General features: G+C 36.4%; 13 protein-coding genes and 1 long non-coding RNA gene across 23 annotated transcripts; 7 read left to right on the plus strand and 7 right to left on the minus strand.

Moving 5' to 3' along the window:
• Positions 1-3,073: 3,073 nt before the first annotated feature.
• LOC109132211 (1-acylglycerol-3-phosphate O-acyltransferase-like) lies at positions 3,074-4,067 on the minus strand. 3 transcript variants are annotated; one of them, XR_015595151.1, is made up of 5 exons: positions 3,986-4,067; positions 3,783-3,889; positions 3,629-3,696; positions 3,413-3,536; positions 3,074-3,309 (listed from the first exon to the last, which is right to left on the minus strand). XR_015595151.1 is itself a non-coding variant. In XM_087508348.1 (4 exons), exons 2-4 carry the CDS (start codon positions 3,691-3,693, stop codon positions 3,182-3,184), a joined length of 258 nt encoding a protein of 85 aa, XP_087364474.1. In that variant the 5' UTR covers positions 3,694-3,696; positions 3,783-3,921; the 3' UTR covers positions 3,074-3,181. The 3 variants fall into 3 exon arrangements, 1 of the variants encoding a protein (XP_087364474.1); XR_015595153.1 differs by having other exon boundaries at positions 3,422-3,536; positions 3,986-4,029; XM_087508348.1 differs by lacking the exon at positions 3,986-4,067 and having other exon boundaries at positions 3,472-3,536; positions 3,783-3,921.
• A 3,962-nt stretch (positions 4,068-8,029) lies between these two features.
• Positions 8,030-9,907, plus strand: LOC104727359 (protein DEHYDRATION-INDUCED 19 homolog 4). Its single transcript, XM_010446479.3, has 5 exons — positions 8,030-8,395; positions 8,484-8,647; positions 9,035-9,112; positions 9,242-9,507; positions 9,599-9,907. Exons 1-5 carry the CDS (start codon positions 8,317-8,319, stop codon positions 9,702-9,704), a joined length of 693 nt encoding a protein of 230 aa, XP_010444781.1. The 5' UTR covers positions 8,030-8,316; the 3' UTR covers positions 9,705-9,907.
• Positions 9,872-10,939, minus strand: LOC104727212 (uncharacterized). The gene is made up of 2 exons (XR_015557396.1): positions 10,837-10,939; positions 9,872-10,566 (listed from the first exon to the last, which is right to left on the minus strand). It is a non-coding gene; the product is annotated as an uncharacterized LOC104727212 (long non-coding RNA).
• Positions 10,940-11,190: 251 nt separating this feature from the next.
• Positions 11,191-13,786, minus strand: LOC104727444 (putative polygalacturonase). Of its 2 annotated transcripts, none has more exons than XM_010446580.2 (6): positions 13,406-13,786; positions 12,827-13,156; positions 12,601-12,721; positions 12,315-12,489; positions 12,164-12,234; positions 11,191-12,069 (listed from the first exon to the last, which is right to left on the minus strand). In XM_010446580.2, exons 1-6 carry the CDS (start codon positions 13,409-13,411, stop codon positions 11,426-11,428), a joined length of 1,347 nt encoding a protein of 448 aa, XP_010444882.2. In that variant the 5' UTR covers positions 13,412-13,786; the 3' UTR covers positions 11,191-11,425. The 2 variants fall into 2 exon arrangements, with proteins under 2 accessions (XP_010444882.2, XP_087306713.1); XM_087450587.1 differs by having other exon boundaries at positions 12,311-12,489; positions 13,406-13,641.
• Positions 13,787-17,050: 3,264 nt separating this feature from the next.
• LOC104703710 (uncharacterized) lies at positions 17,051-18,734 on the minus strand. The gene is made up of 4 exons (XM_010419779.3): positions 18,219-18,734; positions 18,033-18,084; positions 17,878-17,945; positions 17,051-17,632 (listed from the first exon to the last, which is right to left on the minus strand). Exons 1-4 carry the CDS (start codon positions 18,357-18,359, stop codon positions 17,204-17,206), a joined length of 690 nt encoding a protein of 229 aa, XP_010418081.2. The 5' UTR covers positions 18,360-18,734; the 3' UTR covers positions 17,051-17,203.
• A 2,287-nt stretch (positions 18,735-21,021) lies between these two features.
• Positions 21,022-22,253, plus strand: LOC104727688 (uncharacterized). Its single transcript, XM_010446796.3, has one exon. It carries the CDS (start codon positions 21,424-21,426, stop codon positions 22,036-22,038), a length of 615 nt encoding a protein of 204 aa, XP_010445098.1. The 5' UTR covers positions 21,022-21,423; the 3' UTR covers positions 22,039-22,253.
• On the minus strand, positions 22,190-23,696 carry LOC104727597 (multiple organellar RNA editing factor 3, mitochondrial). Its single transcript, XM_010446718.3, has 4 exons — positions 23,109-23,696; positions 22,909-23,006; positions 22,621-22,686; positions 22,190-22,528 (listed from the first exon to the last, which is right to left on the minus strand). The coding sequence occupies exons 1-4, from the start codon at positions 23,474-23,476 to the stop codon at positions 22,335-22,337; spliced, it is 726 nt and encodes a 241-aa protein (XP_010445020.1). The 5' UTR covers positions 23,477-23,696; the 3' UTR covers positions 22,190-22,334.
• Positions 23,669-28,668, plus strand: LOC104727777 (putative acyl-CoA dehydrogenase IBR3). Its single transcript, XM_010446877.3, has 17 exons — positions 23,669-24,349; positions 24,453-24,587; positions 24,846-24,986; positions 25,095-25,226; positions 25,339-25,524; positions 25,627-25,704; positions 25,785-25,904; positions 26,009-26,107; positions 26,189-26,306; positions 26,421-26,662; positions 26,742-26,939; positions 27,025-27,167; positions 27,340-27,424; positions 27,562-27,771; positions 27,867-28,019; positions 28,097-28,201; positions 28,293-28,668. The coding sequence occupies exons 1-17, from the start codon at positions 24,215-24,217 to the stop codon at positions 28,485-28,487; spliced, it is 2,475 nt and encodes an 824-aa protein (XP_010445179.2). The 5' UTR covers positions 23,669-24,214; the 3' UTR covers positions 28,488-28,668.
• Positions 28,669-28,972: 304 nt separating this feature from the next.
• LOC104727861 (putative pectinesterase/pectinesterase inhibitor 23) lies at positions 28,973-31,382 on the plus strand. The gene is made up of 3 exons (XM_010446946.3): positions 28,973-29,905; positions 29,983-30,363; positions 30,459-31,382. Exons 1-3 carry the CDS (start codon positions 29,269-29,271, stop codon positions 31,145-31,147), a joined length of 1,707 nt encoding a protein of 568 aa, XP_010445248.1. The 5' UTR covers positions 28,973-29,268; the 3' UTR covers positions 31,148-31,382.
• A 492-nt stretch (positions 31,383-31,874) lies between these two features.
• On the plus strand, positions 31,875-33,045 carry LOC104727935 (uncharacterized). Its single transcript, XM_010447009.3, has 2 exons — positions 31,875-32,225; positions 32,412-33,045. The coding sequence occupies exons 1-2, from the start codon at positions 32,139-32,141 to the stop codon at positions 32,874-32,876; spliced, it is 552 nt and encodes a 183-aa protein (XP_010445311.1). The 5' UTR covers positions 31,875-32,138; the 3' UTR covers positions 32,877-33,045.
• A 243-nt stretch (positions 33,046-33,288) lies between these two features.
• Positions 33,289-36,040, minus strand: LOC104728014 (lipoamide acyltransferase component of branched-chain alpha-keto acid dehydrogenase complex, mitochondrial). The gene is made up of 7 exons (XM_010447082.3): positions 35,582-36,040; positions 35,220-35,366; positions 34,972-35,097; positions 34,371-34,720; positions 34,043-34,290; positions 33,637-33,953; positions 33,289-33,539 (listed from the first exon to the last, which is right to left on the minus strand). The coding sequence occupies exons 1-7, from the start codon at positions 35,729-35,731 to the stop codon at positions 33,426-33,428; spliced, it is 1,452 nt and encodes a 483-aa protein (XP_010445384.1). The 5' UTR covers positions 35,732-36,040; the 3' UTR covers positions 33,289-33,425.
• A 3,671-nt stretch (positions 36,041-39,711) lies between these two features.
• Positions 39,712-44,591, plus strand: LOC104728084 (peroxisomal fatty acid beta-oxidation multifunctional protein MFP2). Its single transcript, XM_087470994.1, has 18 exons — positions 39,712-40,176; positions 40,363-40,434; positions 40,527-40,592; positions 40,701-40,757; positions 40,856-40,923; positions 41,044-41,125; positions 41,385-41,440; positions 41,524-41,826; positions 41,929-42,015; positions 42,149-42,323; positions 42,398-42,519; positions 42,618-42,781; positions 42,886-43,140; positions 43,221-43,342; positions 43,424-43,545; positions 43,646-43,794; positions 43,892-44,030; positions 44,282-44,591. The coding sequence occupies exons 1-18, from the start codon at positions 40,074-40,076 to the stop codon at positions 44,315-44,317; spliced, it is 2,178 nt and encodes a 725-aa protein (XP_087327120.1). The 5' UTR covers positions 39,712-40,073; the 3' UTR covers positions 44,318-44,591.
• Positions 44,592-45,622: 1,031 nt separating this feature from the next.
• Positions 45,623-47,444, plus strand: LOC109132696 (uncharacterized). Its single transcript, XM_019244820.2, has one exon. The coding sequence runs from the start codon at positions 46,135-46,137 to the stop codon at positions 47,239-47,241; it is 1,107 nt and encodes a 368-aa protein (XP_019100365.1). The 5' UTR covers positions 45,623-46,134; the 3' UTR covers positions 47,242-47,444.
• A 660-nt stretch (positions 47,445-48,104) lies between these two features.
• Positions 48,105-54,254, minus strand: LOC104728420 (putative E3 ubiquitin-protein ligase LIN-1). 7 transcript variants are annotated; one of them, XM_087471071.1, is made up of 17 exons: positions 53,384-54,254; positions 53,226-53,292; positions 52,837-53,109; positions 51,654-52,747; positions 51,432-51,573; positions 51,116-51,361; positions 50,739-51,033; positions 50,528-50,646; positions 50,248-50,373; positions 50,033-50,164; positions 49,818-49,940; positions 49,617-49,727; positions 49,399-49,545; positions 49,191-49,316; positions 48,907-49,023; positions 48,775-48,817; positions 48,105-48,354 (listed from the first exon to the last, which is right to left on the minus strand). In XM_087471071.1, the coding sequence occupies exons 1-16, from the start codon at positions 54,061-54,063 to the stop codon at positions 48,800-48,802; spliced, it is 3,816 nt and encodes a 1,271-aa protein (XP_087327197.1). In that variant the 5' UTR covers positions 54,064-54,254; the 3' UTR covers positions 48,105-48,354; positions 48,775-48,799. The 7 variants fall into 7 exon arrangements, 5 of the variants coding, with proteins under 5 accessions (XP_087327197.1, XP_087327169.1, XP_010445722.1 ...); XR_015570596.1 differs by lacking the exon at positions 48,105-48,354 and adding an exon at positions 48,391-48,597 and having other exon boundaries at positions 49,399-49,514; positions 53,384-54,237; XM_087471043.1 differs by lacking the exon at positions 48,105-48,354 and adding an exon at positions 48,391-48,597.
• Positions 54,255-55,557: the final 1,303 nt, after the last annotated feature.

Genomic DNA, 55,557 nt, shown 5'->3' on the forward strand with positions numbered 1-55,557 from the left:
TATAATATTTACATATAGTATATAATACATAATTCTCTCCTTCTGAAAATTTGATTACATGAAATAATTAATTATCTAGGAAATAAATTAATTTTAAAGAGACTAGATATATGTATTTATATATATAACACGGAAGAAAAAAAAACAGCGTAATTTTGGAGAATGTAACGCGGAGCGGATACGTTTGACAATCTATAACCAAATATTTGTGTAATAAAAGCACTGAAATACTCGGTAAATGCCAAATGGTAACATGTATTGTAAGTACATATCAATTCTAATTTCTCAACCGAAAGTTTTGAGACCATCCTTCTTTTTCGAACATATAAATAAAGTAATAAATTAGTAATTTTGAGTCTTTTACTTTTACTACAAGAGCAAGATTATTGGAGGTTCATATAAGAGGCTTTTAAACATTATTTGATTTTTTTATGAATTAATTGTGTATTGATTTGAGTATAAGAACTTATGATCTCTTAGTTAAAATTTTCTCCTCCAATAATAGGTTCTAATTTTTGGTTTCTTATTTTTGAAAATATTATTTTTTGAAATTTAAAATTTGTAAATAGAATAGAAATAGTATAAATGTATAAACATTTAAGATTTTATAAAAATAAGAAAATATTGCATTTAATTTATTTGTAAACATACAAAACATAATAAAAAAATTAATACATATTACAATAGAAGTACAATTCATAAATGGAAAAAATGATTAATTTTAATATTGATTTACTCTAAATTTAGCCCAAATATTTTCAACCAAATTTTAAACACAGAGATTGATTGTTTTGATTCATAAGTAAATGTAGGAAAGTAGATGAAACACAGAAATCTGAATTATGGAACGTTACAATTAGGATATCTCAATAATGAGATCGCATTTGGAACATTCGTGAGGTTTTTAATATAGAAATCAAAAACACTACAAATATAACTTTTAGAACTATAAAGATTTAGATGAATATAGTCTTCCATTAGAGCAAAGGATAAATTATCAGAAGTCAAATCTTTATTTTGGGAAACAGATTCCTATGGACAGAAGAGAAACCATCAAAAGCTTGACTGGGATAATGGAGGAGGGAGGAGACGGATTTTATTTGGGATTACCTGAAGCTTTTGGAGGTTCAAAGATTGCTAGCTTGAATTACTTAAAGGAGCGTTTTCAGAAGATTTCAGGATGGCAGCATCATTTTCTATCTCCTGGTGGGAAAGAGGTTCTCCTCAAGGCGGTAGCGATGGCTCTACCAACTCATGCAATGACCTGTTTCAAGGTACCAAAAGCGATATGCCAACAAATGATTTCGATCATGGCTGATTTCTGGTGGGCTAATAAGAAAGACTCAAGAGGAATGCACTGGAAATCATGGGAACATCTTAGTAAACCGAAACAGGAGGGCGGACTTGGCTTCAAGGATATCGAGGCTTTCAACATTGCTTTGTTGGGGAAGCAACTCTGGAGAATGTTGACAAAGCCAAATACCTGAATGGCAAGAGTCCTCAAAAGCCGATATTTCAGTAAGTCCAATCCTCTTCAAGCGAAACTAGGATCACGCCCATCTTTTGCTTGGCGAAGTATACATGAAGCTCAAGAGCTTATTAAACAGGGAGCAAGAATGATAATCAGGGATGGTGAGACAACTGACATTTTGCAAGACCAGTGGTTCCATTGTAAACCTGCCAGAGGTATACACAGTGTCAAACAAGTCCCCTATCCATTGCATGACTCGGTATCTTCACTATCAAAGGTTCGAGATCTAATGGTAGAGTCTAGAAAGGGGTGGAAAAGAGACATTCTGGATCTGCTTTTCTCGGAGGAGGACAGGAGTTTGATAGAAGACCTTAGACCTAGTGGTAAGAACAGATCTGATGGATACGCATGGGATTATGCCCGGACCGGAAACTATTTGGTGAAGTCGGGGTATTGGGTTCTTACTCAGGTGACTCAAGCAAGGAAAGGTCTCCAGGAAGTCAACCAACCTAGTCTCAATCCACTGATACATCAGGTGTGGAAAACGGACACAAGCCTAAAGGTTCAACATTTTCTGTGGAAATGCCTGACTAACTGTCTCTCGGTAGCTAAGAATCTATCTGTTAGGCACTTGTCAAGGGACTCTGATTGCTTAAGATGTCCAAGCAAGGAGGAATCTATCAATCATCTCCTTTTTCAATGCTCTTATGCCCGACAAGTGTGGGCGATATCTCCTATTCCGACCCCGCAAGGTGGAGAATGGGTCGATTCCCTCTACACAAACATGTACTATGTTTTGAATATCAAGTCTCAACATCCTCAGCTTGAAGGTTTGGATATCATTGTTCCTTGGTTACTATGGAGGATTTGGAAAGCAAGAAATGATTATATCTACGGTGGCAAGGATTTTGATACTAGTGAAACTCTGATGAAAGCCTTGGAGGATGTTGAGGAATGGAGAACAAGGAAAGAGCATGAGGAGCATAAAGAACAAGCCAGAAGTTCATCTACCGTAGCTACGACAATACCAAAGAAATTGAAGCCACCTCTGAGTGGTTGGGTCAAATGTAATACTGATGGTGCTTGGCATAATGATGGTACTCGGAGTGGTATTGGGTGGGTTCTTCGGGATCATCGTGGAGAAGTAATATGGTTGGGAGCACAAGCAGTTAGACGAGCAAGATCAGTCTTGGAAGTAGAGTTGGAAGCGATGAGAATGGCCGTAAGCATGATGTCTCGGTTGAACTACAAACAAGTTATCTTTGAATCTGATTCATTGGCGGTTGTCAACATGTTGAATAATGATGAAAGCTGGCCAGTTTTTGCTCCAATGCATCAAGAAATTAAAGAACTGCTTCCAGCATTTAAAGAGGTGAAATTTGTGTTTTCTTCAAGAGTTTGTAATGGTGTGGCTGATAGAGTAGCAAAGGAGTCTCTTTCTTTTGAGAATTATGACCCTAAGTTATACTCTTTAGAGCCAAGTTGGGTCAGACCTTTTGTAATGGTGGATAAACCTAGTGTAACATGAATTGGTGAATGAAAAGTTGTTGTTAAGCCAAAAAAAAAAAGAAAAGAAAACTATAAAGATCTTGGAACTCCAAATACAACCATTAAGGGAAATATAAAGAATATTTCTTTTTGATTTTCTTTTTATATATACGTGTATACATATGTAACAAATTTGAAAGGTAACGGAACATCATACTACAACTAAACCAATCGTAAACCATCTGGGAGTTGTTGATCATGAGAGGAGTCTTGAGATATAAACTTACAGCAAGCATAAAGCACTGCAGAATGAAAACCACTGGATTGTCTATGAACACGAAATGACCACCCTGCAACATTTCAAATAAACAAAAATCTCACATAAGCATCATTGTCTTCTCTATTGTTTTCCTCTCAGATTTGAAAACAAATGCATGTGTTTAGAGATTTGACATGTGGAACCCGAATGATTTTGCAAGGGAATTTCATGTATTTCCGCGCTTCCACTGCACCTTGATAGTTCATCCAATCATTCATTCCGTAGATAAAAGTTGTTGGCACTTTCCACTCTGATACACTGCACAAAAAAACAGTCATCGAATTTGAGTTGTGTAAAACCTCCAATGTAGTCACAAACTTGGTTTAATTCATCAGATTTGGTGGACAAACCTTTGTAGGAGGGGCTTCCGAGCACAACTTTCCACTAGCCTTTGCAGCCAAAGTATGGTACACATAATCTACAATGCAAAACGAACCATCACTATCAGCTATTGCATCATCAATCTCCATAACTTCTAGGGAACTTAAAGAAAGAATTACTCACCAGTTAAAAATTTGGCTTCTTCCTCTGTTACCACAGTTCCCTCTGAATGTGCACCAAATCTTGCAGTTGTACTCATCAATCCATCAATTCATTTTTGTCCATTTAACCTCAAAACAAAAGAGAGACACAGATCATAATCAAGCCCAATTTCGAAGTACAATTTATCATTCATGGCCAAATAAATTCGAATTTGTCAAGCATACCAAAGGATATTACTACAAGCTAAATCGAACAAGAACAATGTACAGTAAAACCTCTATAAATTAATAATGTTGGGACTAAGACATTTTATTAATTTATAGTGATATTAATTTATCTATAAATTGATAATTATTATTTTATAGTGTAAATTAATAATTATTAATTTATAGATATATTTTTAATTGTTTATTTTTTAAAAAATTATGAATTGGAACAACTATAGCAAAATAAGATTAAACTTTAGGATGTTATAAATTTTATGGTTTAGGAATTGAACTTGTAATATTTAGAAAGCACTATTTACAATAAATTACAAATATTATAGACAAATTGACTTATACACATGAGACACATAAATTCAAATCTATGAATAATAATATCAATTCTCCTATTTTAATAATCTGTCAAATTATCAAATTGTAAATGATGCATATCTAAAAATTAAAACTTTAAATTTTAATTATTTGTATGACATGTTATAAAATATTTTAGAGATATTATTATAGGTTGAAAATACAATATTACAATTGTTCTATAGAATTGAGCTTTAGGAGAAACATACACTATTATATCAGTATATATATATATATATATATATATATATATATATATTTATATATATAAATTTACATAATTATTAATTTATGATATTATTGGGACCATATTTTATAAGGAGATTTCGAAAAAATTATTATCTTCTTATCTTATCGAATATTGTTAATTTTTACACTGGCCCGACTTGGGACCAGCAAAATTTATTAATTTATAGTGTTTATTAATTTATAGAGTATTAATTTATAAATGTTTTACTGTACTCTTAAATTATACAATCATGTGTCAAGAACACAAACAGATCCACATCCGTTTAAAGCATCACTTATCAATCAAAGGCATCGCTTTAAATTTTAAAGAACAAACACAGACCCAAATATTTTCTGCTTCATCATAATCCACGAATTAAGAAGACAACTTCTACTAAAAGTATGGATCATATCGGAACACCAAGAACCCTAATTTTCTAACAAACATCAAATAACCCTAAATTGCGATCCAAAATCAAAGAACCCTAATCATAAAACATTAATCGGGATTACAGTCTATTGTATTGAGAAACTTACCCTCTGATTTCAATTGATTCAATCTCTTCCGATTGAGTGGACTCCAATCTCAAATCGCCTCTCATATATCCTCTCGGAGACGATTCAATCTGTCGCGATGGAACACGGCAGAATCATTCATTTCCCTCCATTACGCATCTCCTCCGACCGCAATCTCCTCTTCCTCCAGATCTTTCAATTCCAAATACAAATCTTTGTCTTTTCGCAGTCGTGAGAGAAAGAGAGAGAGAGAAGGAAAGAAATGATATGCGATCCAAATAATTGTTTTTTCCTTTTTCTATTTTTTTTGTTCGACCAATACAATGCTGAAACGTATCGTCTCTTAGAACAGAAATGAGTATACTATATAAAGAGATCTGTTAGATTTTTCTTTTGTTCTAATTTATTTTTTTGGATCAAAATGCTAAGAACTTCCCTATGAACCTGCGGATGAATCTACGCACGTCTATAGAATCTTTACTTCTTTAGTACATATGGCTTCTACTTCAGTCTATGAAATGAAGTTTAGGTAAATGCCTCCCAGCCGGGGGCGGATTGAATCGGAGTTTCCTTAGGTAGCCACCGACCTAATCGGAGTTTCCTTAGGTTAGTTTTTTTTTTTCTTTTCAATCCAAGAATCGACTAACAAACTGGAAGTGAATCGGAATTTCATTTTTTTTTCTTGTCGTTTCCGGCTCTTCGTAAAAAATGGATATACCTGAGACTTGAGTAGTAGATATACGATTTTTCGGACTTTTAAGTAAAACAAAAATCTTCTAATACAATTGTTTATCGCTCGGTGAGGAATATTTTATACGTGGCACTTAATGATTGGTGAGTAGAAGTGAAAACACGTGGCAATGAGAAAGCCGATGTGATTGTTTCTTATCTTGTGCTAGAAATACAAAATGTTTTGTGCTATTTCGTTGAGTTATGTATTTTATACAAAAGCAGTAACCTAAGAGGGCCAAGAGCTAATGAAATCGAATCTTCATACAACTTTATTTCATTGTTAGAGTAATCATAATAATATCTGAAAATTAAAGCCGATGTTCTTTCAACAACAAAAGTATAAAACATTTAGCTTTAACATCGTTGTAATCAGCGTTAACAACAATTTCTCCATGTTTTTTAGGTCCTAAACAATTTTGGGTAACACTTATCATTCTAACTAATGTCGCTAGCGTCGGCGTTTCAAGCAAGGGTGACACATTCGTCGGCGTTATTATTTCAGACGGTGTTTTCAAACCATGTCTTATTAACCTATCAAACAAGGCCGACATATGATTTGTTTCATTATTCGTATGTAAGTCAATTTCATTCATACATGAAAAGTAAAAAACACAGCTCTTCGAAGATGGGGTTTCACTTTAAAACATTTTAGCAAATTCATTCGAAATATTAGAACAGTTTATAATTCTCTTCTTTTCATCCACACTCCTAGTCACACCAGTTGTGTTGTATTGAACAAAAATCTTCCAAATTTGCATAGGTGATGGAGACGAAAAGGAAAATTGTTGTCTGTTGATTGTTTACCTTTACGTACCTAATGTGAATGGGGAAGTGAAATAAGCTTGCACTATGAAAATGAAAAGAGAGAGGATCAAACAAAATCGCAAGGAAAAAAAAAGGAAAGAAAGCTCTCTATATTTTGTTGGTTGCCAAACATAAATTGGATTCTTCCTTGTTTGTTGATAAAAGATACTATTAATTTCAGACCACCACTTTATTCTCCTCTTCCCTCACATAGTCACATGCAGCTAATTTTCCAATACCTTTTTTAATTAAAATTTTGAGATGACTCATGTCGCCGTCGAGTTTTTTTTTTAATTATAAGAAAATAATTCGTATGTGAATCACCTGTTACAATACTACAATTTTCTTAAACTAACTATAACTCCTTCAATCAAACCATTCTCAACCAAACAGTTAGTTAGACATAAAGCTTATCTGTAAGATATTAAAGACTAATAAATTTCACTAATTTGCAATAAATAACTCACAGCCCATTTATACATCATTCTAACTTTTTAATTTACTTATGCTTAAGATTTGGAAGCAATAAATTAAAGAAACTCTTATTACGAGCAATTGATCATTTGGCTACAATCACTATTCAGTACTAGTATTCTGATTCAGTATTCACTAACAACTAAATAACTCACAGCCCATTTATACATCATTCTAACTTTTTAATTTACTTATGCTTAAGATTTGGAAGCAATAAATTAAAGAAACTCTTATTACGAGCAATTGATCATTTGGCTACAATCACTATTCAGTACTAGTATTCTGATTCAGTATTCACTAACAACTAGTAGTAGTTGAAAGTTAAAAGTAACCATTATCTGTACCCCTTTGAAAAATTCATGTAACCATTATTTTTATCTTTTTTATTATGTTTTAATCTTTAATTGTATGAATTTCTCTTTATTAAAGCTTTAAGTAATGAAAGTTTTTGTTTGCACAAAAAAAATTAAAAGTAACAAAAAGCCTTGGAATCGTCGACAAAACTCATCACAGCAGATCCTCCACAACTTTACAAGGATGGTTATATAATAATATACTAGATGGGTATTTGTGGTAAAGTTTTAAATTTAAAAAATAATTAAAGAAGTTTATTACATCATTTATTTTATTGATGTTTTGAGATATTTTTATCTCATTTGATATTTTGTAAATTTCAAGAAGTAATTATGATTTAAAATTTTAAATTATTATTGGTTTAAAATTAAATACTATATTTTTAATTAAATAAAAAAATATATTTAAATTTAATAATTATTGTTTTCTTAAAATATATAAAAATAGAGAGACTTTAGGGTAGACCAAGACTACACGTGTGAAGCATTACAACATAACCCCTTTCCTTTGTTCGGTCCAATCGAAACCAAACCGCGTGAACTGAAGGACTTGTGTAATAAAAAGGGGCAAAAACTATAAAAAAACACAAAACTGAAGGGTATAACAGGTAAAAACAAAATATTACAATACAAAGCATTTGTCTTTCATGTGTCATCTCCCGACTCCGAAGTTGTAGTTCGGTAAAACAAAGTCTCTCGCTTCTTCCCCCACTCTCTCTCCATCTCCTTCCATTTCTTCTTCTTCCCCCTTCTCTCTCTCCCGTGCTTCTAGGGTTTCTTTCGTTGATAATCCACATTCAAATTTCTCTCCTTTTAATCTTTTGTATTATTATCTCTCTTTTCTTTTGTTTAATTCTGTAACGATCAGAAGATATGGATTCTTCCAATTCATGGATCAATTGTCCCTCTGTGTTCTCCTCTTCTTCTTTGAGACGGTGTCAATCCCGATCAGGTTCGCGCTACTTATTTAATTGGGAATCTCGTGTTTTTGTTTCTTAGGCTTGTGTCATGAGTTTTGATCTTTGGAGTTTTGGTGGCAGATTTGTATCTAGGAGGAGGAGTAGGAGGAGGAGGGTACGAGGATCTTGAAGGAGAAGACGATTTGAAAGCTGAGTTTATATGCCCTTTTTGCGCAGAGGATTTTGACATTGTTGGGCTTTGTTGTCACATTGACGAAGAACATCCTGTTGAAGCCAAGAACGGGGTAATTCAAATGATTCATCCTTCTCTAGCTTTAGGAAATCTTGATGAATAGTTAGATTCTACAAAGTTTTGGTTTTTATTTAGAAAAAAATCGATGCTTGCTTGAAAACTTGAAGATGTTGTTGTTGGTATAATATATATCTCTGTGCTCTTCGTGTGATGATGAAATGTTTTGTTCTCTGGCTACCTGTTATTTGTTTCTTCTTATCAGATGAGCACTGTGTATTCCATTTAGCAGCCTTGTGAATCCAAATCTTTGGAATATTTCGTTTATTCGGTCGGTAATAATTAGTGATCTTTTTAATGATCATCCAGATTGAAGCTACTTCTCTGTTTGCTCTTTAAAAACGTGGACTTGAAAAAATGCCATTCTTTGTTTCCCCCCCAGGTCTGTCCTGTATGCACTAAGAGAGTGGGATTGAATATCGTTGGCCATATTACGACGCAGCATGCCAATTTTTTCAAGATATCCTTTCAACTTTCAATATCTGATGCTTAAATCTGTTTATAGCTTCTTGGTTCTCTATAGTACATATAATAATCATTTGGTAGAACTTAGATTGGATTTGTTTATTCCTTGATGAGAGGTTTTTACGTTCAGCGAAAGAGAAGGTTGCGAAGAGGAGGATATAGCTCTACTTATCTCGCCTTGAAAAAGGAACTACGGGAAGCAAACTTACAGTCTCTTCTTGGTGCTTCTTCGAGTTTCACTTCTTCTACCAATATCGATTCTGATCCACTGCTGTCATCCTTTATGTTTAATTCTCCTTCACTCAATGAGTCTGCAAACAAAACTGCTACACCTGCTGTGACTGAAGAAAACTCAGCTACAAAAGTCTCATTTAGAGAATCTCTCAAAAGGTATATATATTGTGATCCTCTGGTGCCACGAAAGCTTTTTTACATAGAGATTCTTCTTTCTCATTTGGTCTCTGGGCTTTCGTTTGCACAGAGACATTCAAGAAGCTCCACTTTCAGGTGAAGATCAAGAGAAGGCGAAAAAGAGCGAGTTTGTGCGGGGTATGTTGTTGTCAACCATGCTTGGAGACGATTTCTAATTTCCGTTACATCCCTCGCCTTGTTGTGGTTGATGCACAAGGCATAAGGAATCTGAGGTTGAAATTTGTTAAGCGTGGTCATAATGTATGATGCGAAATCTTGTAAGTTAAAGGGATGCAGAGTTGCATCCATATATTATTGTCGTTTATACCTTGGAACCTTTATGTGCATAAGCGGAATAAAGTACTTTCCTTATTCGAAAGACTACTACTACGGACAGATGACAGAATAGTTTGTCTTACAAAACAACTACTACGGGGACGTACGTACTGTTGTCAGTCACGAAGACAAACAATTAGGAAAGCTGCTCATCATCAGGATGACTTGAACAGGCTCCATAACGGCGACTCCACCGGCAGCTTCGATACTGGTAATGATTTCAGTAGCCTCCTCCTTTGTGACACCTTGTCTGATGAGGGAGTTGGGGACGTTTTGCACACAAAAAAGCGATCGCTGCACACCGATCACGTCGGACAATGATTTGAGCACTTTTACATTATGAATTTTGGCCCGTGCAACTGCTCCAACCACTTGGTTCCTTTTCTCTGGGTCAAACTCGACCAACTTCACAGCAAACTTGTCCCGGGTGTCTATTTCCGGGAGAGGAGGTTTTGGAAGGCGCAGCAGCTGACTGAAGATATAACCATATCTTACCATTTCATCAGGATGCACTCTTTTCATAGCCTCAATCAAATCCATGATGAAGGGCCTCGGCCTCGGCCTACCAAACGGATCTCTTGCCACCAATTGAACGGGACGCCAATTCCGTGTAGTAGTTTTAGGTGGAACTCGAGGCCCAGTCTCTGGACATTTAGGAAGGAAACGACCACCTTGCAGATACCACCTCATGGCTGACTGTGACTAGTGACTCATATATAGAACCAGGAAAAACGATATTTAGAATAACAAAATCTCGCAAGAACTTAATAAGAAAAATGATGAATAACTTCGGTATCAAGCAAAAGCAGAGATTCAAAAACTAAATACTCTCTTTCTTATATAAGCTCCAATCACTCAAATAGGATCCGAGAATTCACAGATAAGTGATGTGATAAAAGGAAAGATCTGAAACCTCCGGAGAATGATATATATGAGAAAAGAGAAGAGCGGGTATGTATGAGTATGACTAACCTCCGGCTAGCTTCACCGTCTCTTGTTGATGATCAAATGACAGACAAGACAGAGAGGGATCTCTAGGGTTAACTTGGTGGATTTCGATTTTAAAAGGGGTTACAAATCTACGAAATGGCCTTGGGCCCCTAATATTGTAAAACATCATTAAAGAAAAAAAATAATATTTTCGAAAAAAATATTCAAAACTTTTTTAATATCTATCTACTATCTTAGTATTATCATCATCTACTACTACTACATAAGATTTATTCGGGTACGTAGACCATAGATAGGCTCATAGCTAGCTCCAGACAAAAGAAGAGGAGAGGAAGAAGTCTTTTTTGCAATTTTCAGATGCAATTGGGAGATAAATGAAGAAATGAACCTGTATAGATTTCTTATCTCACAATATGCAAACAACATAGAATAAAATAGTAAACCCGAATAACCAAAATAAACATGTGTATGATCATCTAAGACAAATGTGGTTTTATCTTGCGGAAAGAATCTGACCTAGCTAACTTCACAAAATATGAAATAAATCCTAGAAAGAATCTCAAGAAAAGTACTTCTTGCTTTTTTTTGTTTTTGCAGTCACTTTCATAAATTAGACTGCAGCTCTACCGTAAGCATCATCATCATCATCTCTCTTCAGCTCGGGACACGGTTCAGGAATGACAGACTCTGAGGACCCGTAAACATAGGAGCATTGCCAAGAAACACTAGAACCTGAGTTCATAGACAAAGAGACATTCCACAAAGCCACTGAGCTAAATGGAGACTCTTTGATCCCAACCAATTTCCCCGCGACGCCGATGTTTACTCCAGAAATCTTGTTTAATCTTATGTGACTCACAAGTGGGAGAGCATTTGCGTCGTATTTATCATCCGGATGAGATCCAAAGCTACCATTAGCCACAATGGCAGTACCTATTCTCGACATATCGATGTTTGAAATATCAATCTCTTTTATGTAACCACCTCTGCCTTTCGTGGTTCTAAAGGCAATGCCGGTCAATGAGTTGTGCATAAAGGCGTTATCGACCAAGACATCGGATATTCCACCAGACATCTCACTGCCAAAGGAGATAGACGAACCAGAAGCTCCTCGGAGGTAAACATTTCTTATATGAACATTCTCAGTGGGACGGGAATAGGCGATTCCATATTCATCCCAACCGCTTTTAAGGGATATGGCGTCATACCCCACGTTAATGGTAGAGTTTTGTATGCATACGTTATCAGAGGAATCTGAGAAAACATAGCAAAACAGAAGAAATTTCATTTTCTATTCAATACACAATAAAAAAATGTTCCGAGTGTAGATAAAACAGAGCCAACTAACCTGGTACAATGCCGATTGTATAAGGAGATTCAGGAGAAGAATGAGCCAATATCTTATGAATATATACATGACTGCAGGCATAAGAATAGAAGTTAGAACCAAGACTCTATCATTCCAAAAAACAAAAAAAAAAAGGTTAAGGCCTACCTACCTAGAGTAGACTGAATGGATTGTATGAGCTGGAGCATTCAAGAATGTAAGATTCGAGACAATTACATTTTCGGATGAAATAAACTCGATGAGGTGAGGTCGGTTATACTTTAAGGAATGAGAAGTAAACCGATCCCACCAAACCAATCCTTGTCCATCTATGGTTCCATTATCACCTAACCATGGGGAAAAAAAAAAAGAGTAGCCACATCAAGATTTGAAGTAATTTTTAACAAGAATTGGAAAAATGAGATGAAATGATATGAAGCATTGTTTTGTTACCCTACCTGTCACAACAACATCATGTAGCATGTTAGCGTTGATCAAACTCTTGTATTGCTTCCCGGGCAAATCAAGTCCCCGTCCATACGAAGGTAACGGATCAACAACTTCCCAATGCGAAGGATCCTTTTTTTGGAGTAACAAAAATTCATCACATGCAACAAGTAAAGTAGTATTGGGTTTTCAGAACAGCTTGTTTAAATAACAAGCACAGTATTATATATAATATACCTGAGAGGCAACTATAACGGCGCCGTTTTCGAGAAAGAGGGTGAGATGGCTGGTGAGGCTGAAACTTCCGGTGAGCCATCTTCCCGGGGGAACATAAAGCTGGGCGCCACCTTTGTCGGCGAAAGACATAAGGTAGAAAACGGCGTTTTGAAACGCGAGAGTGTTGAGCGTTCTGCCATCTCCCACCGCACCAAAATCTGTAATGGAGACACTGTGTGGTCTCGTGCTCAATGATCTCCGGCCAAGTTCGTCGCATATATTCCCGGCGCCGTCAACTTTTGCGTAAATCGGAATCAGACTGGTTAATGCCAGTATCAAGATTATTGCCACCTGTTACAAAACAGGAAGGAGAAAACTAACTGTATATTTTAAGACTCCAACATCTGACCAACAAGCTTCCAATTTAGAGTTACTACAATTACGAACTCTGTGGAACTGAGAAACAGAAGTAAGCCCTTAAAAGAAAGGATGAAGAGTTGGGTTTTAAAAATCGAAGAATCCCAGGATAGGGACAACACGCCCAAGAAGGACGTATGTAATTAAAGAGAGAAACAAAAAGAAAAGAGAGAAAGCACTTACTGACATCTTTATTTGTAACGAAGCTGTCGGAACAAATAAAAAGAGAAAAAGCTATAAAGTGAAGAACTTTTTTGCGCCAAACGTAACCAGACACAGAGAGAGAGAAGAATAAGAAGAAGAAGGAGAAGAAGAAGGAGAAGGGGTTCTCTCTTCTTTGTGCGTAACCAGACCACACAGAAACAGAGAAGCTTTTTTTTTTTTTTTTTTTTTTTTTTTTGCTTAATTATTATTATTCTGAGACAAACAAAACGGTATGATTGACAGAAAAAGACGAAAATTTTATCAATTTACAGATATATAAATAAGGAAGGAAGAAGATTGACGCCGAAATGACAGCCTTATATGCACAAATAAAATGATTTTATTAATGCGAAAAAAGGTAAATTAAATAGGGAAAAATGGACACAAAATATAGAGAACAAGGAAAGAGATTAGGAGAAAAAAATGGTATGTAATCATTAATTAATTAATACTTTATAATCAATTTAAGCAAATTAATATCGAAATTTGTCTTATAGACGTTGATTAAGGGATCTGGTAACGTATTTCTCTCGTATTATTATCGCCGACAAATCTTCTCAGGCAATAGCGAGAGGCGAGAGACGAGAGACGAGAGAGACATATGGCTGTTTTAAGCCAACAAAATTTAAAAAAAATTATTGCAGTTTTGTTTTAGACAATGCATGTGTTTTTTTTTCTTCATGTTATATAATCAATGATTATTATTTTGGCTGAATTTGAGACTTTTTGTTGTATGTGGATCTCAAAAATAATGTTTCTGACTCTAATCTCTAACAATACCATCGGAATAAAAAGAAAAAAAGCTCAGAATCAGATGTACAATGAAAATAATAATTTTGAGTAGGAGGAATAATATAAAACAATTCGACTTGTGAAATACCACAAAGGGATTAGAAGAAATGGTGATAAAGAAGAAACAAGACTGTAAATTGTAGGGGAGGGGGAATGAGAAAGGAGCATGTGGACTGACAGCGCGGAAACGGGGCCCACTCAAGTTTGCCAGCCTGGCACTTTTTTTTATGTCGTCTAAATCAAAATTAATTAACACCAGCTGATGGTATTATTATTATTCAGTTTTGTTATAAAACAAATAAAATGTTCGATTCGAGGATCCAATAAATAAGAAAACGGGCTAGGGCCCAATATGACCGACCCATATATCCCTTTTGAGGAGAAATCGGCCTAGTCTAATTTTGCGTTTTGAGTTTGACACTAACAAACAAAGTAAAAACAAAGAGAAAAATCTATGGTAATGGCGTGTATGTTGCTCTATGTTTGGTGGTTTGTTTTCATCTATGGTAAGCTAAAATTTGTACTCTTTTTTCATACAATTTTACAAGTCCTACTTATTATTAACGCCAAATTTTGGCCTAAACTCATTGACTGATCCACTAACAATCGTGATTTAATGAGCCGTTTGGTTTGTTTAATTGACCGAGAAGAACATTATTAGAGATAATAATACTTTAACTAAAAGGGTGTCAATTTTTTTTGTAACCAGCGATCGAATGAGATACATTATGGGCATGTCTGTCCATTCGACTAAATAAACTAAGAAAGACTAGTTTTCGATGAAACACCGAACCTCAGATCAACCATTGCGATGGTAAGCAGTTCAATATACCAAAAATAAAGAAACACATTATTAATTTTGTTTTGCGTGGATTGATTGAGTGTGTCTTCCCATAGATCCTATCATTCGAATGAAATCAACTAAGGTTCTGTGTCTTTCAACTTTGGCTAACTTATGTATTGATGTGATTTAATAAAGAAAACAAGAAGATATGATTTTGTAGTCGAAAGATTTGAATAATGAAAGAATACAATGAAGATTCAGCAGAGACATTGGATAATAACCAAATAACAAACATTAAACTCTCTCAGAAACGATTCCCGAGGAGCCTCCTTTATCCAAGTTTTCCGACGCCAGCGGGGCTGCTACTCGCCGGCGTCTGGATCTAATCGCTTCACCTTCTACTCGTTTACGATCTGCTCCTTCTAGTGTCCTCTTTTACAACTTTTTCCCCCAATTTTTTTTTGTGTAACCCTCTTCGAACCCCTTTGTCCTCTGCCTCCGACCAAAAATCTAACATTTTTACGCTCCCGCTGGCCTTCTTTCCACTGGAGATGTTTTCTGCTCGGCAAAACTCTCTGTTAATTTCGGGCATATGCTACAACTTTCTTTCACTTTGGCGATTTATTGTGGAACTAGGGTTTTCCCCAGTGGACCTAGCTTCCAAATTTGATTCAACTCACGGCCAATGTTTGCTTCCGCTGGTCCTTCACACACCGGAGAGGCTTCTTGCTCCGCAAATCCCTCCGCCAAGCTCGGACAAACATCCCTTTAAATCCTTAATTTGGCAAACGTTTGTGACTCTAGGGTTCTCCCCAGTGGACCTAGTCTCCAACGTCGAATCAAGCCTTGCCCACCGGCTAGTCTCACCGATCTATCACTCAACGGAGACGTTCTTTGTTCAGCAAAGCTCTCTGCTTTCCAGTCAGCTGCCACACCTTTTCTCCGCTTTGGTCTCTGTTAGTGAAACTAGGGTTTCTTCAATTGGGCCTTGCTCTTTCTATCGGCCTGTTAAGATTCTCACATCTAAAGCCCACAACTTATGAGTCCAGGTGCATAAACTCTAAATCTTTATCAAGCTTGTTTTCAAGGTTCTCTCGTTATTGTGGTTGTAAGAAGATTCGACGTGTTCTACAACTCCTATCGACACCCATGGATCGGATTAATATCTATAAATTGCAATTCCTGGCTCTAAGTAAGTCCTTGTAGAACTCTGTTTATCCAAGATCATGGCTTTCAGGACTCTCGTATTTAATTTCTAGCCACTCCATGGGATGGTTGAAGAACGGCATTATGACCCCGTTTACATGGAACGGTGGTTAACGACAATCCTTCAATCCCCTGCTCATATGCCCCGTGATCACTGCGCTTTGTCACGTTCAATATATTAATATCGGGGACAACTTCCATTCAATGGCTGATCTAACTCTTAATCCATGTAAGTCCTTATATGATCCTTTGTTCCATGTGTTGAAGCCATGTTTTAGCCAATGGTGTGATCAAGATTACTTTCTCTATGGATTCCATTTGAGAAGTAATGCATCATTGTTGCTCTGGCTTTGCGTTAATTTTCTGAGAATCATGGTCTTAGTTTCCCGTTTCGCATTATCTTTTGAACCCTCTTACTGGAAGTTCTTTGGCATATGGATCCTGAATCCAAATGGCCTCCTTGAATTCGGCTATGGTTTGTTCAAGACCAGAATGAACCCTGTGGTATCTCTAGCAACTAACATCAAGCCTCTGAACACTTTCAACCTTGCTCAACATATTGTCAAGCGGCTTCTCCGTGTACCCGAACCGGAGATAATCTCAGCTTTAACTCCTTTTCAAACGCCAACTCGTCTTATGACTGTGGCTATTCTCTCATCCATTGATTTGATCATGGAAGAGCTTGTCGGCAATTTTGACCTCACATGTACCAAATTTCTTCACAGATTTGGCTCAAAGCTCTCAAGAACCTATTGTCGATTAATCACATCCTTGTATGTTTTTCTTGTTCTCTTGGCATTGGCATTGGGGAATGCCCTTTTCTCTTGTAGTTTAAGTAAAGCTTGTATGAACTTGATCTCTTTTGATTAATGAAATGCAACTTGGTTTGACAAAAAAAAAAAAAAAATACAATGAAGCTACCAAATTCAATAGATATTTTCTCACTTATTTGAGCTAAAAATGTATAATAAAAGAATAGAAAGAAAGCTACATTATCACGATGAGTGAACACAAGTGGATCTGCTTCTCATAAAAATGCCCCAATCCGACAAGTTGTTGTCCAACACCCGATTTCTCACATGTGGATAACCCCATAACCTGTAATCTGATGGATTAAAAACAGGCGACTCTTTATTAAACCGGTTTCGGTTTGGTGGTATACTACCATAAACAGGGGTTTCCTCGGTTATGTTCTCCCTGAATCTTGAACTATTGGTTTTAAGACATCTCTCTATCACCTTGTTCTCTTCCCTGAACTTGTCCCTAATGTCCCTGAGGGTTTGACAGAACCGGTTCGGTTTAGAATCGTTGCGGTTCTCTTTGGTTTTGTGCGAGACTCGGCTGCTGCATTTTAGACAAATGTTCTTTCGTCGGTCCGTGTTGAAGCATCTTCTTTTTGTTTCGTCTGAAAGACACAAGTAAGCCTACATGCGTCGAAGCCACAACATTAGTAAAGTAAGCATATATACCTGATAATGCTCATGCTCTCTAGTTAAGTATATCCACACAAATACACATTTTTTTATATTAATATTAATGTATTATTATTTGTCTCTCATGAGCAAATGATAAAAATATATACTACATGACTACATGTCAAGAAGATTGCTAGGATTTTTATTATAATGTATATATAATTGGGATAAAATTAACAAACAAAATAGCTGACCTCGTGGATGAGCTTAAAAGCAATATCTGCTTTTGGGTGATTGTTTTTATCAGGATGAACCTTCAAAGCTGAAAAGATAGCATAGCTTAAAACTAATTCAAATGTAACAATGATAGCTAATCAAAATCGATAATGAAACTGAAACAGAATCGGACCTAATTTGTGATATCGTTTACGTATGACCTTGACCTCTGCATCTTCTTGGATCTGTGTTTTTTAAAAATCAAGATCAATCCAATATTCTTTGTTTCTTTTTTTTCTTTTTACTTGACTTAAACGCAACCAAAAAGCTCGTCCAATCTATTTAAAATAAATTGAGAAAAAAAAAGGAAAGAACATACACCGAGAATGAGATACCAGTCGATGAAACACGAACCGGAGATGCGATTGATGTGAATGCAGGAGATTGGTGATCTCGATAGGGATAGAATATCTGAGACCAATGCCGCTTTTGGATCCGTTCCGGGTCGGATCTTACCCATTTATGCAACAAATAGTTTCAAGAACCTTTTCCAAGAAAATGGAGAGGTGAAGGGAACAAAAAAAAGTATGGAAGGAGTGGGTAGAATAGAGAGAGGGAGAGAGAAGACGCTAAGAGAAGGCAGGCAGACTTTGCGGGATTGACATTTTAAATTGGAAGAGATCAGAGAGAGAGCGAAACGTAAATTATCCTTTTACGATAAATCTTTTCTCCTTCGAATAATATTTAGTTTACTGGTAAAAAAACTAAAAATCAAGTTAAAATTTATTGAAAAAAATAAAAACAAAGAACGAGTAAAACTAAAAGGTGGGATCAGCCGTTTAGGCTTTAGCCACGTTTTAGCTCGCTTTTAATTACTGCAAAGATTGTACTGTATATAATAAAATCCTACTTAAACAGAATTATGTAAACAAATTTCTTTCCTACTAGAATTCTATTGTTGTAATTTGTAAATTGAATGATTTAAACCAATGTTTTGAAACCCGGACCGGACCGGCCGGTCGAACCGGTTTAACTGTGAACCGGAAGGTGTCCCGGTCTGGGTTATGCTAAAAACCCAAGCAGTTAAAAACCCACACATAACCGGAAAAACCTAGCTAAAACCGGCTAACCGGCGGTTGAACCGTCGGTTGAACCGGCGGTTTGGGTTAATTTCAAGCACTAAAATTTTAACTTAAACGAGTTTAAAAATAGTGATGCAGGTACCAACTACTATAGTAAAGCAATTATGTACTTTTTCCTCCATCTTTCGATGTGGGACAACATATATTTTTAAACTGAAGATTGTTTATTCTTTTATTTCTATTGTGATTTTCTTTTCACCTTCCAATCTCGTTTTTTTTTTTGTTTTCCTGTAAACACTTATTTTCGTTTGGATTTTACATAATTATGTATAGAAATTTATAATTATGTTTTAAAATAAAACTAATGTCAAAAAAAAATTAATAAAACCAAAATATACATATATAAGAATAATATGTATTGAAATTCAGTAAAATTTTGACCCGTGGTCGGACCGGATCGACTCAATGACCCTGAAGGCTTTCCAGTTTGCTTCTCAGATCGGATTTAAAAACATTGATTTAAACGGATGTTTCATTAATTTCTACCGACAAAATTGTCGATTACTTTGAAGTTGTTAAACAAGATAAATGTAACGGTAATTACACAGCTATCTAGGTTTTGGTAAATGTACTATTTACAAAACTGTTAACATCTATATTAAGGTAAACGAATATAACTTTCATATGTTAAACCATGTTGCATGTTGTTAATGAAATCATATATTGTGGTTCCATTTGTTATAGATTAGATTGCTTTCTTTAAGAATATTTAAGAGGGTTGCATGTTGTGGGTAGTAGATTTCCATGTACATAATGAATGGTTAGGTGAAGTTTTCTAATATGACAGAATTCAATTCATAGTAAAAAAAAGTACTTCATAAATCAGCTACGACGTTAGATAGCTGTTAAATGTAGATAATTTAATAGTTGAACACGAAACTTGTGATACATACATAGAAGAGAAGTGAACATACACTTTATTCTTTCATTTGAAATCAAATGACAAAGGTGAATACAATCAAAGTAGATAAAGTGACTAACCCAACTCCTCTTATCTTCTCACAGTTTACATGAAACATATTGAAGCTGAGAGAATTTTATATTGGTTGCCTTGCACAATATTTCGCATGGGTTGAATAAAAACCTCGGAAGTCTAATACTCCCTCCGGTTCAATATATGTCTAGATACAAAAAAATGTTAATCTGACTATGGTAGTATTGTATATATTAGTAGTATATCTCTGGCTTTGCTTTGAAAATTGGATTCCGATGGGATTTCGTGATTTGTTTTCTGGTGTTTGATGTTTGACTATAACTTGAGACAGCGAAAACAGTACTATATGAAAGTGGCTTTGGACATAAGCCAAGTATGTACCTAATGTTACAAACACGTTTATATAAGAAAAAAAAAAAAAAAGGAAAAATACTTAGCGTTTTGAATCAAGGAAATTAGTAGTTAAACTATAGGGTTTTTCTTTAACTTGGTTGACTTGTTGTAATGAAGCCAAACAAATTTCAGTAATATATTCAAAACCTAATTCATTATTGCTCAAAATGAGTATTAAGTCAAACATAGCTGTTGTAATTGGTCACCCGAAAGTAATAATCACATGGGGATGCTAGCGTCTTAATTTTTGTGAAAAAATGGCCAATTACTTCCTGAATTTTTATTAAACTAGCTAGTATTGAAATTATTTATTTGAATATAATCAGTGTTCATATATATATATAGTAACTAAAAACATGAGTTTAGTCGAATAAAGTAGACACTAAAAATTAACTTTCGATGATTGATGATAAACTAAGTAAATAGTGGTCTTAAACTATCTCAAGGTGCTTCGAGTTATCTGCCCAGTCCCCACCAATTCGATTCGTTTCAAAGGAGACATATTGCGTACTTTAGCCACACCAAGTCATTGAGATTTACATGCTGTGGCATAGAACTTCGTGATTAGAAAAAAATATTCTAAAAGAATTATAACTAGACCATATACCAACATTCATTTTATGTGTTTTTTTTTCTGGAGAAGGCATAACGAACAAACTTGTAAGAACTATTAGAACGTGTAAAAAATGCCATCAAAAAATGGTGTAAAAAACTAAGTAGAAAATTCTCTTGAGATATGAAATAAGATGGACATCTGCATGCTCGTTATTGCCTTTTTGACCCATACTTCCCTAATATTCATGAATAGAACCCGCACATTGCTTTTTAGAATCACATAACACACACAGCTTTGGGCTTTCACGTTTTAATGGACAGGACCGGACCCCTTCTTGCGTGCTACTCACGTGCGAATACACCAAGACACGTGGCTTCTCTATTCAACGCGCAAATCGATTACGTGTCGGATTTATCCGCCTCCATCGGATCCGAATCAGGTCCCCGTATATATCTCCGTCATTACCCGAATTTGCCGGCAAGGTTGCAATAATCCCTAATCCAAAAAAAACCTGTTTCGTGGATTTGGGGATCCTCGTCGTGGATTGTTTTAGATCGTCATGGAGTTCTCTTTAGTCGCCGATACACTCACAGTTTGTACGGCTAAGCAAGGTATCGCGTTCGCGTTTGGCAAATCTCTCCTTCAAAGGTTGGATTTGGCCAATCACCTTTCTTTCGCCGATTCCGCCGTCGATCATCAATCTCCCGGTGGTGGAATCGTTCAAGCATCGGCGATTATCTTTCCCGTTGATGCAATCGCTCCTCCACCGTTCAGATCTAGCTCTTACAAGACCATCCGCCGGATCCGTAAAAAGCGACGGACGAGGCGAGTTTCGTTTGGCGGTGATGGAGACGACGGAGGTGATTTTAGTCGTTTTCTGTTAGATGGTGATTTCGGTGGTAACGACGGTCCATTCGGATTTGGAGGCGGAGGTAACGATGGAGGGGGGAAAGGATGGAACTACGGCGGCGGCGGCGGCGGTGGTTTCGGAAGTGAGAATTGGGACGAGTCTTCGTTTCCGTCTTGGACGGATCCGGCAATGGAGTTCGTGTACGAAGTGATTTGCTGGATCGCGTTGTCTAATTGTGTGCACTTCGCCTTCAAGAGGATAGTGAGGATCGTGACCGACGGTGAAAGGGAGAAGTTGAACATCACATTATCTCCTGTGTGCTGACAAATTCGTGTGATTCCTGCTTTGGTTTAAGATTCTTAATCTCAGTTCCAACTATATCATATGATCTCTCTTGTGTGTATATATTATTTATTATATACATTGTACATATATTTTTAATTTCAATTCACCTTTGAGTTTGTATAGTCATTCATTAGAGACAAGAATGATGATATGATTGATCGCTTCTATGGATAAATTGAAAAATCTCTTACAAAGCTGGCATGTAATAACACCATATTCCTTATAAACTCCATAACAGACGCATAGTTTGTTCATGTCAACAAGGTTTTATTATATTAAGCCCTGGGCTTGTTGAACTCTCCTGGAGTTGCTGGAGCTTGATGATGACCCATAGATGGCTCTCTCCTCTCCACTTGCATTGTCTCACGGCGCCTATCATACCTTGGCCTAGACCGGTTCCTAGTCTGGCGCTGTTCTGTGAACCTATACTGTGGTCTGGGTATGACCTTTCCTTCAATGTACAAGTCACCTAGACATCAGAGTCAAAGCCAGGATGGTTTCAGTAAGAATCATATCTCATATCCCAAGTATTCAGAAGAAATCCAAAAAACGTTACATTACCTCCATAGTCTTTGTTTGGTACATCGAGGTATGAATCCGGCAGGACCCAAAGAACACCAGGCAGTCCTAATGAATCACAACTCTGGATCAGATTTCTGACTTGTAAATAGTAAATACGCTCTCATGATCGTACTGGGACATACAATAACTGAGATATCAAATGATCAAAGAGAAGTTGCCTCCTAGCAGCGAAACCAATTGAACAGACCAAAACCAAAATATAGATACCCTTTTACATTTCACAGCATAACATAAGTAAGACTTAAACCCGTTACTGAAAAATGGTACCTTTGACTTTGCAAGAAAGCTCTTCAGAGATCAAAGCACCAAAGCCAGTGTAGGTCGAAGTGCAAACAGAGTAGATCTTCTTCTTTGCCTCTTCCTCGCTGTCAAACCATAACCCACAAAAACGCAGATCCATCATCAAATGATCAAACGAATTGGGAAGAATTTTGAACAAAAAAATTGAAAGGAATGAGAGAACTTGCCTGCCAAGGACGGAAGTTAAGGTATTGACATAAGCATTGATCATCTCTTCTTCAGTGGGTTTAGGATCAGTGAACTCCATGACGATGAGCCAGTGCTCGTAATCGCAACCATCGAGAAGAATCGTCTCCTTAGGCGGACGGTTGCTCCAATTCGGCGAAGGATCGTTCAGGGGAGAGTATCCGGACCCGGATGTCTTGAGTCGGGTCGAGATGTAACACGGGCCAAGTCCGGTTCGGGATGATGAAACCTTTTCAAGCAGAGGCAAAGCGAATCGAGAACGAGAAGAGAGCGTAGAGAAAGAAGAAGAAGTAGAAGAAGAGAGGGTTTTGTTTAGGAGAGTCGCTAATGAGCGCCGTGTAAGAGCCATCGCCGGTGAGGGTTTCGGTTTATGTTGTGTATCTTTCTTTCTTCTTCTCTTCAGTCTTTTCTTTTTCAGATGCTTCGAGTTCGAGAGAACTTTATGGGCTAAGTGGGCCTTGATTCTATGTTTTTAATAATGGGCTTTTGAATTTTAAAATGTCAGCTGTATCAAGCCCTTCGAAGTTTCCAATTATAGCTTGACCAAAATTGTTGTTCATCAACCTCGCAAGTTCTTTTTTTTTTTTTCAGAAGTCTTTTTGTAGATGAATAAACGTATTCATTTTGTATAAGCTTTCTTAGTGTGAATATGACTTCCTAAGTCAAAATCCAAAATTTTAATTTGAGTTGGCTAACTATATCTCTAAACTTTTTCCTACTTATATTGGGTTACTATTTTATCTTTGTTTTTTTTTTTGGTTTTTTAGCTGCATATATAAATCACGATAACATAATAACAAGTTAACAACGATGATTATCGAAATCAAATAAACAAATCGAGAAATAAGACAAATATAGAATTAGGATATCTCCTAAAACCAGAAAAAGTAGATAAATAATATTAGATAGGTAAAAAACTATATTAAAAAATTATCCAAAGGATTCCGTAAATGGAATTGGTTTGTATCAATGCGTGTATTTGTGTTAGAGGAGAGAGCTAATTCTTGTGCATGAATAATCATAATCTCTTGGATTTGGGTTTTGTTGCACAACTCTGAGGAGGATAGAGAGGAGTGAAGAAGGAAACATGGGAAGCAGCACGGGCGATCTTGTGACACGTGTCCAATCAGCTCATCGGTTCGATCACGATGCTTTGTTTCGTTTCGCCGCCGACAACGTCTCCGGTTTTCCGACAAGCCCATCCCATTTCAAAGTCTCACAGGTAAAAAAAACTGTCCTAATCGCCGTTGATCTTTTGTGGGGTTCTCCGGTAAGAAAGAAAGAAACTTTATCTGAAATTTTTGTCTTTTTTTTTGTGTGAACAGTTCGGACATGGGCAGTCGAATCCCACGTTTCTGATCGAGGTTGGCTCAGAGAGTTCCTTGAAACGATACGTTTTGAGGAAGAAGCCTCCTGGGAAGCTCCTTCAATCTGCTCATGCTGTTGAAAGGGAGTTTCAGGTTTCAATTCTTCAACTCTGTCAAAAAAAATCCCCAATCATGTCAATTTGTATTTCGAATTTTGGGTGGTGATTTTGATTCTACTACTCGATTTTTGAAGAAGATGAAATTTTTGTTTTGTAGTACTCGTTTGAACTGTTTCTGAATCATTGTAACTATTCGTGATGCTGCTTATAATTTGTAGATTACGGACGGTATGCAGGAATAAAGGTAGATGCTTTTTCGCTTAATACTTACTTTTGATGGTGGGATTTGTAGGTGCTTCGGGCTTTAGGTGAACATACACAGGTTCCTGTTCCTAAAGTCTTCTGCTTATGCACTGACCCTACTGTGATTGGGACTGCCTTTTACATTATGGAGTTTATGGAAGGACGTATCTTCATAGACCCCAAGTTGCCGGTAAGATTTTTTGTTATGCGAATGCGGCTGTCTGATTTTCTAGCTTGAGATGTGAGTCATCGTGATATGAAAACGTTAGTTGTGTGTGTTTCATTGATTTTCACTTAGAATGTAGCACCTGAAAGGAGAAGTGCGCTCTATCGTGCAACTGCCAAAGCCTTAGCATCTCTTCACTCTGCTGATGTGGATGCCATTGGTCTTGAGAACTATGGTCGGCGAGGCAATTACTGCAAAAGACAGGTTTGTTCTTTTTAACCTGTGGCTGGTGAATTTCGACATCATTACGCACTAGTTTGTTTTTCTCTTAAATCTCTTGATAAGGTTTTTTTTCTTCCGGATATCTCCATTTCAGATGGATAGGTGGTTCAAACAATATTTGGCTTCAACTAGTGAAGGTAAACCTGAAAGGAATCCAAAGATGTTTCAGCTTGTTGATTGGTTGCGCAAAAGCACCCCCGCGGAAGATTCAACAGGTGCAACATCAGGCCTTGCCCACGGAGACTTCCGCATTGACAATCTTGTGTTTCATCCTTCTGAGGTCAAAATACTTTCAAGCTCCTTTTTTTTTTTTTCTTTTTTTCCTTCTCTTCTTATCCTTGGATAGTCTCGGAGACCTTGCTGAAATTTCCTTAAGCTGCAGGATCGAGTTATTGGAATAATTGACTGGGAATTGTCCACGGTTGGGAACCAAATGTGTGATGTTGCATACAGCTGTATGGTAATTCTTGTTCTTATCTTGTACTCACAAAGCAGTTTTATTTGCTTCTTGCTCTGATATACAGCTCATGTTGTTGGCAGCATTACATTGTGAATGTTCAGCTTGATAACGAGCACGTTAGTGAAGGTCTTGAAACTGCTGGACTACCGGAAGGAATGCTTTCAATGCCAGAATTTCTCTTAGAGTACTGTTCTGCATCGGTAAGTCTTGTGTAGCCTTGAAAAGGTACCAAGCCAGCGTTCCTTGTAAATTGCTATATTTTTCAAATTTTGATTGTTGTGATAAATTGGCAAATGAACTTTAGGGAAAACCATGGCCTGCTGCAAACTGGAAGTTCTACGTAGCGTTCTCTATGTTTCGGGCTGCTTCTATCTACACGGGGGTGTACAACAGATGGTTAATGGTATTGTCTGGGAATATTTTTCTATTCTAAGATTTTGTGCTTTGCAGTTGTAGAGCCATTGACATTGTGCTGATCATGCAGGGGAATGCTTCTGCCGGTGAACGAGCTCGAAATACAGGAACTCAAGCTAATGAGCTTATAGAGTCTGCCTTGGGTTATATTGCACGTGACAATGTGCTTCCAGAACACCCTCCATCTGGTGATTGACCTCTTTGAAATTCAAGTTTACTAAGGATGACTGTTTATTTTACATTTCTTATATAGGATATACTGTAATTTGATCGCTACTCTACTTTCCTCGTTTGTGATGCAGTTCAAAGAGACATGTCCCCGTCATATGAAAGCCTTGTAGATGGAAGCGGGAGATTCATCCCTAACAGAAAAGTATTGGAGTTAAGGCATAAGTTGATCAAGTTTATGGAAACTCACATTTACCCAATGGAAAACGAGTTCTCCAAACTTGCCCAATCAGATAAGAGATGGACCATTCACCCCGAGGAGGAAAAGCTAAAGGAAATGGCAAAGAGAGAAGGCCTATGGAACTTATTTGTTCCTGTATGCATCTTTTCTCTACTGATCTCTTATTGATTTTATCCTGAGTGAGACTGTACTCATGGATTCTTGGTTCTTGCAGGTAGATAGTGCTGCTAGAGCTAGAAGAGAACTGACAGCTACCGAGAATAAACATAATCTCTCGGGCAAGTATTTTGATCAATTGTTTGGTGAGGGCCTCACGAACCTGGAGTATGGTTACCTTTGTGAGATCATGGGTCGTTCTGTTTGGGCTCCACAGGTGTTTAATTGTGGTGCACCAGATACTGGAAACATGGAGGTATAAAAGACTAATTTTGTTTACGGGTCCAGGTGTTGTCTCATTGCTTGTTACTTGTATCTATATAATCTGTACTATCTTGTAGGTGATACTGCGGTATGGAAACAAAGAACAAATTTCTGAATGGCTTATTCCGTTACTTGAGGGGAAAATTCGTTCTGGCTTTGCTATGACTGAGCCACAAGTTGCATCTTCTGATGCAACCAATATTGAGTGCTCTATTCGAAGGTAGGGGAATTGCTTCGATTCTCTTCATGTTGGAATCTATTTTCATTCGAATTCTCACTAAAAAAAACGAAAGAGTATGAATGCTATGTCATCTTCAATTTCTCTACTGGCGATTTCTATAACTGAGACTGAATCCACATTAGTCTTATAGCTATTTCTGTTGTTGATACAGACAAGGTGATTCATACGTCATTAATGGCACAAAATGGTGGACAAGTGGAGCCATGGATCCCAGGTGCAGAGTCCTTATTCTCATGGTTAGTTTTCTTTCCTTGTTCCTTTTTCTCTCTAAATTTATGTATTTATCTATCTATTTATATATAGACACACACACGCATGAATGTATTTGTTCTATCTGCTAGTTAGTCAAAGAGATTATATCTGTGTTGTACAGGGTAAAACTGATTTCAACGCCCCAAAACATAAGCAGCAGTCTATGATATTAGTGGATATGCGAACTCCAGGTATACGTGTGAAGAGGCCTCTCACAGTGTTTGGTTTTGATGACGCACCTCACGGACATGCTGAAATTTCTTTTGAAAATGTGATTGTCCCGGCAAAGAACATTCTCCTTGGAGAAGGCCGTGGATTCGAGATTGCTCAGGTAATACTAAAATTGATACACAGATTCAGGGCTTACAGTAACAGAGAGAGTATTGATTGTATTTATCAGGTCGCTTGCTTTGTTTGTTATATCAGGGTAGGTTAGGCCCTGGAAGATTGCACCATTGCATGAGACTGATAGGTGCAGCAGAGCGTGGGATGGAGCTAATGGCCCAGAGAGCTCTTAGTAGGAAAACTTTTGGGAAGTTCATTGCACAGCATGGTTCTTTTGTCTCTGATCTTGCAAAGGTAAACGACACTGTGTATTTTAATCACCCAAATGCTTCCTTATGAGTTCTTCTTATATGAGTGGTTGTATGATACAGTTGAGGGTAGAGCTGGAAGGAACTCGATTGTTGGTTCTTGAAGCTGCTGATCATCTCGATAAGTTTGGAAACAAAAAAGCTAGAGGAATTCTCGCAATGGCCAAGGTAAAAACCGTAATAATCTTTGTAATTTTTTGTTTATGTCAGAAATCGACCAAAGTAGATCGTTAAGAAGCAAAATCATTTTGGTACTCAGGTTGCAGCTCCAAACATGGCATTGAAGGTATTGGACACGGCAATACAAGTTCATGGAGCAGCTGGAGTATCCTCGGATACAGTTTTAGCACATCTGTGGGCTACTGCTAGAACACTGAGAATTGCTGATGGACCTGATGAGGTTCATCTTGGGACCATTGGCAAGTTAGAACTACAGAGAGCTTCAAAGCTTTAGAGTTTTTACAGATCTGCGAATTGGTTCTTAGAATAAGAATCAGATGAGTTTATACATCATATAATAAAGCTGTTATTAGGCCTTTTTATTAAATCTGAATAAGTTTATACAAGATCTTCTCATCTGTTTCATATTGTTTATACTTTTTTTTTTTATAGGAACATATTGTTTATACTTAAAATGATGATTTGCATTGTGACATTCCACATCAAAAGGAACTTAACCCTTATGAGATTCTTCTCATGCGTCGTTACTGCTACTTTTACTCTTGACCTCTAAATCAATTTCCCCAATTAGTAAGAAATCAATCGAATCACAGATTTTCTAAAAAATCTTCAAGATTTATCTTTAACATATATCACTTCAGCCAACAAATTCATGACTCCAAGACCATACTATTTAGGTCATAGGCTATCATAAAAGGGGGAAATTTTAATTTTTAGACAAGACAATATTACTAAAGACAGAAAATGTAACATAGCCTCATGTCTGTTCCTGGAACCCCAGGAATAGCATTACAACTCTTCTCTATATTATCCCCCATCGATCTTTCAATCCATTTGTTCTAAAGCATATACCAAAACACCAAAACCTCCCCTTCCCCCTAAAAAACACAAAAAATTCAGAGCTAGAAGGGGCCTTATATAGCCACAGATACAGGCCCCATCTGCTCCATTTTTAACACGTCTAGAAAAAACATATTAAAAGAGTAAGAAAAAAAAAAAACTTGAAAACTACAGCAAATTCCTTCTTGGACGTGTAATTACAGGAAACAGAAAAAATGGGTTTTGATGGTGATAAGAAAAAGAAATGCATCATCGCCGGTAGTGTTTCCGGTTTGTTAGTCATCATGGTTGTCTCAGTAGCCGTTGTAACGTCTAAGCACTCACCAAAAGCCGATGAAAATCAGATCAAGAAAACCACCAAAGCAGTTCAAGCAGTATGTGCACCAACTGACTTTAAAGAAACTTGTGTTAACAGCTTAATGAGCGCTTCTCCCAAATCCACTGAGCCTATCGACCTCATCAAACTCGGCTTCGACGTCACTATCAAGTCCATCAACGAAGGCCTTAAAAAAGCCTCAGAAGACGTTAAAGCCAAGGCTAGCAAAGACCCAGAAGCAAAGGGTGCTTTTGAGCTGTGTGAGAAGGTGATGGTTGATGCTATCGAGGACTTGAAGAAGTGTATGGATCATGGATTCTCGGTTGATAAGATTGATTCCTTTGTTGAGGATCTACTGGTTTGGCTAAGTGGCTCCATCGCATTCCAGCAAACATGTATGGACTCCTTTGAGGAAATTAAGTCCGATCTTATGCAGGAAATGCGACACATCTTCAAAACAACAAAAGAGCTTAGTAGCAATAGCCTTGCCATGGTTACTAGCATGTCCACCCTTCTCCCGAACTCCAACGCCACAGGTACCTTTCAATCAATTCACAAAAGATACCACCACTCAAAATCAATCATAATCAAATAATGTGATTCTTGATAACAGGTTCAACCGGAGGTTTTGCAAACTACGCTAGAAAGCTTCTATCGGCAGAAGATGGTATCCCAACATGGGTTGGACCAGAGGCACGACGGCTCATGGCAGCACAAGGTGGAGGACCAGGACCAGTGAAGGCTAATGCAGTGGTGGCTCAAGACGGAAGTGGACAGTTCAAGACTATAGCCGAAGCTCTAAATGCTGTGCCTAAAGGAAACACAGTGCCATACGTCATCCACATCAAACAAGGTATCTACAAGGAAAAAGTTATGGTCACCAGGAAAATGCCATACGTCACTTTCATCGGCGATGGACAAACCAAGACGGTTATCACCGGTAATCTCAATTACGGTATCGGCAAGGTCAAGACCTTCCTAACAGCCCCACTAAGTAAGTTTCAATTCTCCACCACTGTCTCTCAAAAAATCCACAAAAAAAAAAAAAATAGGGATTCTAATTAATTAGGATTTACCAAAATTTCGCAGCAATCGAAGGCGACCACTTCACAATGAAGAACATCGGAGTCGAGAACACAGCTGGACCAGAAGGAGGACAAGCGGTGGCGTTAAGAGTGTCGGCTGATTACGCCGTGTTCCACAGCTGTCAATTCGACGGGCACCAAGACACCTTATACGTTCACTCTCACCGGCACTTCTTCCGTGAGTGCACAGTCTCCGGCACCGTAGATTTCATTTTCGGAGACGCCAAATGCATCCTCCAGAACTGTAAAATCGTCGTACGAAAACCTAAGAAAGGTCAATCGTGTATGGTGACCGCTCAGGGACGAACCGACGTCCGTGAATCAACCGGATTGGTGCTCCATAACTGCCACATAACTGGGGATCCGGCGTATATTCCGGTGAAATCGGTGAGCAAGTCTTACCTAGGAAGGCCGTGGAAGCAGTTCTCGAGGACGATCATCATGAAGACGATGATCGACGACGTCATCGACCCGGCGGGATGGCTTGCTTGGAGTGGAGATTTTGCGCTCAAGACGCTATACTACGCCGAGCATTTGAATACTGGGCCTGGGTCCAATCAGGCCCAAAGAGTTAAATGGCCCGGAATTAGGAAACTAACTCCCCAAGATGCTCTTTTATACACTGGGGACAGGTTCTTAGGTGGCAATACTTGGATCCCACAAACACAAGTTCCCTATACCCCCAACATGTAGGAGATTCAAATGTGTAAAGAAGATCACCTCCACCAATAATCTCTCAAATAGGTCATTATACTCTTATTTGGTCCCTAAATTTTTGGTTAAATGGGTTTCTCATTTGAGAGATTTATACTCTTAAGAGACTCTCTCTCTCTAGTGACACTTGCCATTATACAAGTGTTTCAATTCTTTTGTCAAATTCAAATTTAATTGTATTATAAATATAAATATAAGTATACTGTTAAGAGTCTGCAGTTGCTGCAGTTATATATTTTGAAAATTAAAACGTTGACTGAGCTGTGCGCGTGCGTTATGGTGGAGATTCACGCTATGCTTCATGCTTATGCACATGTATGTATGACGCGTCGTTCGAGATCCAAGATTGTGGCTTTGAACGGTGGAAACAATAACATTCCTCGCTTCGGGAAATTAAAAAGGAACCACGACTTTGTAGCGTACGATGCAGTAATTAGTAAAGTACTATTTGAAGTTATTTTTTTTTAGCATTGTGACTTTGTAATAAGAATAGTTACTTATTAGTAGTAGTATTAAATTAGTATTGAATTTTTTAATTTTAGGTTGGTACTATAAAATGATATGATTGACTTTTCTTTTACTTTGAAAATGAAATGTTGATCATCGTTTAAAAAAAAACAAAGGATAGAAAAAAAGAAACTGACAATGAAATGAAAAGGAAAAATAATGATATTGTACTGACTAAAAAAAGAGATGATTTAATAACATGTATGGCCTTTTATGAAAGGTAAAATTAGAAAGAAAAAAAACTACACAGGAAAGAAGAAAGCAAGAGTTGTTTGGAAAATGACACAATAGACGACTCCCTCGTTGCATTGAATTTGAGTGAACCCCACACTCTCTCCCAACGGCCATCTCTTTCTATCCATCCTTTCCCTTCACAAACTCTTTCATCCATTTCTCCGCCATTAATTAAAGAGCATATCAAAGCTCCGGAGCACTCCAACGTTTTAGCTAGGAAAACAGAAAAATGTCAAGCATTTCCCCAATATTCCCCATCTCTGATTCTCAACATTTCAGCGACTATGGTTTCGATCCTCAACTCCACTACTTTCAGGTATTTTTTCACTATGGTTTTTGGTTCGTTTTTTGGACTAACAAAATCAAATCTCGAAAGCTTCTTTTTTTTTTTTTTGGTTTGCGCTACGACATTCGGGTTCGACTCTGTTTCTGAATATATTTGCTCTGTTAAGAGATCCTGTTTTTTTTTTTTTTTTTTAAATGGTTTGTGGTGGTTGAAAAGGTTATGGAAGAAGCGAGGAAGCATAAGAGAGAAACGTCGGCAAAGTCCTCCATAAACGGTATTCAATTCAAGATCCAGAAACCCATTTCGAAAGATGACCCGACCCGGTCCACATTGCACAGCAACAAGAGGAAGAAACGGTGCTGGTGGAAAAAAGCTCTCCCCTTCTTCAAATGGCGGAAATCGCCAGTCTCCACCTTGAGCGAAGACCGTAGTAGTAGAGCTAGGAACTTTCGCACCGTAACCAGGTCGATGTCGATGTCTGGTCCGATTTACGCAACAGAGAGTCTGAGCGGGTCGAGCACACCGTACCGTACGACGACGACAAACAGACATTCTTCAGGACATATAGCGGGAACATTAACGACGGCGAGGGCGATCCCATATCTGAGTTTACGAGAGCTTAACATGGAGCAGCCACAGAGGATCTCTATCTGCTCTTCCCCCATTTACTTGGTCACGTAAAAAAAGTTATTACTTTTTGCTTTTAATCTTTTGTTTTACAACTGGTGAAAGCTGCAAAAGTTTCATCTTATCTCTTTTTAACAAAACAAAAAAAAAAAAATTCATCTCTCTCACGTGAATCAATGTATGGATTATATAGATTTATTGCCTACTTGTTTGTATTTTCAAATCGTGATGGTGGAAAGTGACTGGAACCGGTAAGGGTGGATATTCTTTTGTCTTGTACGACTCCTCTTACAAAGCATTAAAACCTTTGGAAAGCGAACGGTTTAGTACACTGTTTCGAACGTTGATCCTTAACGCGCCTCCTTATTAGATATAGATACATTTTCATTATTTTTCAAACTGTTCCTTGAAGACTTTTTTTACCAATTAATTAAGCTAAGCTAGTGTGTTGATCGCTGTGGAGGTATTTTAGATATGACTTTTATTATTTTTGTTTAGTTTACAGGTCACAGCACACAGGTCATGATCTTATTCGAAGATGATCATACAATTGTGTCATTCATCATTAATGATTCACAAATAAACATGAACCTCTTTCCTTCTTTATCTCATTTGAAGAATCAGCAACTCTGGTTTCTCTATGTACTCTTTCCACTGGCAGCAAAACCGAGCTACTGTTGCTCCATCTAGTACTCTATGATCCGCAGCAATGTTAACCTGAATCATAAACCGGCCGATTCATAATCAGAGACTTTTGGTTACTGAAAACAGTTCTTGTAACTGAGATATGGTGAACAAGATAAAAAGCTTTTACCATCATTATTGATGCAGGATATACAGTTCCTTCTTCTGAGAATTTTGGAACTTTCTCGATCCTTCCAAGAGCGATGATTGCAACTTCCGGTAAGTTTAGAAGAGGGGATCCGAATTTCCCACCTATTGCTCCAATGTTACTCAGAGTTATGGTTCCACCCGTTACATCCTCGGGGTTAAGTTTGTTGTTTGTCGCCAAATGTTGTAACCGTGACAGCTCTTTGGTTATCTCTAGCAGAGATAATGACTGAACATTCTTTATATTAGGAACAACAAGGCCATGTTCAGTGGCCATTGCAACTCCAATGTTATGTGAACCTGCAATAAACCAATAATAATATATCTTTATCTATAATCCAAGGATATCGAGCTCAAAAATCAAAACGCCAAATAAGAAGTTCCTATACCTTTGAGAATGATCTCGAGAGATTCTGCGTTGAAGCAACTATTCACTAAGGGATATTTGGCTAGAGCCATTGACAGTGACTTGATTAAAGTAGGAAGAAAAGTGTGTTTGATGGTGGAATCTGTATTGTTCTCTTTGAAGAACTGCTTAAGCTCCACAAGTGCGTCGCAGTTTATCTCTTCAACGAAATGAAAATGCGGTACACTTGTAGCCATAGTCATTGTCTTGACCATTGCTCGGTTGAATCCCCTGAGAATAATGAAAACTTCAGGGGTTAATATAGACACAGGATGAGAGTTGATTTAGCATGATAGGAGCTGTAGGCGTACCTTAGAGGAATTGTTTTATCTTCAAAGTTACTCGCTATAGTGGAACCCGAGTCTTCTCCTACAACAGGATGCGCAGAAGAAACTGAATCTGTTACGAATCCTTTCTGGTCACCAAATCTAAGAACATCCTCTTTCAAAACCCTCCCATCTTTACCAGTTCCAGTTATAAGATTGATATCTATGCCAAGATCTTTTGCAAGATTACGAACAGCAGGTGTTGAAAGAGCTCCAACAACATTGTCTGTTTTCTGCTTTGAACCTCCCGGAATTACAATTTCTGGACTATCAGCGGTTACTAGAAGAGCATCCTGCGCGTCTTCAACTGCCAGCCTAACCAGAGTCTCTCCAACCTTGCATCAATAGATTTTGCCACATATTAGTACTTGTGATGATAGTAAAACATCTGATATCTGATCTTTAAGAAGCTTTTTTAACATATAAAACATTAACATGTCAAAGTCGTTTAGCTGATAATCCACCATCACTTAGGTTCAAAGTTAGAATGAGTGTGACATACTTGATCTTAGTGTCTGATACGTAGGTACTACGTACATTCCAGAAAGAAAGCATTGAATTTTGTTTCATGTTGTGAAGCTCTAACCTTAATAATGTCACCTGGAGAATGTGAAACGAGAGCCACTTTCCCCTTAAAGCGACTGGTTATCTCTATTGTTGCTTTATCGCTCTGAACTTCACAGAGTGGCTGAAACTCTTCAATAAGATCTCCCTGCAAAAAAAAATGCAAACACACAAAAATGTCTGATTCATAACGCTTGTTTAGAACGAAACAGAACAATATATAAAAGAAAAAAAAAGAAAGAAACTTTGAGCGGAGAAACCAAGAGAGACCTCTTTCACAAACCACTTGAGAAGCTCACATTCAGCAATACCTTCCCCAGTTTGAGCAAGTGGCACATCAATTAGCCCTGCATTCGAATCTATGGCCATGGCTTCGTTCGAATACCAGCTTCTACTTCCTCCAAACCATTTCATCAACTACGAAAAAAACATAACAAACTTGTTTTTGATTTTTTTTTTGTTTGGTCCAAAAATTACCATAATAAATCCAAACATTCTTAGCAAACGAGTTTTTTCTCAAAGTTTCCAACTTCTAAGTCCCTATTAATTTATACTTTAGCTAATGTCAGGGTGAATCCAGAAGAACAATCATACCTCAAGAATAAGAAAATTGGTGTAAAGAAGAAACTTACAGTGGGAGGGTGAACAGAGAATGGGCGCGACGCCGGAGAAGAAGACGACTGAGAATGAAACTCCGGAACCCGAAACGGCGGAGCGCAGACAGAAGACGAGCTGAATGGGCGGAGAAACCGATGGCTCCGCCAGATCCGTCGCGCGATCATCGTTGTTAACGGTTGGTCTCTCTTTGGTAAAAAAGAAAAAAAGAAGAAGGAGAAATAGATAAAGACAGATGAACGAACTGGTGAGAGATTGTCTCCAAGAAGAACTTAAAAAGATTACGTACGGTGTTCTCTTTTGTTTCTCTGTTTGAAAATCGGATTAAGACTAAAATGTACTGGTCTATTATTTACAGTATTGCCCTACTATTCGGCATTAAATTAGTGCAAAAGAAAAAGAAAAACACAAAAGTATCGGATTGGTTTATCTGTGCCACATCAGCAATTACTCGAAGAGGATCAACGGTACACGCGTATCCTCATGTACATATCAGTCATCATCCTTTATATAGTAAAACCTCTATAAATTAATAATATTGGACCAAGACATTTTATTAATTTATAGTGATATTAATTTATAGTATAAATTAATAATTATTAATTTATAAATATATTTTTAATAGTTTAACTTTTAAAAATTATGAATTGAAACAATTTTACCAATAATTTCGAATATTCAAAATTTTATGATATTGGAATTGAATTTGTAATATTTAGAAAACATTATTAACAATAAATTACAAATACAATAGACAAATTCACTTATACACATGACATACATAAAATTAAATTTATGAATAATAATATAAATTGTTGTATTTTAATAGTCAATCAAACTATCAAAATGTAAATGATAGATATCTAAAAATTGAAAACTTAAAAAAAATGTAGCTATATTTATGACATGTTACAAAATATTTTCTATAATTATAGTTTAAAAATACAACATAACAGTTGTTTGTAGATATTAGCTTTAGAAAAAACAGATATTATCTTTTTTTTTCTTTACATACATTATATATATATGTAAATTTATATAATTATTAATTTATGATTTTATTAGGACTATATTTTACATGGGAATTTCAAAAAAAATAGTATCTTATTATCTTATCGAATTTTGATATTTTTTACACTGACCTGACTTGAGACTGATAAATTTTTTAATTTATAGTAGTTATTAATTTATAAAGTATTAATTTATAGAGATTTTACTGTAATAAGAAAGTGGTAGAAGAATGACCAAACAAGTTATAGAGATTCCAATGTGAGGCTAATCAAAAATTCATCCCAAGATCTCTGAAAGAAGTGAGCTACCATACCAACCAACCGAAAAACTCACGTTTTTTTTTTTTTTTTTTTTTTTTTCTCTTTTGAGTTTTGCCAACCCTACTTTCTTTAACTTGTCTTCGAGTTTCGACCTTGGAAAAATATTATACTCGCCGACCAAATCCATCATTTTTATAGTCAAAGTCTTAAAGTTGAGCCGTTTTACTACTGTTATGGTTAATTGTGTGAAAGCTGATCCAATACCTCTCTATCTAGTCTCTCTACCAGTCATGGATTGTTTTTTCACCGAGCAATACATGGGAATTAAATATTAAAATAAGGTACAATATGGTTTGAAGTATTGTCTAAAGCTTTTAATTACATTTTTTTGTTTGTGAAGCTTATACATGATGGCGCAAGCTTATAAATAATAGATTTAGCATGATCGATCGAATATATCAGAAAGATCCCAAAAAAAGAAAAGAAAAATTAAATCAAAAATAGCAAAAAAAAAAAGTACAACACTTGTTTACTTTTTTTAACGCTTTCATTCAAATATAAGATATTCCAAAAAGAAAAAAGTTTAGACAAAAAAATGGGCATGTTGCATCAGTTAATTTGTGTCAAATAAAAAAATAATTTAAATTTGAATTACTTTTTTATGAATGATACAAAAAATAAAATTTAACATCAATTCAAACAACTGATGTCATCAGTAATCTAATTTACATCAAATCAGTATAATTGATATAAATTTATATTAATTTGCATCACTTTAAATTATTGATACAAAATATAATTTTACATCACTTAAACAATCGATATAATTTATAATTTATACTAACATTACTTTAAAAAATTGATACAAATATACATCAATAAAAAGTGATGCTAATTATATGATTTTGCATCGATTGTAAAAACAAAAGTAGCTATTTACTTGTTTTATATCGATTAAACGATCTGAAGTTATTTACTCTTAATTTGTATCAATTAAGAAATTTGACACTAATAAAACCAACATGCATAATCATTAACAAATAAAATGAATATAAATATACATATCTATCTATTAACGTATTAATTTTAAATTTTTTCCAGTTTTTTAACTCTAGTTAAATATCTAGTTACTTCCTAGGTTTTTTTTAATTACAATATAATTTATATATATATATACTCTTTCAACCGTACTGTTTGATTTGGCAATAAATAAAAAAAAATAATTACAACCTTAAATCTTTATAATTTTTATTAAAAATGGTTTAAGGTTTCTAAATAAAGTTAAAACAAACGATTTTTTTCTGTTGTAAGTTTACGCCAATTTCGACAGAAAAAAAAACTCAATTTCGAATTTTGTTTATAGCTCATGTATATCCTCAATTTCCATTTTAGGAAAAGTGAAAAATATTCTTTTAAACAAGTAATATAAGTTTGAAATATTTTACCACAAAATAAAAATGGCATTTTCCTTCTATATAGAAAATTAACTAATTAACTCATTCCTCTTTTTTAGGGATCCTCAATATTTTCTTCTTCAACCTCACGTTCACTTACTTTATAACTGTTAGTTTTTCTCCATCTCATGCTCTTTTTATTTTTTGGGAGGTTTTTATTTTCTCAATTTCTTCAATAAATCTACATATGTTGAGGCTTCAGTTCTATTTATCTCAAAGGTTGTGATTACACTCATTCTCATATTTTGCTTTGTTATGAGTTTTTTTTTTGACAACCTTTGTTATGAGTTTTTTGTTTATGTTCTAATCATGAGTTTGTGAACAGTGAGGAGATTAATATGTATGTACTCCTACATGGTTTGGGAAAAGATAATATGTAAAGGTATTCTTATACTTTCAAATAATTTTTCTATATCAAACAATATTCAAGAGATATAATCCGCTAAATTTTTTTTGTAGGATGAAGATATTTCCAAGCACCATGATAATTCAAATGATCCTTTGCCAGAGCCAACTTATAATTAGTCTACATGTAAAAATAGCAAAGTACAGAAGAAACCCCTTTTCAAGGTGAAGGATTAATGTCCCAAAGACAATGTAAATGAAGCAAAATGAAGCAAGATGTGATTCATAGTAGGGGAAGGAATCATCCTCGATTATAATCTTAGATCATATCATTAGTTTTTTTTGTAAAGGGTGATGATGATGTATATTACTAGGTTTGAATAAGATTTGATTTACTAATGGTGATGTATTAGTAAAGGTTTTAATATATTTTTATTGAGATTTTAATAGATATTTTAAACGATTTTTGCTATACAAAATATAATGATTTAAAAAATTGATTTACTAAAACATATTTTTAATTAATCAAATAAAATAGTAATACGAAAATTATATTTAAAAAATTGTAAATATCATAATTATTAGAAATCAATTATAAAAATTGGCATTAATTATAACATCATTATTTTCAATTGATACAAAAATTTAACATCAATTACAATAATTGCTACAAATACTAATATCACTTGTACTAATTGATACAAATTTAAAAACATTTATAATAAATGATACAAAACTTAACATCATTTTTTTACAAATGATACATATTAACATCAATAAAAATAACTGATGCAAATATTTTTAAAACTGATGCAAATTATTTGCATCGCCAAATAATAAATCAGTTTTATAAATGATGTAAACTTATTTGCATCAATTATACATGATGCAAATATATAAAATAAGTGATGTAATACAACCTTTTTTTTTTTGTAGTGAATAACAAAGCAAAAGCTTGTTTTGATTAGATATTATATTATTTCGAATGAATTTTTTATTTAAAGCTGTAAATCTATACACGGTCGTTTAATTACAAGTCCGTGGTACACAATTAAGATCCGCCAAGTTAGGTTTGTCACAGGACTATGACACAAAAAAAAAAAACACACACACATACATATTTTAGTAAAGAATCCGCAGATTTGAACATAACAAATACTGTATATTTCGTTCTTAATTCGTGATTAATCTTATACTATAATAAGTGAATAAGGAAAAAAAAAAAAAAACACTTATCGAAAACATTATCAAAGTACCGTTACGTTGAGGAGTGTGCCACTGGTACTACTACCATATTATTAACCAGACAGACGTCATCCATCATCTCCTTACCCAATTTATATATCCGATTTCTCACGTCTCCTCTCTTTTTAATAATTCCAAAGCGTTTTTATTTTATATTTGACTCGCAATCTCTCTCAAACGAAGCTCGAAGAAAAATGGATTCACGAACCAAGGGGAAGACGGTGATGGAAGTTGGTGGCGATGGCGTTGCCGTCATCACACTCATCAATCCTCCTGTCAATTCCCTCTCTTTCGACGGTACTCCTCTCAGATTTATTCCGTTAATTTTTATCCTTTGATTTTGATGTCATCATCATCAGATTTCTTCTAGGTCAATTTCGTTTTATATGGTTTCGATTGATCTCCGAAATTGCAATTCAGCTTTCCGGATCGAACTTAAATGATCTGATTATGTGGAATCCTGTGTGTCTGCTTAATTTACAGTGCTATACAACCTCAAAAGTAACTACGAGGAGGCCTTGAGCAGGAATGATGTTAAAGCTATTGTTATTACGGGTGTGTTTTTCGAGATCATGCCTCTTCTTCCACGCTTAAAATGTGAATTTTACTATGCAAATTTTGGAGATGATCTGATACATATGGTACAGGTGCAAAGGGGAAGTTCTCTGGTGGCTTTGATATATCTGGTTTTGGTGAAATTCAGAAGGGGACTAGTATGTTTACACACTCTCTTGTTTGTTGTTTATCTTTGGTGATTTTTACTTTCTTTTTATGTATTTGATGTACTAGGTAGTAATGTTTGCTTCTGTTTTTTTGCGCAGGGAAAGAGCCAAAGGTTGGATACATATCCATCGACATCATCACCGACTTGCTTGAAGGTTATTATCTGTCTATGTACCTACTTAATTGATTTTGATGTAGTGGGGTTTTCTGATTATGTGTTTCCTGAGGGATCGATTTATTTCTTTGGATTTAGCTGCTAGGAAGCCTTCTGTTGCTGCCATTGATGGGCTAGCCTTGGGTGGAGGGTTAGAACTTTCTATGGTACGAGTTTCTATGCTAATCCACTAGCTTCCTGGATAATCATCTCGTGAATGTTGAACCTGTTGATCTTTTTTCGTATTGAGAATGGGTGGTGATGCAGTTGTATGATTCTCTTTGTAGGCTTGCCATGCAAGGATATCAACTCCCGGTGCACAGTTAGGTTTGCCCGAGCTGCAACTCGGTGTTATTCCTGGGTTTGGAGGTAGATATTCAATTTTTTTCCATTGTCAAGTCCCTAATGTTTGCCTTTCCGCGGTGTACTATTTTTATGATATAGGAGGCAGATCTTATAACTCTTAATGAACCATCATATGTTTTTAAAAAGTGGGAAGTCAAAACATTTTTGATGCACACTGTGCTTTGAGGACGGGAAAAGGATCTTTATTACATGTTTTTTATAAAATGAATCAAGTCGCGTTCGTTTTTATTTTTCCTAATTATGGTCCTTTGAATTGACACAGGAACGCAGCGTCTTCCGCGTCTTGTTGGTCTCACAAAAGCCCTTGAAATGATTTTGGTACGTAGGTGCCTTTATTTCAATAATAGTGTTAGTCTGCTTTAGTTAAAATGTAACGACATTTCTTTTTTTGAAACATGTAGACATCTAAGCCAGTTAGAGCTGAGGAAGGTCATTCCTTGGGTCTTATTGATGCTGTGGTGCCATCTGCCGAGTTATTAACCACTGCTCGTCGTTGGGCCCTTGACATAGTTGAGAGGAGAAAACCATGGATTTCTAGCCTGTTAAAGACTGACAAGTTACCTCCTCTTGGAGAGGCAAGGGAGATACTGAAGTTTGCCAGAGGACAGACACGCAAACAAGCCCCGAATATGAAACACCCCTTAATGTGCCTTGACGCTCTTGAAACGGGTATTGTTTCTGGTCCAAGGGCTGGTTTAGAAAAGGTATATTATCTATCTTTCAATTGCTCTGTTACATGTTCTATTTGACCTTTTCTCCCCCAGACTATTGACCCGTACGAGTTTTCACCACATTGTTACGTACAGGAGGCTGAAGTCGGTTCTCAAGTGATTAGCCTTGATACCACCAAAGGCTTGATCCACGTATTCTTTTCTCAGAGAGGAACTGTAAAGGTTAGTGTTTATGCAGTCATGTAATTTGGACATAGGTACCATAATGCGTCTATTTGTCTTCTTTAAAAGATGTTAACTAATAGCATGAAAGCTTTCCCTCTTTCTGATATCTTCCAATCTATCGTATGGGCAGGTTCCTGGAGTTACTGATCGTGGGTTGATGCCTCGGAAGATAAAGAAGGTAGCCATAATTGGAGGCGGGTTAATGGGGTCTGGAATTGCCACCGCATTGATCCTAAGTAGCTATCCAGTGATTCTCAAGGAGGTGAATGAGAAGTTCCTGGAGGCGGGAATTGGCAGAGTTAAAGGTGGGACTGGATTATTGTATTGCTATTTAATGAACTAGAATAGCTTGATCTGACGAATTTCATAATTTGATCAGCTAATCTCCAGAGTCGTGTAAGGAAAGGAAGCATGTCTAAGGAAAAGTTTGAGAAAACCATGTCTCTCCTTAAGGGTTCTCTTGATTATGAGAGCTTTAGGGATGTGGACATGGTCATTGAGGTAATAATGAACAAAACCAAGCTGAAGTTGTTTTTATTGGGTTATATGATATAAGTGATTTGATTTTTTATGATGTCTTTTTTTTGTGGCTTGAACAGGCTGTTATTGAAAACATATCTTTGAAGCAACAAATTTTTGCTGATCTGGAGAAGTACTGTCCTCAGCATTGTATCCTCGCTAGCAACACGTCTACCATTGACTTGAACAAAATTGGGGAGCGGACTAAGTCTCAGGATAGAATTGTTGGAGCTCATTTTTTCAGGTGACTACATATCCTTTGGAGTTTAGATGAATTTCAGGAAATTTTTTATGCCCAGAGTGGTTCTGCTCATTCTACACAAATCATGTGTATTCTTCCTCATGCAGTCCAGCACATGTCATGCCACTACTTGAAATAGTTCGGACCAATCATACCTCTGCCCAAGTAATTGTTGACCTGTTAGATGTTGGGAAGAAGATTAAGAAAACACCAGTCGTGGTGGGAAACTGCACAGGGTTTGCAGTGAATAGAATGTTCTTCCCTTACACACAGGCAGCTATGTTCCTGGTTGAGCGTGGAGCAGATCCATATCTAATCGACAGTGCAGTCAGCAAGTTTGGGATGCCAATGGGTCCCTTCAGGTATATATCACATTGTAAAGCTCCATGTCATTCACATGCACCATCTTTTAACTATTTTTGTTACTTATCTGAACGAGCAGATTGTGTGACCTGGTTGGATTTGGTGTGGCGATTGCAACTGCAACACAATTCATTGAGAACTTCCCAGAACGGACATACAAATCAATGATTATCCCACTTATGCAAGAGGACAAGAGAGCTGGTATGTGTGATACGAGAGCTAGCTAATGTTTATCGATTCAACATTTCTTCTAAATTATATGGTATTTCCTGTTGAATTCAGGTGAAGCCACTCGTAAAGGTTTCTATCTGTATGACGATAAGCGCAAGGCTAAACCTGATCCTGAGTTAAAGAAATATATCGAAAAGGCAAGGAGCATATCTGGAGGAAATGTTGACCCTAAGGTATCTATCTCTGTCCAAAAATCAAGTAAAGTTCGTCTTTTGAGTTTGAGAGGATCTTGCTGTTCTTTTTCTCACCCTGACTGGTTGTTGTGTAATGCAGTTGGTGAAACTGTCGGAGAAGGAAATAATTGAAATGACGTTTTTCCCAGTAGTAAATGAGGCGTGCAGGGTTTTTGCTGAAGGTATTGCAGTCAAAGCAGCAGACCTTGACATTGCTGCCATAATGGGAATGGGTTTTCCACCATACAGGTCAGTGTTTTCATCAAATAAATGTTGCAACTCTGAGATCATTATTAAATTCTCTTTTGCCCATTTTGGTTTCAAATCTAAATCTCTTGTGGAACAGAGGAGGTATCATGTTCTGGGCTGATTCCATAGGATCGAAATACATTTACTCGAGGCTAGATGAGTGGTCGAAGACTTATGGTGATTTCTTCAAGCCTTGTGCTTTTTTGGCTGAAAGGGGATCTAAAGGAGCTCCTCTGGTGAGTATTTCTTTGCTCTTCTTCCTTTCTTTATTTGGCTCGTATTTTTCAGTGTTGTGCGCTTGTCTATGGAGCAGTTGTTTTAAATACAATCTATATGAGCTTGGTTTATATTACATGACCATTCCTTAATTAAGTCGATTAGTGACAAGACTATTTATCTAATCTTGTCCAATTTAGCTCCTCATAGTTGAATTGAATCGATTGTGTAAGTCAGATTCTTATTTGTTACAATTCCATTTGTGTTGCAGAGCGCTCCCGTGGAGCAAGCGAGATCGCGGTTGTAAGGTCACCGTTTCAATGGAGCCGCTTCTGCATTACTGCATCTACTCTGTGTTTTCTTTATGTCCACATTTACTTAGCCGGAAAAGTTGGGATATTGTGGCCACAGAAGCCGCCTTTAAAATAAAGTCTCATCTCAGGCAGATGAAATCTGGGAGAAAGTTAGGGATTAAGTTGGAGAAACAAATAAGATTTACTTATGTTGTGCTTGGTCAGATACATTTTGTTAAAGTTCTATGATTAATTATTGATAAATGTCATATGACACTGTTAAAATAAGTTAGTGAAACTTGTGAGGATAACAAAGAAGCAATTCGTAATAACTAAAAAATGACAGAATTGGAGAAAGATAAGACACAAGACAAAGACAATGTATTCAAGATTAGAAAAGACACGAATTATCAAATTTTGGACCACTTTTTGTTTTTCTCTACGGCTCTCTCCTTATCGGTACGTCACATCTCCGTATATCAACTTCATTTTTCTACTTGAAATTCAGTGAAAAACATTTTGGTCTATCGATTCGGTCATATTGATTTTTCATATGTGCATTCTCAAGGATCTGGTTTTCATATCTATAAACAGATCTATGATAAATGGATATATAATGAATTATCTAATCTATATCGTGCAAAAAGGTGGAGTTTCCGAGTTCGTTTACGAATAGTGTGATCCAGTTAAATTAGCTACGTTTGCTTACTTACTTAAAGGTAATAGGTTATGGACCTTTTCCTAGATTTTGACGAGTATTAGGAACGATCCATCCATAATTAACACAAATGATAAAATGCTTTCACATTCACATAAAATAGCACTCACTCTGTTTTGGGAATTTAGTAGTATCTTTTATATTAATAATATAAATCGAATACAAAAAAAAGAAAGAAAAAGAGAGGAAAATACAGTAAGTTTGTTAATAGTAAATGATTTTGTTTGCATGGTTGGGGGCCCTATAAGAAGGAAGACGGTGAATTTCGTAATTAACAAAGCCTAAGGATAAGTGATACTTATTTAATACACTAACTAACATGGGACCGGATTATTTATAAAAATGACTAACATGGGAAACAACTAGGGTATCTGCAAATAGCCAATAGTAATTGTATTTGTTTTTTTTTGTTTGTGAACAATTAATGTTTATTGATTGATGTTAACTATTTACTAGTATTTTATTATAAAAACCACAATGATGAGGGGAAAATCGACGACCAACATGGTCATACAACTTTTATTTTCCGTAACATCGATTTAACAAAACACCATTAATGTAGTTGTAGTGAAATAATAAAAGTTAACCCTACTAATAATCAAAGTGGTAATCTTGTAGAACGGTCACTTAAACACATGTAGTTAGTGTTTCCATAAAGGCTAAAACAATGGTTAGAAAGACACGTGGACATCGGGGGGTTGATAATGGACCATTGGATTTGGACCCCAAAAAAAAAAAAAAAAAAAAAGAGAGAGATTAGAGAATTGGAGACGCAAAACAAAGTAAAGAAATAAAAAGAGGGAGAGAGAGTAGTACAGGTCAGAACTCCCACGTGCACTTGGGGAACTCAGCAACGTCTTTCTCTTTCTCCCTACTACAAAGTACAAACTCTTCACACACACACACACACCTCTCTCTCTCAACCCTTTCATCTCACTCAACTCACAACAAGTCACCTCTCTCTCTCTCTCTAGAAGAAGCTAAAATCTAGATCGTCCTCCTTCATTAAGATAGATACCGTGAACGGTGAACCACACACAGAAATAGAGGAAAGAAGAGAGAGCTTCACGATCTTGATTCTTATATTTCTTCTTTACTTGTTTCTTTATTGCAATGGTGGAGCTCAAAGATCAAGATATGGGAGAAGGTATGCAATGCGTAACACATCCTTACACAAAGAATCCAGGTGGTATCTGTGCACTCTGTCTCCAGGAAAAGCTTGGTAAGCTCGTTACTTCCTCTTTCCCTGTTCCAAAATCCAACAGCCTCTCTTCTTCTTCTCCTCCTAAGTCCTTCAGTCCTTCCACTACATCTCTCGCTCTGTCTCTCTCATCCGGAAGTAACGGAAGAGACTCCACAAACAACAACAATCTCCCGTTTCTGCTGGCGAAGAAGAAGAAGAGTATGCTCGCAGCTTCATCTTCCTCTTCTTCTTCCTCCTCTTCGTCTTCTTCAGCTAATCTGATCTACAAGAGAAGTAAATCCACGGCTGCTGCTTACGGTGAGAGTTTCGGCCAAAGGAAACGAAGTGGGTTTTGGTCTTTTCTTCATCTCTACTCTTCGAAACATCAGATCAGCACCACCACCAAAAAAGTCGATAACTTTAGCCATTCAAGGAGGAACCAGAGAACAGAGACAGGAACAGAGTCATCTAAGAGGATCGGTGGTGGTGGAGGCATTGATGTGATAGTTGAGGAAGAAGATGAGACTCCTGCCAAAGTGGTTTCAGAAACGCCAACAAATGGTATTGGTAATGGTGGTGGTGGTTCGTCTTTTGGGAGGAAAGTGTTGAGATCTAGATCTGTTGGCTGTGGAAGTAGAAGCTTCTCTGGTGATTTCTTTGAGAGGATCTCTAACGGGTTTGGTGATTGTGCCTTGAGAAGGATTGAGTCTCAGAGAGAAGCCACCAAGGTCATTGGTAATGGAGGTGGTGAAGCAGCGGATGCCATGAGTGAAATGGTCAAATGTGGTGGCATCTTTGGTGGGTTTATGATCATGACATCATCATCTTCTTCATCATCAACAACATCTTCATCGACGGTTGATCATCACAATCATAAGATAGGGAACAGAAGCTGGGGATGGGCTTTTGCTAGTCCAATGAGAGCCAAGGCTACTACTAATCATAGAGGTCGTACTATTACAGAGTCTTCAGCTGACAACAAGAACACATCTCCCAATTTGGACTCAATTCCTTCATTGTTGGCTTTGAAAAGCTAAAAAGAGAGAGAGAGAGAGAGAGAGAGAGAGAGAGAGAGAGAGAGAGAGAGAGAGAGAGAGAGAGAGAGAGAGAGAGAGAGAGAGAAGAGATTTTCATATTTCATTCATGTGCTTTTAGTTAGGCTGTTCTTTTGTTCTTTGGACATTGGTTTGAATCTTTTGATTTCAGTGAGTAATGTAATGTCATACTACTTTCTTGTTCATTTCTATGTTTGGCATCTTGGTTATATGCTAGTCATCATCATAAAGCTTGAAACCTTTCGGAAGAATGAGCTTAGGATACTTGCTGCTTTGTCTTATTCTCCTTCTATGATTATATAATACACATTGTCTAATTCTCCCAAGACTATTTGTCTTGTGGTGTCACTGTGATGGTAAACCAGATGTGTTACTTATACTTCTATTATAATAGTTTCAATGCCCACTTGAAAAAAAGCAGTCAAAAGTTTTAGGGGTTTTAAGTTATTAAACGAGTGGAATCAAAAGTCACATGCCTTTGCACATGCATTATGATGCCAATACTCTCATTAGCGTTATTTTATCTTCTTTGTGTGTTTGAGCCCCACAAACTTTAAGTAAGACATGCAACAACAAGAAGTCAACAACATCACTCTAAAAAACTATCATCATCAATCATCATGCTCATCAATTCATCGTCACCAACCAGCTAATCTCTTATTACATTTATGCAAGGCCAACATATTGGTGAGGTTGCTGTCCGACAAAACCATAGGTTATGTATTTGTTTCACATAAATAAGAGGGAAGAAAAAAACATTGAAATGTCAAGTCGATCAAGACATAACAAATCTGTTATGAATCTATATGATACATCAGCATATTCATATCATATATTCATAACTGTTTAAGATGCAATAATAAATTGAGATTGATAATCAGATGATATATAATGTGTGGAAGAGATGGTCGGGACAAGGACATCAAAAGCGGGTCCAAGATATGAAATAAAGACTAACAATTCTGCAAAGAGACAGAAGGCAAAAAAAAAGGCTGCCTTCTGACTTAACTCTATTCATCATATTACAACAAAAATATGAATTTTATTTTCTTCGTGGGGACCAAGTTTTGGACTTCTCATGCATATTCCAAAAATCTGCATAAATAGATTCTTCAGACGTGACCATGTGAATACTCTAAATTTTTCGTTGTGATAATATTTATGAAGCATCTTTACATCAAAAATTCAGAATGTAGGACCTCTTTAAGATCTCTGAGTCTAACTTTTACTCCTTATTAGTCTGATTCCATCCCACAGTAATTATTGTCTTTCGTGTTACTAATAATGTCATTGTACTCCTCCTTGCTGAAAGCATGATCTTTTTTGCAAAATCACTTTCTACACAAAAGTGAAATGGACTACTCAACTAAATCTTACATATAATGCTATGTAACACATGTAAAAGTATCACATAGGGCAGCTTCACTTCACTCTAGTTTAAGCTGTGTATATTTACTTCTTCACGTATCATGCATATCATAACTTTGAGCTGATTGTTGAAATTGTAATGGTTACCTCAGATACTCGTCCTCTCTGCTATTTATAACGGAATCCATCCCTGTTTTGTCGTAAGATATTAGTGTCGGTCTTCTTAGTGGTTATATATGATCAATTAAAATGATTTATAGCTTGGTGTGTATTATTCACCTTAATGAATCCAGCTTCTGTACCGCAAAAAACAATATCATTAGCAGTAAGGAGGCTTGTTATCTTGCTCCCTGCTGATAATCTTCCCACTTTCTGTTGTGTCCTTCTCAACCAAATCTTGTTTTCACAAACCATATGTTTTTACTTTAATATCAGATAGAATAGTGATGATAACAATGTAGGAAAATAAGCAAGTATAGTCCTATCTCTCTGCCCACTTAGTCTCATTTGAGTAGGTCTTGGTCTAGGAAGTGTTTTACTTTTGCAAAAAAAAAAAAGATTACCTGAAGAGTGTTTGCGGATGAACTTCGATTCAGGTAGATGAAGTCTTCAACAACACCCATTGCTACTATATTAGACCCCTTTTCTGCTGGTATTGACATTTGGGGATCATAATTTCTTCTCAAGTCCTGTAAGCCATTTTTTTGTTTACGTCACTCTCTGTAGTCTATCACATTGTGATGAAAACTGTTAAATGTAGTTTTTTTTTACCTTTATATTAGACATCTCAACATGTGTGCTTGAGCTATATAACATATCTTTGTACACAACCACTGAATTGATGGGCTTGTTTTGAATTCTCCAGCTCCTCGTCGGTGCTTTGATTTCTTTTTCCCGTTTATTTGTGAGGATTAATTCCTGAAACAGCTATGTTACTTTGTGTCTTTATAATTTAGTATCATTTTAATGAAAGGCAACCACACACATACCTGTATGCTTGTATCTATACATCCTATATAAATCTTTCCTTGGGATGCTACCATACTCTTCACACCTTTGCCTTTGAAGATACTTTGAGATATTCTTGATGTATCAAGCAGCTGCAGAAGATTAGTAGCCTCTGAGTGTTTATTTTTTAGTGTTAGAAATTGTTATACGATATTACTATGTAAATAGCCTCTGACATCTACCTTTATCTTGTGCCCTTTGGTTATGACAAAGATCATATTTCCATATGCTTCCAGTCTCCTTATTGAATCTTTTGTTTTTATGACTTCAGCACAATCCAATTTTCCTTTAACTATCTGCCATACCTATATAAATAACAAGGATATACATTTTCAGAAAATTTAGTTTTCTCCTGATCCTAGTGTTGTTTCCTGATAGAGTTGAATCATTATCATACCCTGATGGTTTTATCTGCAGACCCACTTAAGATACTCTCTCCTGATTCAGAGAGTGAAAAGCATGTTACGGTGCTTTTGTGCTCCTTGATGTCCCATAATACCGTAGCTACTTTCTTATTCACATTCCACACCTGATATATAAGTTTGCATGCTCAAGTAAGGTATTTTAAACATTTTTCTTCAAATTCAGTTTTATTATAAGTATATAACATACCCTGATTGAACCATCTGAGTATCCACTAAAGAGCAAGCCTTTATGGTAGATGAGAGCTGTTACAGCTCCACTGCCAGATTGATGCATCTCTATGGTTTGTGTATGAACACAAGATATGCGCTGATCCTGTCAATATTGAAATTTTCAGAATTATGAGTTTATGTGTGACAACTTAAACATGACATCTAAGAAGACTAACTATGATTCTGTTAACAGGGTTGGTTTAATTTGTGGTTGGTAGAGATTGTAATAATTTATATGCAGGTGAAGAACAACTTACAGATTTTCTGAATAGATAATATGTTGCTTTATGCAATTCGTCTGCCATCCAAGTCACATGTGAAAGACGTCTCAAAGACTCTCTAACTCCTTCTGAGAAATTTACTAGTTTGTGGATTCCTGTGTGACAACTACACTTTAGTATAAAACTTACAGTCACATGCTTTAAATTGGTATGAACCATTATTTCACTTTACAGTTAAGAAATTCACCTTTGCCAGAGCTAAAATTGTAGATGCATATACAAGCAAGAAGTCTTTCCTCAAGCTCCAAACCAGGGTGTAGAAACTGTGATATCTCATCAAGTAAGACTTCACATGCTGAGTACTTCAAACTATTTGGACCTTTTGAAATCTCTATACTGAGCCATGCAATGGCTATAAGACATGCCTTCGAAACACTCCTGTTTTTACTCTTCAACCCTTCTTGTAAACCACAAAACGTGGCTTTGCCTGTATCAACAATCCTTCTTGATATTTTACAACACCATCCATCTATTCCTGGATCCTGCAAAAAATTATAAACCTTTCCATAAGTCACTCTTTTTGGCTTGGCTACTCTATTAGAATGATAAAGTTAAAATTTTTACCTGTAAGCAATCATCTGACCAGTTGATGTTTCTTATCATATTCATGTGTGACATAGAAGTTAGACCTCCTCTTTTCATTAACCAAGCAGCAGTATACGGTTCTCCCGTCCATGAATAAGTTCCACCGATATTCGAAAGAATGAATGTTGATAACAGCTGCATATTTGGAACTTCACTATATGTAACTGCATCAAGCAGAGCTCTGGTAGCTTCATTACTGTACTTTTTATTCTCAGGTGTGGAATCCTGTAGAGAATATAATTATTTACTTAGATGGAATCAACAACATAAGTTTTTTTTAACATTCAGTACTAACCAGTGCATTCAACTGAAGCAATATATCTGCTGCGAAGAGTTTGTGATCACCCTGCAATTGTTTAATACACTGCAATAATGTATCCTTAATGTCAAAACTTCCTTCCTTTTTCATCTGTTGCAGAATCTTAATTGCTGACGACCTGAAATTACAAGTATGTCATATGGAAAACTGTGACTGGTAGTATAAAAAGAGAATTGTGTTTTGTTGAGATATGTATACCTTGGTATCTTCAGGACCTCATGAAGAAATTGAAGAGCAGTGAAAATTTCTTCTCTGTCTTGGCTCTGCAGGAGATGCGCAAAAGGAGCCACTCGAGTATGCTGATAGATATACTTCCTGTTAAGTCCATCAAACTGCATGCATTTTACTAAAATAGTAGCCAAGGAGATGAATTCCCCTGAGCTTCCACTCTTAGCAACATCAAGAAGTCCACAAAGAACCGAAGGTGAGCTGATTGCAGCCAAGTGCATTGTGTTTGTGGCATGATCAAAAGCAGTAACAAGAACTTTAATTATCATCAATGATGCAGCAGGCGGCGTCAAAAGAGGAGGTGAAGGTCTAAATGTGTAACAATAAGAAGAAGGAGAAGTGGATGCAACAACATCTACAAGAGCTGGTAAAAGCTCAAGACTCTTTATTTCTGTTGGAGATGGCTTTATCAGGTAGATGAGAATAGCTGCTTCTTGTACATTTTGTTTCAAAGCATTTGCTAAGTGACTTAAATTTAAACCCTTCCTCTTGACCTCCTCAAGAGCTGTCCTATTTACTGATATGATCTTGGTAAGAGCGGTCATCGATGCCTTTAACACAGTTTTCTCCTCGGAACTAGAAATAGCCGTAAACAGCTGATCCAGAATGACATCTTTTAGCATGCTGTACTTGAATCCTTCTTTCCTGTTCAGCATTTGATAAATCATTGTAACCTCTGAGACATATTTCTCATCTGCATTCCCTAACACTTCCTTTATCAAGCTCTGAAGATTCTTCCATAAATCCATCGTCGGAGCTCTTCTAGAATGCGTCTCAAGTCCATTTTCTCGTTTTTTGTTTTGCAAATTTCTCCTCATTCCTTCAAAAGTTATGGACCCTTTGTGTCCAAATACTGAAATTTCTTCCAACTCTAGTTGCCTCAGAGAAGAGTCATCTTCTAATTGGGTATTCCAAGTTGTCTTTGATTGTTGAGCCTGAATATCAATGATGGAACGGTTAAACTTACCGATCAAACTGTGGGATCTTTTTACTAATGTGTCCTCATTATATGCTTCCTTATGAGCTTGTTGTTGGGAAACACAGAAGATGTTAGCTAATGTGTCCTGATTCACAATACATATTTTTGGTAAGATGTTAATTTTTCATTCTCGGAAATTTGAAGCAATGAAAATGTTTGGTTAGAGAAATTTACCGCGCCAATGTCTTCTCTAGTAACGCATTTTGAACTTGATGTATCTAGGTGAGACTCGTTCAAGAAGTCATTAAGGGACCTGACTCTTGCACTTTTTCCAAGTTCTTGATTGTAATCTTCCTGCAAGTTCCAATCCAAACATGGAGAAACTTCGAAGTTGTTTGCAGTTTTTTCAGTCTTCCTTGATGCTTTGATTTTGTTGAAGATGTCATTAAGTTCATCCTCTTGCAAATCATTACTGCTATGGAGGTGATTCTGGTACTGCAGTAACTTCTTCAAGATGGAGACCAAGAAGTGAAAGAAGGTAATTGTTACTCTTTTACCCAATTTTAATGATTAGATATCACTCAGAGTCTCCAAAAGCATGTCTTTGTCATTAGTAAACTTACCTCACAGGTTTCTGACAACTCTAGCTTCTCTGCAACTGAATGTGCATTAGCCGCAAATATTTCTTGCCTGTTCATGTGTAGAGGGTTAGGATATGAAGCAAATAGACATAAACACAAACAGAAGTAATCTATTTTGATGATAAGAATTGAATCCTTACCCATATTTCTTCAGCCTTGGAAGCGGTTTCTCTATACATTCACTTGGTGGCTGATGAGTCTCTCCATACGACATAACCTGGTAATAAGTTGCTCTGTATTTATACTTCCTTGCAATCTCTCTGATCTCTTCATCTGACTTGTACACACCAGGAGTGAAGAAGATGCTCTCGCAGAGTTCAGGGGCAATGCGGGTTCTTACAATCTCCGGCGAGACCAAAACCGACTGGAGAAAATGCAGTGTGGTCTGCAAGGAATCACCTTGGAGATAGCTAACAATGGAGAGGTAGAAGTAAGAGAAAGCAACCAAGACTGTGTTTGGAACACCTGAAGTTGTCGTCCCTTGTTCGTCAAGCAACGCAGGCATTTGAAGCATTCTCTCTGAGTTTCTCAAACGAGTCATCTTCTCTTCTGACCATTCGGGTTGTTGTATAGAAGCTTCGATGCTATCGATTCCCCTGTAGAGATTCGAGAGAGCAGAGTGTTCGGAAGAGAATTCAAACAGAGTATCCTCTTCTTCAATGCTCAGCCATGTGATGCATTTATGCTTAAGCGACATCCATGCTTCGAGGTCTGATATGAGGCGAAAGATGTAGTCGTTTATCGAAGCTACAATCGAATCAAGAGAAGAATTCTCATTACATGAGATAAAACTCGATTGGGAAGATGAAAGGTTAGCCATTGTCACATACTCTGTTGCACACAAGTTACGATGGTTTTATGGGATAAGATGAGAGAGGAAGCAAAGTTAGAGATTAAAGAGAGAGAGAGAGAGAGAGAGAGAGAGAGAGAGAGAGAGAGAGAGAGTAAGAACAATGTAGTCTCGTGAAGGAACAAGCCAAACTCTAGAGAAAAAAGAAAATGATTGGTCCTACTTTGTAATCTTTTGCTGTCAAAAGGACACTACAAACAAAAGTCAAGAGTGTTGCGTGTGTTTGAGGAAAACGCAAATGTAAAGATCCTAACTTTTTTTAATCATATGATTCATAATAGTAATTTATAGTATTTCACTTCCCAGCCCTCGTCTCATATGTGTAAATTGACTTTTTCCAATTAATTAAATTATCACGTTAAAGTAAGCCATATATATGAAAGGTTTCAGTGGTATATTATTTTACACATGTTGAAAAACAGCATTACGAATAAATTCGTATAAAGGAGGGCTACGATTTGTGTGAGTAGTGGAAGAGGACGGTTGATGAGAGTAATTAAGTTTAGATATCTCAGCTCAACCACGTTAATTATGAACATTAATGTCCATCAATGATTTACAACTTATACACTAGTTGGGTAGGACGTGGACTACTGATCAACTTTCACAACTTACACCGTAAACCGTAAGGTTTGGAACTTATGTTGGCTAGGTTTGTCATCAAAATTAAAGATGATTAGGTTATTTTGCTTTAAGGTTCTACGAAAATAATAAAAAAGATTGGACCCCAAGAAAAAGAAGGAAGAGTTTGAGAATTTTCTGTCACGGAGAACCAAGAAATTATGAGCTTTGGAAAATATATAAAAAGGACAAATAAAATTTTAAAAAAGGTCAAAGAGCTCTTTCTCTCCGCAATCCAACAAATTGGTTCTTAACTCTTATGTACTTTGTGTTGGTGTGAATTTGAAAGCTATATCTCATATACAAATGAGATTGGATCTTGTTTAAATTCGGGTTTGTTATGCTCGGTTGACATTCAGAATTGGTTAAGATTAGATTAATTAAAGGGGTATATTCAAATCATGATTTTAGAGAATTTGATGGAATTTAGGAAATTTAGAATTTTGATAGATTTTAGAGAAGTTGATATGATTTTCTGTAAAATTCTTTCAAATCCCACCTAAAACCATGAGATTTAGATTTCTGTATTTTTAACTAAACAAATCCTCTCAAATCCTCCAAAATCCTAAAAATCATTAAAATCCAAATTCACAAAATTGCTTTGAATAACAGTGGATTTTAAAGTAGATTTTTAAATCATCAGTTCAATAACAGTGGATTTTAAAGTAGATTTTTAAATTATCAGTTCAATAACAGTGAATTTTAGTAGACTTTTTAAAATCCATGATTGAATAACATAGGATTTGTAAATTTCACATAAATCACTTAAAATGTCAAGTTGAATACACCCTCTAAGTTTACATTGTTCAACTTCCAACACAATACCAATTAATATGTGAGAGT

This window comes from Camelina sativa, chromosome 1 (assembly GCF_030686135.1).
Source record: "Camelina sativa cultivar CO46 ecotype springtype chromosome 1, ASM3068613v1".
Lineage (NCBI taxonomy): Eukaryota > Viridiplantae > Streptophyta > Magnoliopsida > Brassicales > Brassicaceae > Camelina > Camelina sativa.

What these genes read in the sequence shown, in the direction of transcription:
- LOC104727359 (XM_010446479.3), top strand. Translation starts at nt 8,317, where the DNA reads ATGGATTCTTCCAATTCATGGATCAATTGTCCCTCTGTGTTCTCCTCT. An exon ending in CTGTTGAAGCCAAGAACGGG is followed by an intron (nt 8,648 to 9,034) that starts GTAATTCAAATG and finishes TTTCCCCCCCAG; the next exon opens with GTCTGTCCTGTATGCACTAA. An exon ending in TTTAGAGAATCTCTCAAAAG is followed by an intron (nt 9,508 to 9,598) that starts GTATATATATTG and finishes TCGTTTGCACAG; the next exon opens with AGACATTCAAGAAGCTCCAC.
- LOC104728014 (XM_010447082.3), bottom strand. Translation starts at nt 35,731, where the DNA reads ATGATCGCGCGACGGATCTGGCGGAGCCATCGGTTTCTCCGCCCATTC. An exon ending in CTCCAGGTGACATTATTAAG is followed by an intron (nt 34,721 to 34,971) that starts GTTAGAGCTTCA and finishes TATTGATGCAAG; the next exon opens with GTTGGAGAGACTCTGGTTAG. An exon ending in GATAAAACAATTCCTCTAAG is followed by an intron (nt 34,291 to 34,370) that starts GTACGCCTACAG and finishes CATTATTCTCAG; the next exon opens with GGGATTCAACCGAGCAATGG.
- LOC104703710 (XM_010419779.3), bottom strand. Translation starts at nt 18,359, where the DNA reads ATGGGTAAGATCCGACCCGGAACGGATCCAAAAGCGGCATTGGTCTCA. An exon ending in ACTGGTATCTCATTCTCGGT is followed by an intron (nt 18,085 to 18,218) that starts GTATGTTCTTTC and finishes TAAAAAACACAG; the next exon opens with ATCCAAGAAGATGCAGAGGT. An exon ending in TAAACGATATCACAAATTAG is followed by an intron (nt 17,946 to 18,032) that starts GTCCGATTCTGT and finishes CTATCTTTTCAG; the next exon opens with CTTTGAAGGTTCATCCTGAT.
- LOC104728084 (XM_087470994.1), top strand. Translation starts at nt 40,074, where the DNA reads ATGGATTCACGAACCAAGGGGAAGACGGTGATGGAAGTTGGTGGCGAT. An exon ending in GAGGGTTAGAACTTTCTATG is followed by an intron (nt 40,924 to 41,043) that starts GTACGAGTTTCT and finishes TTCTCTTTGTAG; the next exon opens with GCTTGCCATGCAAGGATATC. An exon ending in AAGCCCTTGAAATGATTTTG is followed by an intron (nt 41,441 to 41,523) that starts GTACGTAGGTGC and finishes TGAAACATGTAG; the next exon opens with ACATCTAAGCCAGTTAGAGC.
- LOC104727444 (XM_010446580.2), bottom strand. An exon ending in CCGTTATAGTTGCCTCTCAG is followed by an intron (nt 12,722 to 12,826) that starts GTATATTATATA and finishes CTCCAAAAAAAG; the next exon opens with GATCCTTCGCATTGGGAAGT. An exon ending in ACATGATGTTGTTGTGACAG is followed by an intron (nt 12,490 to 12,600) that starts GTAGGGTAACAA and finishes CCCCATGGTTAG; the next exon opens with GTGATAATGGAACCATAGAT.
- LOC104728420 (XM_087471071.1), bottom strand. Translation starts at nt 54,063, where the DNA reads ATGGCTAACCTTTCATCTTCCCAATCGAGTTTTATCTCATGTAATGAG. An exon ending in GGTCAGATGATTGCTTACAG is followed by an intron (nt 51,034 to 51,115) that starts GTAAAAATTTTA and finishes AATTTTTTGCAG; the next exon opens with GATCCAGGAATAGATGGATG. An exon ending in ACTCAGATGGTTCAATCAGG is followed by an intron (nt 50,165 to 50,247) that starts GTATGTTATATA and finishes CTTATATATCAG; the next exon opens with GTGTGGAATGTGAATAAGAA.
- LOC104727935 (XM_010447009.3), top strand. Translation starts at nt 32,139, where the DNA reads ATGTCAAGCATTTCCCCAATATTCCCCATCTCTGATTCTCAACATTTC. An exon ending in CTCAACTCCACTACTTTCAG is followed by an intron (nt 32,226 to 32,411) that starts GTATTTTTTCAC and finishes GTGGTTGAAAAG; the next exon opens with GTTATGGAAGAAGCGAGGAA.
- LOC104727688 (XM_010446796.3), top strand. Translation starts at nt 21,424, where the DNA reads ATGGAGTTCTCTTTAGTCGCCGATACACTCACAGTTTGTACGGCTAAG.
- LOC104727597 (XM_010446718.3), bottom strand. Translation starts at nt 23,476, where the DNA reads ATGGCTCTTACACGGCGCTCATTAGCGACTCTCCTAAACAAAACCCTC. An exon ending in TTAACTTCCGTCCTTGGCAG is followed by an intron (nt 23,007 to 23,108) that starts GCAAGTTCTCTC and finishes ATGGTTTGACAG; the next exon opens with CGAGGAAGAGGCAAAGAAGA. An exon ending in GCTTTCTTGCAAAGTCAAAG is followed by an intron (nt 22,687 to 22,908) that starts GTACCATTTTTC and finishes GTGATTCATTAG; the next exon opens with GACTGCCTGGTGTTCTTTGG.
- LOC104727777 (XM_010446877.3), top strand. Translation starts at nt 24,215, where the DNA reads ATGGGAAGCAGCACGGGCGATCTTGTGACACGTGTCCAATCAGCTCAT. An exon ending in TGTACAACAGATGGTTAATG is followed by an intron (nt 26,108 to 26,188) that starts GTATTGTCTGGG and finishes CTGATCATGCAG; the next exon opens with GGGAATGCTTCTGCCGGTGA. An exon ending in TATGGAACTTATTTGTTCCT is followed by an intron (nt 26,663 to 26,741) that starts GTATGCATCTTT and finishes TGGTTCTTGCAG; the next exon opens with GTAGATAGTGCTGCTAGAGC.
- LOC109132211 (XM_087508348.1), bottom strand. Translation starts at nt 3,693, where the DNA reads ATGTGTACCATACTTTGGCTGCAAAGGCTAGTGGAAAGTTGTGCTCGG. An exon ending in CGGAAGCCCCTCCTACAAAG is followed by an intron (nt 3,537 to 3,628) that starts GTTTGTCCACCA and finishes TTTTTTGTGCAG; the next exon opens with TGTATCAGAGTGGAAAGTGC. An exon ending in TGATTGGATGAACTATCAAG is followed by an intron (nt 3,310 to 3,471) that starts GTGCAGTGGAAG and finishes GAAATGTTGCAG; the next exon opens with GGTGGTCATTTCGTGTTCAT.
- LOC104727861 (XM_010446946.3), top strand. Translation starts at nt 29,269, where the DNA reads ATGGGTTTTGATGGTGATAAGAAAAAGAAATGCATCATCGCCGGTAGT. An exon ending in CCCGAACTCCAACGCCACAG is followed by an intron (nt 29,906 to 29,982) that starts GTACCTTTCAAT and finishes TCTTGATAACAG; the next exon opens with GTTCAACCGGAGGTTTTGCA. An exon ending in CTTCCTAACAGCCCCACTAA is followed by an intron (nt 30,364 to 30,458) that starts GTAAGTTTCAAT and finishes AAAATTTCGCAG; the next exon opens with CAATCGAAGGCGACCACTTC.
- LOC109132696 (XM_019244820.2), top strand. Translation starts at nt 46,135, where the DNA reads ATGGTGGAGCTCAAAGATCAAGATATGGGAGAAGGTATGCAATGCGTA.